The 70,000-nt window shown below is 40.6% G+C and overlaps 1 protein-coding gene across 3 annotated transcripts; it reads left to right on the top strand.

Annotated features, from left to right (window-relative positions):
- Positions 1-10,231: 10,231 nt before the first annotated feature.
- On the top strand, positions 10,232-49,158 carry LOC135110158 (uncharacterized). 3 transcript variants are annotated; one of them, XM_064022131.1, is made up of 8 exons: positions 10,234-11,256; positions 12,956-13,108; positions 17,705-17,808; positions 27,129-27,240; positions 27,965-28,087; positions 29,537-30,552; positions 33,369-33,574; positions 47,942-49,158. In XM_064022131.1, the coding sequence occupies exons 1-3, from the start codon at positions 10,758-10,760 to the stop codon at positions 17,731-17,733; spliced, it is 681 nt and encodes a 226-aa protein (XP_063878201.1). In that variant the 5' UTR covers positions 10,234-10,757; the 3' UTR covers positions 17,734-17,808; positions 27,129-27,240; positions 27,965-28,087; positions 29,537-30,552; positions 33,369-33,574; positions 47,942-49,158. The 3 variants fall into 3 exon arrangements, 2 of the variants coding, with proteins under 2 accessions (XP_063878202.1, XP_063878201.1); XR_010273102.1 differs by having other exon boundaries at positions 10,237-11,256; positions 33,372-33,574; XM_064022132.1 differs by having other exon boundaries at positions 10,232-11,256; positions 17,705-27,240.
- The last annotated feature ends 20,842 nt before the right edge of the window (positions 49,159-70,000 follow it).

Here is a 70,000-nt window from a genome sequence, read left to right as displayed (position 1 = left end):
CTCTATCATCTCAGGATCCCCTAAGCGAAGGTGCCTCTGGCGTTTTGTCTCTGCTAGTTGGGGGGACCTGAGGAGGTATTTTGCTGGTTTTCCTTGGAATGACTACTGCTTCCGTGTCAGAGACCCGTCTTTGTGTGCTGAGCGCATAACAGAGGTGATAGTGTCTGGCATGGAGGCGTACATTCCTCACTCTTTTTCTCGACCTAAACCTTCCAAACCTTGGTTTAACACAGCTTGTTCTCGTGCTATACATGATAGAGAGGTGGCCCACAAAAGGTACTTAAGCCTTCCATCACCAGAATCTCATGCACTTTATATTTCTGCCCGGAACCATGCCAAGTCTGTTCTTCAACTAGCCAAAAACTCCTTCATTAACAGAAAGTGTCAAAACCTTTCAAGATCTAACTCTCCTCGTGACTTCTGGCATTTAGTCAAAAATATCTCCAATAACTTTGCTTCTTCTTTCCCTCCTTTATTTCAACCAGATGGCACCACTGCTATCACATCTATTTTTAAAGCTGAACTCTTCGCTCGAACCTTTGCTAAAAACTCTACCTCGGACGATTCTGGGCTTGTTCCTCCCTCTCCTCCACCCACTGACTACTTCATGCTACCTATTAAAATTCTTCGCAATGATGTTTTCCATGACCTCGCTGGCCTAGATCCTCGGAAGGCTTATGGACCTGATGGGATCCCTCCTATTGTTCTCCGAAACACTATTGTTTCTCCGAAACGACTAAGCAAGGTGCTTGCACCTTGCTTAGTCAAACTCTTTCTGCTCTATCTGTCAACATCTAACTATCCTTCTTGCTGGAAGTTTGCCTACATTCAGCCTGTTCCTAAAAAGGGTGACCGTTCTAATCCCTCAAACTACCGTTCTATTGCTTTAATTTCCTGCCTATCTAAAGTTTTTGAATCTATCCTCAACAGGAAGATTCTTAAACATCTATCAATTCACAACCTTCTATCTGATCGCCAGTATGGGTTCCGTCAAGGCCGCTCTACTGGTAATCTTCTGGCTTTCCTTACTGAGTCTTGGTCATCCTCTTTTAGAGATTTTGGTGACTTTTGCTGTTGCCTTGGACAACAGATAGAGTCTGGCACAAACCTTTGATTTCCAAACTAACCTCCTACGGTTTCTATTCTCTCTGTAACTTCATCTCAAGTTTCCTTTCTGACCCTTCTATTGCTGCTGTGGTAGACGGTCACTGTTCTCCTCCCAAATCTATTAACAGTGGTGTTCCTCAGGGTTCTGTCCTGTCACCCACTCTCTTCTTATTATTCATTAATGATCTTCTAAACCAAACTTCTTGTCCTATCCACTCCTACGCTGATGATACCACCCTGCACTTTTCCACGTCTTTTCATAGACGTCCAACCCTTCAGGAGGTAAACATTTCACGCAGGGAAGCCACAGAACGCTTGACTTCTGATCTTTCTAAAATTTCTGATTGGGGCAGAGCAAACTTGGTATTGTTCAATGCCTCAAAAACTCAATTCCTCCATCTATCAACTCGACACAACCTTCCAGACAACTATCCCCTCTTCTTCAATGACACTCAACTGTCCCCCTCTTCTACACTGAACATCCTCGGTCTGTCCTTTACTTATAATCTGAACTGGAAACTTTACATCTCATCTCTAGCTAAAACAGCTTCTATGAAGTTAAGTGTTCTGAGACGTCTCCGCCAGTTTTCTCATCCCCCCACCCCCCAACTGCTAGCTCTGTACAAGGGCCTTATCCGTCCATGTATGGAGTATGCTTCACATGTCTGGGGGGGTTCCACTCATACTGCTCTTCTAGACAGGGTGGAATCAAAAGCTTTTCGAATCATCAACTCCTCTCCTCTAACTGACTGTCTTCAGCCTCTCTCTCACCGCCACAATGTTGCATATCTAGCTGTCTTCTACCGCTATTTTCATGCTAACTGCTCTTCTGATCTTGCTAACTGCATGCCTCCGCTCCTCCCGCGGCCTCGCTGCACAAGACTTTCTTCTTTCTCTCACCCCTATTCTGTCCACCTCTCTAACGCAAGAGTTAACCAGTATTCTCAATCATTCATCCCTTTCTCTGGTAAACTCTGGAACTCCCTGCCTGCTTCTGTATTTCCACCTTCCTATGACTTGAATTCCTTCAAGAGGGAGGTTTCAAGACACTTATTCATAAATTTTTGACCACTGCTTTGACCCTTTTATGGGACTGGCATTTCAGTGGGCATTTTTTTTTATTGGATTTTTGTTGTCCTCGGCCAGTGTCCTTTATAGGAGATTTTATAACACATTCTCTCTCTCTCTCTCTCTCTCTCTCTCTCTCTCTCTCTCTCTCTCTCTCTCTCTCTCTCTCTCTCTCTCTCTCATCTCGATAGATACACAGTCATGTACACCAAGTCCTCCGTGTGTACAAAATTTTTTGTGCGTTTCTTGCCCTGCACACAATACATCATTGAACAGAAAACGGGATCCTGACCTACGTAATGCTAGAATTGAATAATTCATGTTAGTTTCCCTTAAAACCAGTCTTTCACCATTATTCTGTCCACCTCCCAGATGCGAGAGTTAACCAGTATTCTCAGTCTTTCACCATTATTCTGTCCACCTCCCAGATGCAAGAGTTAACCAGTTTTCTCAGTCTTTCACCACTATTCTATCCACCTCCCTAATGCAAGAGTTAACCAGTATTCTCAGTGTTTCACCACTATTCTGTCGACCTCCCTGATGCAAGAGTTAACCAGTATTCTCAGTCTTTCACCACTATTCTGTCCACCTCCCTAATGCTAATTAGGTAATTAGCTAATGGTATTCTCAGTCTTTCACTACTATACTGTCCACCTCCCTGATGCAAGAGTTAACCAGTATTCTCAGTCATTCACCACTATTCTGTCCACCTCCCTGATGCAAGAGTTAACCAGTAGAAAATTTAACTACTACTACTACTACTACTATTACTACTACTACTACTACTACTACTATTGCTTACCACTATTACTATCACCGAAATAGTTATTCCTAGTAAATTTTACGGCTCCTTTAAGACGATAGTCCGACACACAACATCGGCCGCCTGATAGTCAAAATAGTCATCACATATGTATGACCATTCACTACTACTGCTACTACTGCCATCATTTTTGTTGTTGTTGTTGTTGTTGTTGATGATGCGAATCTGAATAAGAGTAAAGGGTTAGGTTAGTAACAGTAGTAGTAGTAGTAGTAGTAGTAACCACAATTCTTAATTAAAATATCTTAAGCTTCAGCAATTGTAACTACCACAATTGTAACTACCACAATTGTAACTACCACAATTGTAACTACCACAATTGTAACCACCAAAATTGTAACTACCACAATTGTAACTACCACCAATTGTAACCACCAAAATTGTAACTACCACAATTGTAACTACCACAATTGTAACTACCACAATTGTAACCACCAAAATTGTAACTACCACAATTGTAACTACCACAATTGTAACTACCACAATTATAACTACTACAGTTGTACATACCATAACATTTCCACTGTAGTCATGTTTTCCACCTACCAACATTAATTCCCAGCCACCACCACCACCACCACCACCACTACTACCACAATCCATCTCATCACTGCCATCACCACAGTGGTCATAATCATCACATTTAAATTGTGGTAGGATGCACTTGTGGTTGTGGCAGACGAACTGTGGTGGCGAACAATGTTGGTGGTGGTGGTAGTTGTAGTAGTAATAGTGGTTACTGTGGTGGTAGTCAAGACGGTGGTCAGTCAGTATATAGGTAGTAAGGAGGCACCTGCAAGGATAATAATAATAATAATTGTGATTGTGATAGTAGTAGTAGTAGTAGTAGTAGTAGTAAGAAGAAGAAGAAAAAGAAGAAGAAGAAGAAGAAGAAGAAGAAGAAGAAGAACTGTAGATAATATTTCTCTCTCTCTCTCTCTCTCTCTCTCTCTCTCTCTCTCTCTCTCTCTCTCTCTCTCTCTCTCTCTCTCTCTCTCTCTCTCTCTCTAATAATAATAATAATAATAATAATAATAATAATAATAATAATAATAATGATAATAATAATATGATAATAATTGAAAACCATAATAATTCTCTCTCTCTCTCTCTCTCTCTCTCTCTCTCTCTCTCTCTACCTGGTGTGCGGCTGGCTGAGGCAGCATGCGGATAGCCTTGTGTACAGCCTTCCCTCAGGGATGCAGTTCTTTTATCTAGAATTATCTACAAAAAATAAGGAATAAAACGAGTAATTAGCCAATATATACGAAGGAATCGTGTTTCAAGATGCAAGCGATGAGCAGCACACGTTATAGGCAGAGATTTGCTTGTGTGGATGTCATGGCACAAAATACCAATAGGAAAAAAAAAAAAAAAAAAAATAAGAGAAGACAATACCATCCAAATAATAATAATGCCATGAAATATTTTTTTATAGCCTAAAGGAACGGTCATAAATATAAAAATTTACTTCTTGGTTGTGTAAACAAAATTTTGTATATACTTTTGGAATCAATAAAATTTTAGAACAAGAAAATTAAATGAAATTATAAGCTACAAATTGTTAAATTAATTGTTGATATTTTGAAATGGCACAGTAATATCCCTTAGTTTACAAGGCACTGGAAAATAACCATATTCCCTGGTTCTCCTGGGCCAGCCACAGGAAAATCACAATCACTAAACATTGTAGATTAAGAGAAAATATGCCAGTACTAATAATATTCTTTATTTTGAAAGAAATTCTTTGTTAATATTTAGATCCAAAAATTATCATTAGACAGTGTTATAATCCAGGAGTACGTGGGACCATTAGCAGAAATGTTCAAGAATAATTTGTGAATATAGAATGGGTGTAAACTATCAAGGACATTGCAAAATTATGCCTTATCATTAGGCGGAGCGCTTGTTCCGTGGGTGTCAGGCGGCCAGTACAAAGTGTGGCGTGGACACTGTTTAGTTGGGTTCTACTTGTTATACGGAACAATAAATAAATAATTAAATGCAACCTCTTAGGCAGGGTAAAAATGCTTAAATTAACAGAATACGAGCTGGCGCCTTCTCAATATTAGTCAACAAAAGAAAAATAACAATCTGTTCTGCCCACAAACATTCATTCTATTACTGTCTTTGATTTTCCCTTCTTTTTGTCTTCTTCTCTCCAAACTCTTTACCCTTCAACTTTCTATCTGTTCTGTTCTGTTGTGTTGAGGTGCGTCTTCTGTGCATCCCCGGCCCGGCAGCAGACGACGCCAGGACTTGCTGAAACCTTCTTTAGTGTGGCGTGGCGGCTTGCAGCGGGAATATGGAGGTGTGCATGCTTAGTGTGTACAGTTACTAGCAATGTATGTATCGCAATGTTGTATATGCAGTAAAAAATATTGTGTGCAGAGAAAAGTAAGCAAATATGAAGTATTACACGTATATTTGGTCCTTAAATAGTGATGGCCATGACTGACCGGGAAAGAAGCTCATTTTGGCGTTATGGCGTATTGAGATATTGTTAGTGTGTAAATAGATGGAAAATTTAATGTTTCATATACCTTACTACTGAAAGTGCAGTAAACATAGCGAGTTATGCTATAATGGACATGTATCCTGTCCTCCACACAACGTACTCTGGGTAAGTCAGGGAACAAGCCCAAATTGACGTTATTGTGCCATACTGATATATTGTTTGTGAGTAAATGAATAGGGGATTGAGTGCTGCATATATTCAATTCCTTTATGTGCAGCAGAGAGAGCGAGTCATGTTACAATGAACAAACTTGTGGTGGGATAGTTACGTATGCATGGATTTGAGGGTTGTGTGCTGAAAAACCTTCCACCATAGTGATCCACAGGTTCACGTGGAGGAGATATCGAGATTAAAATGGTGAACAGAAAAGTCTGACTGAGTGTTTAGCAGTGGATGAGAGATGAATTAAGGAAATGGTTGGCATGCCAAGGAATGTTTGATGGGCGTGTCCCACAGAATTAAATGGAACTCTGGTCAGACCACAATGCCGTGATGAAAAAAAATATATATCGTTGTTACACACATTGGGGAAAAGTTATTTAAATAGTTGGACAGTAAGGTGTGTAGTAGAGAGGAATGTGAGAAGGTATGTGAAAGACAGAGAAGTGAGAGATAGTTGGGAGGCCTCAGAGGATAAAGATGTTAAAAAGTATTCATTGATATGGTAACTACAAGGGAGTCTTGGGGATACAAGTTAAAAAAAAAAAAAGTGCATGGCTGAGATGGAGGTGGCTGTGGAAGAGAAGAGGGCCTATGAGAAAATGGTGCAGAAAAATGACTCAGAGGAAATTAAAATGAGGAGAAATTAGAGTGTTGGTCTTGGAATATGAAACTGAAGGAACTCATAAGAAAAAATAAGATGAGAGTGGATGAGAAGTTTGGTAGAAAGCTGAGTGTAAGGAGATCACTGATAATAAATTGTTCTGGAAGGAAGTGAAGAAAGATGGGGGAAGAAAAGCATGGAATTGTGTGAGAAATTTGGTAGAAAGCTAAGTGCAAGAAAATCAATGACAATAACTTGTTCTGGAAGGAGGGGATAAAAGAGAGGGGGAAGAAGAGCGTGGGATTGTGTGAGTAGAGAGAGGGTATAAAGTTCTTGTAAGCAGCAAGAAAGAAGTGCAAGTTACTTGGAGAAGACTTTGTCAAATGAATAAGGTGACAGGAGAAGCAATAATAATTAGCATGTGTATAGAAGCAGGTAGAGAATGAGAGAAATTGTTAGGGAGATGAAGAAGACAATAGTTGTGATGAAGTGTGGCAAAGCTATAGACACTAATGGAATAACTATGGAGAAGTGATAGCAGACTGGATGATTTGAATTACGTGAATTGGCATGGAAACAAGGAGGCAGGACCTGATGAGTGGATGGAGGCAGTTATTGTATGTTTATATAAAGGGAAAGGCTGCAGGAATGTACAAAAAGGTTACAGAGGGTAGATAAGTTTGCTTAGTGTGTCAGGAAAAGTCTGTGGGAGAGTCTTGACTCAGAGATTGATGGAAGTTATTGATAGAGGTGATGGTCGTTGGGGAACAGGGAAGTTTCAAGAAAGAAAAGTGTTGTGGACCATATGTTTGCAATCACAATTATAATAGAGGCATGCTAAGGTAAACATAAATATTACATGTACCATTCATCTAGGGAAGGCTTATGACAGAGTGGGTAGAAAAGCATTTTGGGATGTTCTTGAAGTTTGTGATGTAGGAGCACAGGTGTTAGAAGGAATGTGTGTGTGTGTGTTTGTGTGTGTGTGTGTGTGTATTTACCTAGTTTACCTAGTTGTATTTACCTAGTTGTATAGTACAGGGTCCGAGCCAAGGCTCAATTAGTCCTGTCTCCATACCCGAATTTATCTAATCTCTCTTTAAACATGTGCACACTCTTTGCCGCAACCACCTCTTCTTTTAAGTTATTCCATATTTCAACCGTTCGATGCGGAAAGCTGTATTTTTTAATATCTCCCAAACAATGACTCTTCTATAATTTCTTCATATGTCCCCTTGTACGTCTATTTCCTTCCTCCACTTTTACAACTGGGTCATCTCTGTCTATCTTCACCATGTTGTTTATTAATTTGAACATTGTTATCAGGTCTCCTCTTTCCCTTCTTTCTTGCAGTGTTGGTAATCCAATTTCTTCCAATCTTTCCTCGTAACTTAGGTCTTCCAATTCAGGTATCATTTCCGTAGCTGTTCTTTGTATCCTTTCCAATTTCCTTATATCTTTCTTCTTGTGTGGTGACCATACCACTGCTGCGTATTCCAGTTTGGGGCGTATCATGTGTGTTATAATTTTCTTCATCATTTCTTTGTCTAAGTAATTAAATGCCACCCTGATATTTGCTAGCAAATTATATGTAGAGCCAAATATTCCATTGATGTGTTTTTCTGGTGATAGCGTGTCTTGAATTATTACTCCCAAGTCTTTTTTTTCTTTGCTCTTTGGTATTGTGATTCCTCCCATCTTATACTCCCATGAAGGTCTCCTTTTACTTCTTCCCATCTACATTACAAGGCACTTCTTTATATTAAATTCTAATTTCCATCGTTTACTCCATTCATAAATTCTATCAATATCCCTCTGTAGTTCCTCACAATCCTCTTGGTTCTTTATTACTTTCATCAATTTTGCATCATCTGCAAACATGTTAATGTAGCAATTTAAACCCACCGTCATATCATTTATATAGACCTGAAACATTATAGGTGCCAACACAGACCCTTGTGGTACTCCGCTTGTTACTTCGCACCAACTTGATTTATTATCTCTGATCACTGTACTCATTTCCCTACCTTGGAGATAATCCTTCATCCACTTAAGTATTTTTCCTTTTAGCCCTCCTCGATGTTCCAGTTTCCATACGAGACTTTTATGTGGAACTGTATCAAAAGCTTTTTTCAGATCTAAATAGACTGCATCAACCCAACCATCTCTCTCTTGTAGTTTATCTATTACTCTTGTATAAAAGCTCAGTAAATTTGTTATGCAAGATCTCTCTTTCCTGAAACTGAATTGTTTTTCTGTTATTATATTTTCTTGTTCAAGATATTGCACCCATCTGTTTTTAATGACTATTTCACAGAGTTTACTTACAATACTTGTGAGTGAGACTGGTCTGTAATTCAGTGGTTCCATTTTATTACCTCCTTTGTATAACAGTACTATATTTGCTCTCTTCCATTCCTTTGGTACTTTTCCCTCCTTCAAAGAACTGTTAATTATCTCCCATGTTGGTTCTTCCAATTCCTCTCTACATTCTTTCAATATCCATCCATTTACTTCGTCTGGTCCCATCGCCTTCCTAGTATCTAGCTCTTCCAGTAGTCTTTTAATTTCTTTTCTTTCCACTTGTATGTTTTCTATTCCTTTCTGTTGTTCCTCATCTCCCAGTGATGCAGAGACAGTGTGTGTGTGTGTGTGTGTGTGTGTGTGTGTGTGTGTGTGTGTGTGTGTGTGTGTGTGTGTGTGTGTGTGTGTATGGAAGGAGAGCTTGGAAAGATTTACTACAGGAACAACAGTGAAAATGTGTAAGGGAGCTGAAACAATTTTCTCTCTCTCTCTCTCTCTCTCTCTCTCTCTCTCTCTCTCTCTCTCTCTCTCTCTCTCTCTCTCTGCTGCAGTGTTGCATCTCTTGGTATCTTTAGTTTCTTGCTAACTGCATGCCTCCCCACCTCTTGTGGTCTCATTGTACAAGGTTTTCTAGTATTCAGTCCACCTGCCAAGTGCATGAGTTAACCAGTATTTTCTTAATCTTCCCTTTCACTGGTAAACTCTGGAACTCTCTGCCAACTTCTGTTTTCCCATTCCTATGACTTCAGTCCTTTCAAGAGGGAGGCCTTATGCCACTTCTTCAATTTTGGAAATCATTTTGGCTCTTTTCTTCAGGAACTGGCACCTTAGTGTGCCTTATTTTTTTTTTTTTTCTTTATTTCCCTTGGCTCTTACATCAAAGAAAAACAATTCTATATTAGTCTCCCTCCTTCCCATGGCACACTTTGTGATTGTATGGTATTAGGATTACTAAAAATTGCAGATGGTGGCCCAGACAGAATCCAGTACACCTGCAGAGCAAAGGAAGGAGGACCAGTTCAGGTGAAAATGGTCATATTCACCAGGGAGCAGAAAAGGAAAGTATTTCAGGATGTTCATGACTCCAGTAGAGGAGGAGCTCACATGGGCATCACTAAAACTATTGCCAAAACTACAGAGAGATTTTATTGCATAGGCATTAAGAAAGATGTAGTGAATTGGACAGGTGAGTGTGACTGATGTCAGAGATCTGAAAAGATGAAAACTGTAGCACCATACCTGAATCCTATTAAGAGTGAAGGCCCTTGGCAGATGGTTGATGTAGATTTGATGGGGCCCTAAAAGAAACTCAGTCTGGCAACAAGGACATCCTTACTTTAACAGACTTACACTCCAGATTTATAGAGGCATTTCCACTGCCTTCAAAATGTGCTGATCTGGTATGTGATGTATTGCAGAGTATTTTCCACTGTTCTGGTCCCCCAGAGAAAACCTTAACTGATCAGGGAAAGGAATTCTGTAATACATTAAATGATACTCTTTTCCATTGTCCAAGTGAAGCACCTTGTAACACTTGCTTGCCATCCCCAAACTAATGGTCAGGATGAGAGGACCAACCAGACGCTGAAGGGCTCTTTAACTAAATTGGTAAATGAGAATCAGAATGACTGGGACAAAACACTCGGAGGTTGCTCTGTTTGGTATATGAACATCAATGCAAGCTTCAATAAAGTGTTCTCCCTCTTTCTTGAAGTTTGGTAGACAGCCAACACTGTTTGTTGAACAGCACCAAAATGATCTTCATGAAAAAGTTGATATTTTAGAATTCCCAAATTTGAGCCCCTCAGATGAGTCAGTGGAATCAAGAAAGAGTCGCTTGACAGCCATAAAAGAAAAAGTTGGCAGTCATGTTGCTAAAGCACAAGCTGAACAAAAGAAATAATATGAAATGAGGAAAGCTAAAGGACATAAGTCATTTGACTTTAAGATTGGAATGAAAGTTGTTGTAAAGAATAATAAAAAGCAAGGAAGGAAAGGTTCCTGGCTTGAGGAGGACTGACTTGGGCCTTATGACACACCCAGCATCTTAGATAACTTTGTACAAATCACCACAAATGGAAAACTCCTTCAAAATAAAACTGCATTAATTCACATTAAACTTTATAAATCCCTCAGTAGGTACTGCACAGGAGCATGCACAACTTTGTGGCCAAATGCTGCTGCCATCAGCTGCAGGGAGTGCTTCTGCTGTCTCTGTCTTTCCAGAATCCATGGCATCTGGGGAGGAGCCTGGAGAGGACATTCCCCCAGCCACAGACCATGCTGGTGTGAGGCAGCAGCCTGAGGTGCTCCTTTGTGAAGGATTGCACCATATCACTCTCCTTGAGGTGCTCCTTTGTGAAGGGTCACACCATATCACTCCCCTTGATGTGCTCCTTTGTGAAGGGTCACACCATATCACTCCCCTTGATGTGCTCCTTTGTGAAGGGTCACACCATATCACTCCCCTTGATGTGCTCCTTTGTGAAGGGTCGCACCATATCACTCCCCTTGATGTGCTCCTTTGTGAAGGGTTGCACCATATCACTCCCCTTGATGTGCTCCTTTGTGAAGGGTTGCACCATATCACTCCCCTTGATGTGCTCCTTTGTGAAGGGTCACACCATATCACTCCCCTGCCTCTCACCACTGTCAGTAAGGAATGCATTTCAGGTATTGTAAAAGTCCCCAGGTATGTAATGTGTACTGCAATTACCTAGGTCTGTGCTGTGCCCTGTAAACACCATCATCCAACTCTTCTTTGCACTCTCCTATCCTTCTCTGTAACTTAACCTCAAGTTTCTTTTCTAACTGTTCTATTGCTCCAGTGACAGACAGTCACCATTCTTCTCCTAAGTCATGTTCCTCGGGGATCTGTCCCGTCACCCACTCTCTCTGGTATTCATCAATAATCTTCTAACTGGTCACCATTCTCCTCCTATCAGGGATCTGTCCTGTCACCCACTCTTTCTGGTATTCATCAATAATTTTCTTACCAAAAATCGTTGTCACGTTCACTCCTATGCTGATGATATCACTCCGCATCTTTCCACATCTTTTTGTAGATGTCCAAGCATTCAGGAATGTAACAATTCACTCAGAGAAGCCACAGAATGCCTGATTTCTGACCTTTCTAAAACCTGTGATTGGGAGAGAGCAAAATTAAGTGTTGTTTAGTGCCTCAAGAATCCAAGTTTTACATCTAACAAATAAACACAACCTTCCAGACAACTATCCCTTCCTCTTCAGTGACCTTCAACTGTCCCCTCTGTTACACTGAACATCCTCGGGTCTGTCCTTTACTAGTAACCTAAACTGGAAATTTCACATCTCATCTCTAGCTAAAACAGTTAAGCACTTTGAGTTGTCTTCACCAGTTTTCCTCACCCCCACAGCTGCTAACTCTGTACAGGGGCCTTATCCATCCATGTCAGCCTCGCTGCACAAGACTTTCTTCTTTCTCTCACTTCTATTCTGTCCACCTCTCTAATGCAAGAGTTAACCAGTATTCTCAATCATTCATTCCTTTCTCTGGTAAACTCTGGAACTCCTTGCCTGCTTCTGTATTTCCATCTTCCTATGATTTGAATTCCTTCAAGAGGGAGTTTCAATTTTTGACTACTGCTTTGACCCTTTTATGGGACTGGCATTTCAGTGGGCATTTTTCTTTATTGGATTTTTTTGTTGCCCTTTGCAACAAAAAAATAAATAAATAAATGTATGGTGTATGCCTCACATGTATGGGGGTACTCCACTCGTGTTGCTCAGCTGGTTAGGGTGGAATCAAAAGCATTTCATCTCATCAACTTCTCTGACTGACTGTCTTCAGACTGCCTGCCCCCCCCTCCCCCCCTCCTCTCTCCTCTCTCTCTCCTCTCTCTCTCTCTCTCTCTCTCTCTCTCTCTCTCTCTCTCTCTCTCTCTCTCTCTCTCTCTCTCTCTCTCTCTCTCTCTCTCTCTCTCTCTCTCTCTCTCTCTCTCTCTCTCTCTCTCTCTCTCTCTCTCTCTCTCTCTCTCTCTCTCTCCTGCAGTGTTGCATCTCTTGGTATCTTCTGTAGTTTCTTGCATGGCAGCTGGTCTTCTGATCATCTTAACTGTCTGCCTCTCCTCCTGTTGTGGTCTTGTGGCACAAGGCTTGCTACTATTCTGTCCACCTCCCAGTATTCTCAGTCTTACATCCCTTTAACTGTTAAACTTAAGAACTCCCTGCCTGGTCCTGTATTTCCCCCTGCCTGTAACTTCAGTTCTTTCATGAAGAGGGTCTCATGACACTTATCAAATTTTGATTATTTTTTCTTCATAATCATATTCTATTGAGATTGGCACCTTAATGTAGTCTTCTCTATATAAGTTAGTTGTCTTTGTCTTTCCAGAATCCTCAGCATATGGGGAGAAGCCTGGAGAGGACACTTCCCCAGCCACAGACCATGCTGGTGTGAGGCAGCAGCCTGAAGTGCTCCTTTGTGAAGGGTCACAGCATATCACTCCCCTGCCTCTCACCACTGTTGGGAAGGAATGCATTTCGGGTATTGTAAAAGTCCCTGTGTACAGTCTACAGGCCATCTAGGGAGGAGCCCTGAGGTGGCACTTGTAGATAACTGGATCCTTATTAAGGGGATAAAGATTTTCCAGAAGTGTTAGTGTGATGTGGATCAAGAAAACTTAAAATATTATAAACCTTTCTTTTATTTGTTTGATTATTTTGCTGAGTATTATTTTGTTCATGACTGATGTGGTAAGGAGGGGAGTAATCTCATAGTATCTCGTCTCTATACCTATCTAGTTTGGTCTTAAAAACGTGGACAGTTACGGCATTGACAATGTCTTCACTGAGTTCATTCCATTTGTTTACACTTCTGTGAGGAAAACTATACTTCTTAATGTCTCTTCTACAGTTAACTTTCTTCAACTTCTTATTGTGTCCCCTTGTACTCTGTGTGTCTAAAGTTATAAAACACATTTTCCATACCATTTACCATTCTATAGATGTTTATTAAATTTCTCTCTCTCTCTCTCTCTCTCTCTCTCTCTCTCTCTCTCTCTCTCTCTCTCTCTCTCTCTCTCTCTCTCTCTCTCTCTCTCTCTCTCTCTCTCTCTCTCTCTCTCTCTCTCTCTCTCTCTCTCTCTCTCTCTCTCTCTCTCTCTCATTTTCAAGGGTAGGAATTTCCAACATTCTTAATTTCTCTTCCTAGGTTGACTTGCTCAACTCTGGAACCATCTTAGTGACTGCTCTTTGTACTCTTTCTAATTTTATAATATTCCTCCTTGTATGAGGAGACCACACTTCCAGTCTTGGTCTTATCATGGAAATCAACAACTTTTTTATCATTTCTTTATCCAAATGTGAGAATGCCATTCTCATTCTTTTTAACAAATTCATCATCTTTCCAGTAATTTTATCAATGTGTCTGTATGGAGTCAAATTTTCAGTAACTGTTACTCCCAAATCCATTTCCTCTTTTGATTTCTGTAACTTCACACCATCCATCTCATAATGATATTGTATTCTTTTCTTACTCTTACCAAACTCCATTACTTTACATTTACTTAAATTGAATTCCATTTGCCAAGATTTACTCCATCTATTTATCTTATTTAAATAATTTTGCAGTACCAGTACCGGTACTGGTACAGAAACAGTGCAATTCCCACCATTGTGCCAGCCATCAATCAGTAGTCCCTTCTAGATTAGACTTACCTTTAGGATTAATGTTAAGTATTTCCCCACCCCCTATGTACATTTTCACTTTGTTAACTGACTAAATAATAAACCGTTTATTATTATTATTATTATTATTATTATTATTATTATTATTATTATTATTATTATTATTATTATTATTATTATTATTAGTCATTTACATTTTCTATCCTTCTCATCAGCTCAGCATCATCTGCAAATAAGTCCATATAACTGTCTATTTCTTCATTTATGTCATTCACATACATTACAAACATTATCAGTCCCAACACTGACCCCTGTGGGACACCACTAGTTACTTTCAGCCAAGATGAATTCTGGTCTTGTATTACAGTTCTCATCTCTCTATCATCCAGATAGTCCTCCATCCACTCCAGCAGTCTTCCTCCAATTTTTCCATATTTTTTTTTTCTTCCATAGCAATCTTTGGTGTGGTACTTTTGTCAAACGCTTTCTTCAAGTCTGAGTAGACACCATCCACCCATCTGTCTCTCTCTTGCACAATGTCGACTACTCTTGAATAAAAGGACAGTAAGTTCATGGAGCATGATCTTCCCCTCCTAAATCCAAATTGACAATTTACCAAAACTTTATCTCTTTCCAAGTGTTCCATCTATCTCTCCGTTATTTTTCTTTCACAGTTTTCCTACAACACTAGTCAAGGACACTGGTCTATAATTTATTTGGTCTTCTTTATTTCCTCCTTTGAATATTGGTGTAATATTTGCTCTCTTCCAATCTTTTGGTACTCTTCCCTGTGATAGTGGTGTTACCACTAGACTGTGAATTTTATAATCCAGTTGTTCTCTACATTCCTTCAATATCCAGTTTTATGGGACAAGAGGTATGCTGGTGCTATCCCATCTCCATATCTTTCAATATACAGTTTAGCCTTGAATCCATGTATACTTCTTGCATTTACTATTTCCTTATCCAGACTGTTCTATACATCTGTACTTCTTTGTGGGAAACTATATTTTTTTGATGTCTCTTTTACAAGTACTCTTCTTCAGCCTCTTTCCATGTCCTCTAATATCTCACGTATCCTAAACCATCAAGTCACTCTGGTCCACCTCCTCCACTTCCTCCTGTGCTTTGTATATAGCAGTCAAGTCTCCCCTTTCTCTCCTTTTTTCCAGTATTGGTGGGTGCAACTCTGCCAGTCTCTCTTCGTATGACAAACGACTCTTGGTACCATCTCTCAGCTTTCTCCGACTTCATTACATCCTTTTTCATGTAGAATGAGCACACTACAGCTGCATATTTCAGTCTAGGTCAAATCAGTGATATAATCATCTTCCTGATCATCTTTTCATTGTTATACTCAAAAGATGGCCTTATTCCTCTCAACAAATTATAGGCTTAACAAATTATAGGTTTCTCCTGTAGTTCTGCTAATGTGTTTCTATGGGATCAAATTTCCACTGACCGTAACACCCAGATCGTTTTCCTCCTCTGCTTTACTCAACCTCTCACCATTCAACACATAATTTCCTTTTACTCTTCTCTCACTCTTTCCAAATTCCATTACTTTACATTTCTCTGGATTAAACTCCATTTCCCATCTATGACTCCACTCCAATATCTTGTTCAGATCCTCTTGCAACACTCCACAATCTTCCTCACTCTCAACTCTTTCAGGAATTTGGCATCATCTGCACAGAAGGCTCATGTAGCTATTCACACTCTGTATCATATCATTCATATATGACTGGTGTCAGCACTGAGCTTTTGGGTACTCCACTTTCAGTTTTCCTCTGTGATGACTCCCAATCTTTTACCACAGTTCTCATCTCTCTCTCAGTCAAGAAATTCTCCATCCATCCCAGCAGGCCATCCCTCAGACCATCATCATGCTCCATCTTCCATGGCAGTCTCCTGTGTGGCACTTTATCAAAGGCTTTCTTCAGGGCTAAATATACACAGTCTGCCCACCCATTCCTCTCTTGTATTGTATCCACCACTCTTGAATAAAAACTCATCAGGTTCATAATACATGACCTCTGTCTTCTAAATCCAAATTGTTTTATCATCACTTCATTTTCTAGGTAATGCATTAATTTATCCTTCTTTAATCTTTCAAACATTTTACATACCACACTTGTTAGAGACACTGGTCTGTAGTTCATCGCCTCTTCTTGTTACTACCTTTATAAATTGGAATTATTTTTTACTCTCTTTCATTTAAGCAGGACTCTACTTTCATTTAAGGAACTCTCAGTAATACTGTGCACCACCCATGTCACCTGCTGATTGCATTCTTTCAGTATCCATCCCAACACTTTTTTGGGTCCAGGGGCCTTTCTAACATCTAGTCCCTCACACTGTTTCCACATGTCTTCCTCAGTCACCTGGATTTTCCCCGGACCCATTTTTCACTCATCTCACTTTGCCCCACAAATATCCTCTCATTGTGAATGCTAAATGAAAACTCTTATTCATCATCTCTGCCATGTCAGCCAGATCCTCACACATTTGACCATTCACCTTCTTTGTTTTTCATTTTGCTCCTCACACACCTGAAGAATAGTTTTGGTTCCTCTTTACATTTGTCCATAACATTGTTCTCATAACTTGTCCTTTCTTCTGTAGTAACCCTTACACAGTCATTTCTTGTAGTGGTGTAGTTTTGCCACATTTTTGCATTTTTCACCTCCATCTAGTCCATGCCTTCTCCCTCTCCTCCCTCACTACTTTACATATTCTTTTATAGCAGTCTTTGTGTTTTTATCTTCTTTTTGTGTTTTTATCTTTCATATCAACCTTCAGTGTGATACTTTGTCAAACACATCCTTCAACTTTAACTTCACACCTTCTGTTATACCAGTCTTTGTTATATCTTATCGTTGTGTTTCCTTTTGGTACACATCTTTTCACTCCCTTCTTATATATACCTAGTGACTAGTGCTTCCTGTTTCTGCACATCTTTTGCTGTAATAAAGGCACTCCATTCCATCTTACCAAAGTATCTCCTCGTTTATTTGAAGCTAGTTTTACCATAGCTAAATATTTCATCCTTATAATTTTCCCATCTACTTTCCTCTTCTTTTTCTTTGATATCATTGAAACCTTACCATCACACAATCACTTTTTCCTACAGGATGATTGTAGTTCATGTGTTCAACAATGTCCACTTCTCTTAATAATACCAAATTTAGTCTTTGTAGTACCTCTCCTCCTCTGTGTGTAGTGTTTTCCTTGGGCTGGCTGGCTTTCTATCTTTCTGGTTGGCTGGCTGGCTAACTAACTGACTGGTTGGATGCCTGGCTAACTGGCTGACCGGCTGGCTGGTTGGTTTTCCTGCTGACTAGCTGACTGGCTGGCTATCTGGCTGACTAGTCCACTGTGGGATGGCTGGCTGGTTGGCTGGTTGACTCCTCAAGGGTGGCTGTCCCATCTCTCAAGTGGCCACATTTTGCAGGCGTCCCCAACCCCTCCCGCCCTGAGTGAAGACACCCCCAGACAAAACCTCTAAGGGGGCCAAGGGGAAGGGAGCAGCCCAGGCCCTTTCCAATGCTGAGAGAGGTATGTCACTTCTCTGCCAAGAAGGAAAGTTTCAGCTTCATTTTGCATGTTGTTTGGGTTGCTTTATGAACATTTTTTTTTTTTAGTATATATATATTTTTTTTTATACAGTTGGTTCAGATATCCTACATGTCAATTGTTTTTGCTTTATTTATCAGTGTGTTCCTATCTTATATCTCTAGTTTTACATTGTTGTAGTTGACAGTGAGCAATTGTGTTACATCTGCACTGTTTTACTTTTATTTGTCAGCAAGCCTCTTCATCTGATACAGTTCCTGCCAGTTTGAACTCATTTTGACTCTGCAAGGGAAGTATCCATAACTCCTCATTACTTTGAGTATGAGGACAGTTTCAACTTCATCTTTATCTCTTTTGCTTTATCTTTCATTCAACAGTTTTTTAACTTAATTTGTTCGTAAATGTCGTTCCAAATCCAAAATGTTTGAAAACCGATACTATTTTCCCCACAGGAGTCATTCTAAAATAGATTAATCCATTCTCAGACTCGCATCCACCATGTCTTAGTGGGTAATGACCAACACTCCCGCTGCTAAGATGGCTGCTCCACAGCATCTCCAGCTTAGAATTTTTTTTATTCAGAAAAGCTTTGTTGAATGAACTTAGTGATACAGAACTCATCAAAAGATATTGTTTAGACCATGCTGGCTTTCTCTTTGTCACCCATGAAGTGAGGGAAGCCTTACAGAGACAGAGAGGAGCAACCCACTCGCTGCCAAAATGAAGGTGATCATAACACTTAGACATCTTGCTGCTGGGAAAAGCTACTGGAAAAATGCAGTTGTGCAGTAGTGATGGCATTGTGGGTCATCGGGAGAGCCACAGGAGGCTTGGGATTACTCCTGAGCCCCGAACCTTGTTTGTTTACATTGAGGTTCTTCAGTAGGATCACATTTAACTTATTTCAAAGATTGAATTACTGTCTTACCCTCTGTGTCTCTCCTCCAAAGGAACTATTTATAGAAACTATAAATTAGTAATAAATGGCAGCTTTTGTTACGTGTTGTAATATTTGAAATCGAGTAACTTTGTTTGAAAATCAAATTATGGTACAGTAATCAAAGCAATTAGGAGTTAAAATTTTTGTCAAAAACAGAGTTGTTCGGAGAGGGAGACATTCAGTAACTGAGGTTCCACTGTATACATTTCTTGGATTCATTTTGTCACTGAGAAGGAAGTGTACATAATGACCTCATGTCTTCCACAAGTGGTGCACTGTGTTGTCTGGTAATGCAGCAGCCAGCTGTGGACCTCATGAGTGTTATCACCCCAGAGGTACTCATGGGGCATCACAGTGCATATTTACAGTGTAAGAGCACAGAGACCTGTGGTCATAACACGCTGCTATATTCATCCCAGGCTTTGCCAGATTCTTGATAGATGACTGTGTGTGCCAGAAAAAGCTGAAACTGTTGCTTATCTTAGCTTTTATTATACATCATTCATTTGAGAGAAGCACAGAGTGAGTGTCCCAGCAACATAATACATATTCCTTGTAACTAAAGGAATCTATACACAAGAATGAAATTACCTCATCTACCACTGACATGTTGGGATTGAAGGGTAAAATAAAGTGTGAGGTGGTATCAAAGCCCCAAGACTAGTTCCATAGTACACCAACAGGTGGCTGTACAGGGATGCATGTCTGATGGGACTGGACAGTGACAGTTATCAAGCAGTCTGCCAATTGGTATCTTTCTGTGAACTTTGTGAGCCATGTCACATGAGTTTTGTGGCCTCATGCTGAACTTCATATTTCATCATGAACTGCAAACAAGAGCAGAGTTAACACCAAATTGTGTGTCAAATTCAGCAGAGACCTTTGACATGATTTAGCACATGTGTGGCAAGGAAGCAGTGAGTTATGTGAGGTGCGTCAAGTGCCATGTATTCTTCAAGAGCAGGGGAATATCTCTGGAAGATGACAAGAGGTCAGGATGATATTCCGTGAGCTCAGCCACTGAAAACATGGAAACGGTTGAGTGACGTGCAAGAGAATTGTTGGAGATCAGCGAAGGGAGTTGGTGTCAGGGTTGGTGCATCATACAGAACAGCTGAGGCAATCCCCATGTTTGATTTGAATATGACCACATAGCTGAAAAATTTGTGCCCAGGCTTCTGATCTCCAAACAGAAGGTGCCCCAGATGACCCAACCTTCACATTGAGGGTCTCCACTGGGGACAAGACCTGGATCCACACTTCATTTGTAACTTCTTCCTCTTCCTAAAGATAAAGGAAGTTGTGGGTGAAAAGGATGCCATCTTGACACCATGAAACGAGAAAGGATGGATCTAAGTTTGAAAAGTCAGACTTAAAAGGGAGATAGGAAGGAATTGGTTTTCAGATGGAGTGGTGGATGAATGGAATAGACTCAGTAATCAGGTTGTTAGTGTTGGTTCTTTAGGATTTTTAAAAGAAGATTTATGGATGGGGATGGTAGATGGAAATAGGTAGGTATATTTTGTGCAGGGACTGCCACGGGTAAGCCTGATGACTTCTGGCAGCCTTTCTGATTTCCGTATGTTGTTATGCTGTGTTCCATGGAAGAGGTTGAGCCCGAGTCACAGAAGGTGCTTAACATGCTTTGAGAACAAGACTTACTGAACACGTGTGAGCAGTGACAGCAGGACTGGGACCACTTTATTGGTGGTGAAGGTGACTGTTTTGAAGGAGTGATGCCCAAACTTAATACATGGATAAGTCTTGTAACATTTTGATATCAGTCGTCTTGTATTCTAAATCTATCAGTTAGTATTGCAGTGCCATACATTGTACATGTTCCTCCACACTCATCTCTTTTCCTGCACAGAGTAGTGATGTGTGGAGTAGGATGGGGGTTTTGAGAGAATAGTTAATGACATCATCATCTGTTCTGCTGTAATAATCTGAAATACAGTAAGGTGGTGTGGACAAATGGTAACAATGAAAGTGAATGAGTTTGTAAATGTTTATGGTTTCTCCAAATGTTGGTGCCACAAATTCCAGTGAATTTCATGTGAAATAAATTATTGGTATGTGGACTAATAAACTGCTTTTTATGAGGAGTTCCACAAAGACCAAGATCTGGGAATGTGATCTTTGGAGGAAGTTGTCTGATCTTTTTTACTACTCTGGGCAAGTTTGTATGAATGAAATGAAGGAATGCTAGAGGGAGCCAGCCAGTGAGGTGGATACTTGCTCTCAGTGGGTGAGTACTGGGGGAGAGATGACAGGGAAGGCTCTCACCACACTATTTTACAACAACAGAACAAGTGGAGATGAATAGGCAAGATGCAAGCATGGAGGCACAGTTTCAGAGAACAATACGAGGGACCCATCAGGTCCATAAGCCTTCTGAGGGCAGCAAGGGCATGGAAAACATCACTGGGAAGGATCTTAATGGGTAGCATGAAGTAGTTGGAGGGTAGAGGAGAGGGAGGAACAAGCCCTGGATCTTAATGGGTAGCACGAAGTAATTGCTGCTGTTGCTCTTTGGGCCAATCACAGTGTTTCCTGCCTCTGGTCTCATCTTGAGTACCAGTTCACTCCTTCCTGATTTCAGTGCTGCCAATGCCCATCTTCACTACCCACAGCACAGTGCTACTAACGTCATCCCCCCTTTGTAACGTAGTTTTAGGAACATGAGCACGTTGAAGTTGTTAACTTTCAAAATCAAATGTAGTTATTTTAATTAAAACAGTACTTTTCATTAGTGAAGAGACAGGATAAACATTGAATTAGAAGTTTTTGAAGATGTTTCTAAGTTTTCTAAGATCAAGATTAAAAATAAAGATTTGGATTTTTCATTTTTTTTTACTTAAAATATCAATATTGTTATCACTAGTATCAGAATCTTGGATTTATAGATTTATTGGTTATCAGTTATCGGCACTAAATCTATCACCAGTTACTGAATTATCAGTTATCACTGATAACATTATCATCATTGATTTATCATTTATTGTGATAAGTTTTTCATTATCACCGCCAGCTATGCAATTGAGTGATTGCTTTATAAGGTTTACCACTGTTTCTTTATAGCAGATATATAGTACTGTGCCTTCACTTGATGATGCAGGTAATGCAAACTTGAAAAGTCAGTAAACAAGTAATGTAATGAAGGTTGGGAACCAATGGTTTAGGACAAGAGAAAGAGTGAGGGTTGTATGTCTCCATAGCACATACTATCACCTTTGTTATGCACTCAGCACACAGAGATGGGTACCCTATGACACAGAAACAGTAGTCATTCCAAGGCAAATCAGCATAATACCTACTCAGCTCCAGTAGGGGCAAAATGACAAAGGCACCTCCACTTTGGGGAATCTTGGGGACAGATTGGAAGGATAGGACAAGATGCAGATTGTGATTGGAGGAGCCCAATGGAGATGATAGGATGATAGCATAAGCAGAAGGGTTAGAGGTGAGGAAAAGGTCAAGAATATTGGGCATATCTCCAAGACAATCAGGAATACAAGTAGAGTGTTGTACCAGTTGCTCTAGGTCATGGAGGATAGTAGAGTTAAAGGCTAGTTCACCAAGATGGTCAGTGAAGGGAGAGGAAAGGCAAAATTAGTAATGACCATTGAAGTCTCCAAGAATGGAGATCTCTGCAAAAGGGAAGAGAGTCAGAATGTGCTCACTTTAGAAGTTAAGTAGTCAAAGAATTTTTCTAGCAAGAGGAGCTTCTTGTAGGTGAGAGGTATACAGCACAGATAAATTTTGTTTGAGAGTGACTGTAGTCATAGCCAGACAGTGAAAAATCCAGAAGATTCAAGAGTGTGGGCACAAGAGCAATTTAAGTTGTTGTATGCATAGTTGCAACATCCAGCTTTGGGCAGAAAATGAGGATAGAGAAAGTAGGGGGGAACAAAGAAGGGGGTACTGTCAGTTGCCTCAGACACCTGTGTTTTGGGGAGGAAAAGATGAAGTTTAGTAGAGAGGTTGTGTTCTACAGATTGAAAAGAAGATGTAAGGCCACAAATGTTGCAGAAGTTATTGAAGAAAAAGTTGAGGGTGGTGTCAAGACACTCACCAGAAGAGCAGTCTGATCTGGGGACATTTGTCCTGGGGACTCCGAGGCTGGTGTAGGAGTCGCCATGATAATTTTGAATTTTGAGTGAAGGGTGTGCATGTATTAGGTGCATGTAGAGTTGTGTGAAAGGACAGAATTTTTAAAAGGCAGGTTGTGAAATGTACAGTGAGGTCACAGCTGGCTGTTCCATCTCTTTTGTCTTTCCTTTTTGGAACAGCTTTGTGGTGTGAAGGGATAGAGTGAAGATAAAAAGATTTGTCCATCTGTATACCAGGCCAAAAATCTGACACAGGATGGTCTAAACAAAGCCCCACACACACATGCACACATCATTCACACTCTTAACCCTGTTGGTCCCTGGAAGAAAGGGTTATTCTTGTGGGCCACCGTGCTACACCCTAAGACCAGAGTAAAAAAGATAAATGAATGAAAAGCGATAGTTGTTAGTACGGTGATGGTCAGAAGTCAAGCTTCCTGTGCCTTGACATTTCCTTCAGTCTGGAGTTCTCTACTGACAGTCTCCTCACAAAGCCTGGGAATAGATGGGTCCTTAGACTTGAGACTAGAGGAAAACACACAATCAGGAAAGTGAGTGCAAGAGGACACTCAGCTAATGACCTCAGCTGTACAAAGATGACCAGTGTGCAGGACTCTCTTGTCATCACACAGCCTCTGCTCACACTGGCTGCCTGTGGGACTGCTGCCTCATTTACAAACACCCACTATATTTGATTTTTGACCTCTTGTTTTATTTATTTATTTGTTTGGATTTTAATGCATTTATTTATCTTTATTATTATTGTTATTATCATTATTATTATTGTTGTTGTTGTTGATGTTGTTGTTGTTGTTGTTGTTGTTGTTGTTATTTTATTTTATTTATTTCATTTACTGGGTTTGTTAGTGTGTCTGTTGCTAGCAGTGCTAGTAGTTCCTTTTATGGTTATTTGATTGATTTTCTTCTCCTGACCTCTGCTTTTCCTTATTATTTCATGGTTCCATTTAGATTTGCAGTTATAGGAGTATTATTTGTAACAATAATGGTGATAATGAAAATAGTTATGATAGAGAGTCCCAATTAATGACCATAACAAGCTCTCTGTTATAAATATTTCTTGCCATTAATAAAAAAAATAAAGTGTGCATTATTTTTTGTTTGTTATTCATAATTGCATTGAAACTAGGACACACAGAATGTACACCAGGATACACACAAATGCTTACAGTGAGTGAGTCAGTCAGTCAGTGTTTGATGCAGGAGTACCAAAGTGAAATATCAGCAAAATAAGTCATGTACAATAATACACAGTGCACAATAGATAATACATGCTACATAATGAAATGATACATAACACTAAATACATATAAAAATACATAATACAAAAGACAATACATAAACAATACATAATACATAATAAATATAAGTGACACTGTAGTGCATATCTACCTTCAGCCCAAACTAAACAACAACACTATCAGTACAAGATACCTAATTAAATAAAGGATACCTAATTAACACACCGGGTCCAATAGAGGGTACCTAATTAACACACTGGGTCCAATAGAGGGTACCTAATTAACACACTGGGTCCAATAGAGGGTACCTAATTGACACACCAGGTCCAATAGAGGGTACCTAATTAACACACCTGATCCAATAGAGTAGTGGTTTCCAACCTGTGGGGCGCACCCCCCTAAGGGGGCACGAAGGGCTGCCAGGGGGGGCGTAAGCACTTCATAAAGTGGAAAAATTACTTAGTAGATGATTATATATCAACATTATTGATTTTGATGGAATACATAATTGGTTAAGTATTGAGAAAACATTTCAGATATGAATTATGAAATGTTATTGTCTAAATACAATTATAAATTATTTCAAATGCTACTAAGTAACTAAGGAATTAAACAACTATAAAAGATAGAGAGAGAAACGTGCTGTAAATATAAATATTGTAATGATTACCAGAAACAACGCATCGTTTGTATGGTTCCCATTCGGTTCACGTCTCGGACATGTCAGTACTCCAGCTTTGGGAGTTGGCTGTGTGGCCACACCGCCACAGTAGTATGAGGGTGCGGTGGTAAGACGGTAGCTCTGTGACCGTTCTGGATGTAACAAGTGCCTCGTAAATATAACTGTTAATTGCAAAATTACAAAGCTAAGGAATAGTTTTGAGCGTGTGTGTTTGTTTATTTCACTAAAATTTTGAAATATGGAAAAGTATTTGATTAAAGGCAAAAGGAAAGAAACTGAAAGTGAACCTCACTCCAGTAAATGTGATGAAAGTAGCAGGCATACGAAAACCAGAAAGTATGACGACAGCTATCTCTCGCTTGGATTTACATCTACGGTTGTTAGTGGAACGGAGAGACTTCAATGTGTGTTGTGTTTAAATATTTTGGCCATGGACAGCATGAAACCAAGCAAATTGAAGCACCACCTTGAAACACAGCATCCTGAACATGTTGGCAAATCTCTGGAATTTTTTAAAAGGAGACTTGATGAATTTAATAAACAGAGGCGGGCTTTCACGAAGACATCTACCACAGCTGCAAGTGCTTTGCTTGCTTCTTATAAAGTTTCCTACATAAGTGCAAGATGCAAAAAAGCTCACAACATAGCAGAAACCTGGGTATTACCCGCTGCTATTGACATGGTGGAAATAATGCTCGATGAACAAAGTGCCAACAAGTTACGCAGCATTCCTCTTGCAGATAATACAGTTGGCAGAAGAATTTCAGACATTAGTGATGATTTATGTGATCAGTTGACAGATGTACTTAAATATTTGCATTTTGGGTTGCAAATAGATGAGGCTACTGATGTAGTGAAAGATGCTCATTTAATAACTTATGTGTGCTATATATCTGCCAATGAAATTAAGGAAGATCTGTTGTTTTGTAAACCTATTGTTGGTAGAGCCACAGCTGTAAAAGTGTTCAACATGATTGACAATTTTTTCAATGAACATGGAATAAGCTGGGAAAATTGTGTTGGACTGTGCACTGATGGAGCCCAGTCAATGGCAGGACGACATGCTGGACTGAAAGCTTTGGTGAGGGAAAAGGCTCCACACACTTCATGGACGCACTGCATGCTTCATAGACAGGCACTTGCATCAGGCAGTATGAATGAAGAGTTAGGTAATTTGCTCAAAGATGTTGTCAGGGTTGTAAATTACATAAAGAACAGTCCATTGAAAGGAAGACTGCACAGTTATGTAAAGATTTTGGTGCTGAACACACTGCTCTACTATATTACTGTGAATCACGCTGGCTATCCCGTGGAAAGTACTCCATAGAGTGTATGAACTTAGAAATGAAATTGCTACATTCATTTGTGAAAATAAAACCAAAGATGGAGACTTTTTCACAGATTATTATTTCATTAAAAAACTTGCTTACATGGTTGATATCTTTGAGAAACTTAACCAACTGAATCAGTCTATGCAGGGGCTCCACATGAATATTTTCGCACAGAGTGACAAAATACGTGCATTTATGAAGAAAATTGAGTTATGGAAAAGGAATGTAGAAAATAACAGTTTTGACATGTTACCAAACTTGCAAGAGTTTCTCAAACATACTAGCGTACTAGGTGGAAATGAATTGTTTGCTGAGCACTCTCCTGGGGAAGTGCTCATTTTACTTTAAAGATGTAGACACAAGTGATTACGAATGGATAAGAAACCCATTTGGTGATAACTCTACAAGCACACTGTCTACAGCTGACCAGGAGCAACTTATTGATTTGTCATGTGACGGTTTGCTGAAACTTGTGTTTGATGCAGGGCCTTTGGAAAAATTTTGGTTGCAAGTTAAAGATGAGTACCCTTCCTTGTCAACTAAAGCCATTGGCATTTTATTACGTTTTGTGACATCATACTTGTGTGAATCAGGATTTAGTTCAGTTGCTGTCCTCAAAACAAAATACCGTTCTCGCTCAGTAATAGAAAAGGAATTATGGGTCTCAGTTTCATCACATTCTCCGAGATTTGAGAAACTCTGCTCAGAGAAGCAAGCGCAACCATCACACTAGTAAAGGTAAGCCTATACATTCAGTCATACATAATTATATATTGTATAATTTTTTTTTATTGCTGATTTGTGCCGACTATGACAGTAAATAGCAGTATTTAAACCAGAGTGGAGGGGGCGCAGGGAACTTGTCATTTAACGAAGGGGGGCAAGAATTCAAAAAGGTTGGAAACCACTGCAATAGAGGGTACCTAATTAACACACCAGGTCTAAGTTAAAGCCTTACCACACCTGTACTATCCTCAGGTGCAGCCAGCAAGGAGGCAAGCGGCTCATCTGTCGGTGTGCGCCTACCATACCCACAGCCACACCAACGGAGGGCCAACGACACCCAAGTCTAGCCGCAGGAACAAATGTAGTAGGTGGTGTGGGTGGGAGGTGCAGCTGAGAGTGGTGGTGTGACGAGTGTGGAGGCTTAAGGCTTATAGGTGATGTAAGAGATTAGCTAAGATGTGGCTGGTGCAAAACAGTGTTGAGGTGGTAGGTGGTGTGGCTGGGTGGTGTTGCCAGGGTGGGGGGGGGTGATGCTGTGGCAGGGAGTGATGGGATGGTAATGGAGTGCTGTGATGGAGTGTTAAGCAAAAGTGCACTCATGTTTATTCATTGACTAAAGGTGATGCTGGGAATGTGGGAGGAGGACCCCTTAGGGAACAGTAAGAGAGAGAGAGAGAGAGAGAGAGAGAGAGAGAGAGAGAGAGAGAGAGAGATAATGTAAAATCATTTGTCATTTCATGTGATTTCTTGTGATTTATGACTGCAAATTTTACACCTAAGAATTATAAAAAAGGAAAATCATGAATCTTGAGAAATGCATTGAAAAGGAAAAAAAATACAGATTACAGTTCATTGCAGTGCAGAAGTTTTGATGTATAAATATTTCTGAACATTCAACAATTATCTTCAAATATTTTCTTAATATTTTAATGTTTGATGACGTATGACCCTTGCTGTGGTGCCTTGAAAGCAATTAGTCAATTCACTCGTTCATAAATTGCAACCCATCTTTTTATACTGTGCCACCTTTCACTATATAGAGGACAGACAGCCATCACCACCACACATCTGCTCCTTTCTCCCTGCAGGTGTGGTGACAAGTAGTGAGGTCACCACTGAATCTGACACACCTGCTGAGCCTGACCTGGTGTCTTTCTGTGCTACCCTGGGCAACAACTGAGCCCTGCGAGTCCCTACCCTCTTCAAGCCAGGTCAGTCATGGTCAGGGGAAGCTCAAAAAATATTTCAGAACAGTGCAGGGATTATCTCCAACACAAATGGAGACCTGCAAAATGTACCTGTCTCCCTCTATATACCAGACAGGCAATCCCTCATAGGGTGGCCCAGGCAAAGCACTACACTCTCATACACGCATCATTCATACTCTTAGTTCTGTCACCTCCTGGTGGTTAGCAGTCATCTCGTAGACCACTCTGCTACACCCCAGGAACTTAGGCATAGCACATCAGGTCATATACTTGGAAAATAAAGTGAAAATACTTGCTCCTGACAAGCTTACAAAACCAACAGTGCACTTGTGAACTCCTCCTAAACTAAGGAGATAAAACACTGTTATATTAGGTGCCTAAGATTGAAAAGTAGATAGACTAAAGCACTTACTGTTTTGTGCCAGTTAGTGTGGAGTTAACACTTGGAGATTGAGAAAAGTACAAGGGGAAGAGACAGTTCACTTCTTAGCCTGGTCTGAGTGTACCATTGCAGGTGTTAGGCTGGCATGTATATGGATGGACAGGAGAGACAAAGCAGCAGGAATATGGCTAGATTTAAAAACCGTGAGGATTAAGATTGTTTTCAAATTGAGTGGTAATTGAATGATAATGAGGTTGTTAATGCCAAGTAAATAGTGAGTTTCAAAAGATTACACAAATTTATGAACCAGGGTGATTGATCAAAATAGGTAGGCATGTTCAGGGACTGACTGCCCTATGTAGGGCTGATGGCTTCTTGCAGCTTTTGTTGTTTTTGTGCTCTTATGTTCTTATAAGGGAATAAAGTCTTAATGAGTAATGATGGAAGAAAAAGACAAGGTTAGTCATCAGGACCAATAAACTGGCATTGGCACTGGTGGCTCTTGGTTTGCATAAGTTGTTTTACATTAATTAGTTTAATGTGACTTAAAATATAATAAATTAAGCCCTTTCACTGCATTAAGCAACAATTTGCAGCACTAAGAAGTATGTATGAAATCTTTATAAGCATGTGCAAAAAAGAAGAGCATGAAAAAGAATAGATTTTGCAATTTTTGGTGTAGTGTAGTGTAGTGTTTGGGGTAGATCAGCAACAGACATGCCAGAGTGCTGAGTGACTGAGGAAAGATTTGACAGACAGCAGGGAAAGGGTTCATTGAATTTACGTGATCTTTTCACCTCGGCACGACCCGTCGCTGTGCTTACATAAATATTAAGGAAATTTGTTTCCTCTTTTTTTTCTGCATTTTTGTTGTTTCAGCTTTTACATTTAAGGTTGGGGTTAATAAACAAAGATAAACCATATGAATTAGCATTGTTCAATTATAGGTTAGGTTAGGTAAGGTTATCACAGTGAAAGGGTTAAAAGAAATCCATCCATCCATACATATGTTCCCTTATTTACCCATATGTTTGCACCCCAAGCTGACTAACTACCACCCTGCCCACCAGACGGGGACTACCAGACTGTGGCTGACATGGTGGGTGGCAGTCACTCCATTACAGAGTCAACTACCAGTCACGAGGAAAGTTTGGACGAGGCCAGAAGTGCGTCATCCCACCGCAGGTCACGGGGACAGGAACTGCAGGCCAGGCAGGGTCACCGTCCCTCCCACGGCGACCCGGATTATAGCTATGCTCACCCTGTGAAGAAGCAGTACCTTCCCCCACCCCTCCACTGTCCTCCACTGACAGCAGCAGGTGTATGAGTTAGTGATAGTGAGGTCACTGACAGACAGACTCGCCAAATTGTTCATTAGTAAAAGTTCCATGGCCACTAAGTTTGTAATCTGCTTCTGTGTTTGTATCTTTCCAGCCTTTTTATTCATTGATGTACACTTTTGCCTTTCACTGCTTCCTCCTGTAATCCATTCTATATCTTTATATATTTACATGGAAAGATATGTTTGCATTATTCTCTCTCTCTCTCTCTCTCTCTCTCTCTCTCTCTCTCTCTCTCTCTCTCTCTCTCTCTCTCTCTCTCTCTCTCTCTCTCTCTCTCTCTCTCTCTCTCTCTAATATTGAGATTCATCTCTTGTCCATAACAAAAGGGCATTTCTGTCTGGTTCCTCAGGTTGGTTGACTAACCCTAAAGCTGCAGGGGTTTTCACACATTTCTCCATTCCATATGTCTCTACTCCTTTGTGGAAAGATGTATGTTATTTAGGCAGCTCTCTTCTGTCCAAGTTTCTTTTCATCTTTATCATCATGTGTCAAGTCATCCAGTTCTGGCACTATCTTAGTGGCTGTTCTTTGTATTCTTTCCAATCTCTACATGAAACATCACCGAATTAATTAAGCTTAGCAGAAATTATGTGATGTGCCCTACTGATGCTGGTGTGAAGGCGAGGTGTTTGTAGTGAGCCGTGTGATGCCTTCCCCAGTGCTGAATATGGAGAGAGCAGCCAGGCGACAACATACACTGAAGTTTTCTGAAGAGGAGTGCAACCACCCCTCCATCAAGCAAGGTTACTGTATGGGACAGCCTGTACAGTGTGGATGGATGGATGGATATTGGGATGCATGTACAGGTGGGATATACTGTATGTTCATGTGTGGTTCAAATTCACAAATAGTATTAAGAAATTGATAGATGCTCTCACACACTGGTTGGTCTACAGTATGTACAAAATATTGTCAGCTGCAAGACCTTCTTTTTTGGCCATTTCCTTACAGTTAGGGCTTGGCACCATGTACAAGTTTCTGTCCCTTGCATCTTCCTCAGTGCCTCCCATCCTTTGTAGCTCTGCCACGTTTCCATACCTCCATTTCACTGTCTTTCCCTCCATCTTCTTCCCTTGACTGTCTTTTTTTCAAGCTCTTTCAATCAGATCCTGGTCTTCTCTTCTTACTGTATGTTCATGCATGCTTCAAAATTCACAGCATGATAGCCACAAGCATGGTAACACTAGTGGTGACTGATGCTCTCACTCCCTGATTGGTGGACAGTAATTGCAAGATATTGTTAACTGCAAGACCACAGGTGAATGAAAACAATTCAGATGAAGAGAACAAAACCATTATATTACTTACAGAGAAACTAGGAACGGACTGGCTTCTTCCTTCTTGCACCTTTCCCAAGACATGAAGGAGACAGATCAGCAAGTTCCATGAGTGTCTGTGGCTTTGAATCATTTCATTCCTCCCTGATACCTGTCTGAAGTTTTGTAGTGTCCAGGCTGCCCTCCTCTGCCTGTGCCTCTCAGTGATCGGTTAAAGATCAGGGGAATGGGGTGGCCAGTGCTCTTATGAGTCCAGCAGGCAGTTGTGATTTTTTGGTGTGTGTGACAATGCACATTTCAAATGGCCCAAGGAACAAGTCATGCAAAAACTCTAAATGATTGTTTTGATTTTTTTTTTTTTTTCATTTCTAGTTGAAAACACTGAATTTCCTACACCATAATTAACTAAAGGAATCATTCCTTGTCCATGGCACACATGTTTGCCATGACTACAGGACACAGACACAGTGGTCCAAGACACTTGTTGCCAGCTTGTCATACCCATTGTAGTTATTTCCTGGCAGGTGTACCAAAGCTTTTGATGTGTACAGGTAGTGAGGGATTTTTTGGGAGAATGGCATCTGTGAAAGTGAGGGAGGGATGTTGTGTAGGCAGCGGTGGGCCACTCTGGTAGACACGTGTGTGTGGGTGTTTTGTTCTCACAGTCCTCCTGCTGTTATTTGAGGATGGGCATCCTCTCAATGTTTCATAACATTTAGTATGCATCCTGATGCCTTGTGCCCTCACTCTGGCCTCTTCTTGTGTTAGTGTCCCCTCCCCAACACTTTGTCAGCCACTTCTGCACACATCTCCTAACACCTGTAATCCTTGCTGTTCCCTCCACTGCAGTCTGTCTTGTGTAAAGTCACAGTACTCCAGTGTGCCCTTCAGTTAATTCTTTTCTGCCATCCATTGCAAAGATAATGTAATCCATACCAGTGCACATCTGTTTAAATTATTGGAAAGAAATGAGATGATGCTTTTCAAAATGCTTTATCTTTAAATTGAGAGATGAGTGTTGGTCAGTGGTTCTGGTGGATGGCCTCAACTTTGAGTGAGTTGCTGGATGCATGACACTGCTCTCAACAGTCACCAGGCTGCCACTGAGCAAACTTTTACAATTCTGTCATGAAGCACCAAACATTATTTTGGCACTTGCCATTTGTATTCCTGTATTGTTTTGATTGCAACTCCTACCCTTGTGATTTTGCCTGTGTTAAGTAGTTTTTTTCTCTCTTCTTCTCTCCATTTGCATAAAGATCATATATGAATTCTAAAACATGAAAAATAACAATAATACTCATAATGCAGTGGGAAGTGGACTGGCGCTGGTCCCTGTGTTGCACCGTCATCCAGACCAGCTGTCACCTGGCAGTACAGGCAGTGCCACGTAGTGTATCACTCAGCCTGTTATGTACTGCCCTTGGCACAGTGTGTGATATCAGACTGGCAAGTATGGGTCTTGTCACCACTCAGTGCTGCTACTGTGTCACCCCTCTCTCTGTGGTCATGGGTTTGCTGTGGGTAGTTCACTAAGTAGTGGCAGGGATGTGGAAACACTTGGTGACTACAGCTTATCTCCTATGTTTACTAAATGTGCAATATGACACTCCCATACAATATCGCTATGGAACGTGTCACTTATGCTGCAGCCACTAAGAAACTGTTGCTCTGCACCACCCAAGCACACTGACTGTGGCAAGGTTAAAACTTGACAAAATGATAACTGTATTATTCCCCAACACTTATTGAAGCCACCACCGTCTGGCCTGTTTACTGACCTGTGTAGTCATTGTGTGGCCAGGACAGGCTGGCTGAAATGCTGCTGCAGTGTGATGGCATGCATCCCCCCACAGGAGCAGTGGAGCTCTCCCACCACCATATGCAAAAAAAGGATTAAAATACATAAATATTTTACACTCCATTGACTTGGCAGGAGGTGCATTAGATTTAAGCATTCAGTGCTGTTCAGGTTAGAATCCCCAGCAAAAGTTGCTTTATTTCTACCAAAAACTATTAGATAATGTAGAATACATGATTATTGTAAGTTGTATATTCAGAAACATTATAGTCAAGTAAGGGCTTCAGTAGAAATATGTAAGTTTAGCTACACTTTTCAAAACAAGACAGGCAATGCACTGACCAGTGACAGCATCGGTCAGTGGCCATGTTACCATGTTCTTGTTTCCTCAGCTGGCAAAACTATTATTACAGACTTAGTGAAGCAGTGTCACATGATAGTCCCCTGCCAGGTAACCTACATTATTGCTTCCCCCCTACAGCAGGAGTGGAGCCTCTGGAGCAGCTGATGGCTGACCTGGAGCTGGAGAAGATGGTTCAGGATGCCAGCAAGACAGCTCTTTGACACTTCCAGTAGTGGTAGAAGCCTCCCATCACCACCCTCACTCCTCTGCCACTGCTGACCACAACACTGAGGCTGTATTCTTCAGGACCTGATTGTTGCTTGGACTTGAGGCTTCCCTGCTTGGTAACATTACTCTTAAACACTGTGGGCTTTCACTGCAACAATCTCCAAGGTTTACAGAAATGATTAGTCAGGTTCCCCCTGGATATTTTTCTCACTAGTGGAAAATCCTTTTTTAAAGTATCATTAGAATCATGAAAATCCAATAACTTCTACTTCATCCAGTTAAGTGTTATTAAGATACAACACCAAAGTGTTTGAGAATACAGAGCCACAGTTGGCTTATTGCTTTGATCTGTGGCTGAGTGTGTGAACTGGTGTCCTGAGTTCTGCATCAGGCTGTTGGTGGTTCACAGAGGTGGCAGCTGCTGGGTGATGAAGGTTGAGGCTTCCAGCCGTGCATACACCCCTCAGCTTCATGCAGGGAGGTGCACTATGGTGTTCTTGTCAAGCTTGCTTACACAAGTTGCTGTTGTTGTGTCCACACTTGCCTCATACAAGTAATAAGTGATTCTCAGTGAGTGTTGTGTTGTGGTGGTGCAAGATGCTGCTGAGGCTGGAGTTTTGTCCCATTGTGTTGTTGGTTGGTTAACTTCCAAAGTAGAGCACTTTCTGACTCTCTTCCCTTTTGCAGAGACCTGCATTCTCGGAGTCTTCAGTGTTCACCACCAGCTTTGGCTTTCCTCTCCCTTCACTGACCATCCTGGCAAACTGGCCTTTAATTAACTTTGATATCCTCCATGACCAAGAGCAGTCGGTGCAACACCCTTCTTGTATTCCTGACCATCTTGGAGATACGCCCAACATTCTTGACCTCTAATCCTTATGCTGTCACCTTATTTCCTCCATTGGGCTCCTCTGATCACAATCTCATATCTGTATCTTGTCCTGTCACTCCACTCCCTCCTTAGGATCCCCCTAAGTGAAAGTGGCTCTGGCATTTTGCCTCTGCTAATCAGAGGGAGCTGAGGAGCTATTACCATCCCTGTGTGCTGAGCACATAACAGAGGTGATAGTGTCTGGCATGGAGGCCTCCTCCATAGGAGGAGGCAGTAGACACCTGCCGAAACGATAATTACTCCCAGTGAGGTCTAAAGCACTGTTCAGGGGGTGCTGTGAACTTATCATTAAACCCAGCTGTGACCTCACTGAACGTTTCCCTTTGTGTCTCACAACACAAGGGGGTAGTCACAGCCTGCCCTCTAAAGACAACTCTCTTCCTCCACACAAAACTACAAGCACCTAATAACACACACACCCTTCACTCAAAAAATTTTAAAATCATGGCGACTCCTACACCAGCCTCGGAGTCCCCATCTGGGGAGGGGACCATAAATGTCCCCAGGTCGGACTGCCTTTCCGTCGACGACCCTAAGTGTCTTGACACCCCCCTCAACTTTTTCTTCATTAACTTCTGTAACATTCGCGGTCTAAGATCTAATTTTCAATCTGTAGAACACCACCTCTCCTCTTCTAAACCTCATCTTCTTTTCCTCACTGAAACTCAGGTGTCTGAGGCAACTGACAGTAGCCCCTTTTCTGTTCCCTCCTACTTTCTCTATCCTCATTTTCGATCCAAAGCTGGATGCTGCGTTTATGTGCGCAATGACTTAACCTGCTTTCGTGCCCACGCTCTTGAATCTTCCGAGTTTTCCACCATCTGGCTACGACTACAGAGTCATTCTCATACTAAATTTATCTGTGCTGTATACCTCTCTCCTAACTCCTCTGACTATAAGAAATTCTTTGACTACTTAACTTCCAAAGTGGAGCACATTCTGACCCTCTTCCCTTTTGCAGAGATCTCCATTCTTGGAGACTTCAATGTTCACCACCAGCTTTGGCTTTCCTCTCCCTTCACTGACCATCCTGGTGAACTAGCCTACAACTTTGCTATCCTCCATGACCTAGAGCAATTGGTGCAACACCCTACTCGTATTCCTGACCGTCTTGGAGATACGCCCAACATTCTTGACCTTTTCCTGACCTCTAATCCTTCTGCTTATGCTGTCACCCTTTCTTCTCCGTTGGGCTCCTCCGATCACAATCTCATATCTTTATCTTGTCCTATCACTCCAATCCCTCCTCAGGATCCCCCTAAGCGAAGGTGCCTCTGGCGTTTTGCCTCTGCTAGTTGGGGGGACCTGAGGCGGTATTTTTCTGATTTTCCTTGGAATGACTACTGCTTCCGTGTCAGAGACCCGTCTTTGTGTGCTGAGCGCATAACAGAGGTGATAGTGTCTGGCATGGAGGCGTACATTCCTCACTCTTTTTCTCGTCCTAAACCTTCTAAACCTTGGTTTAACACAGCTTGTTCTCGTGCTATACATGATAGAGAGGTGGCCCACAAAAGGTACTTAAGCCTTCCTTCACCAGAATCTCATGCACTTTATATTTCTGCCCGGAACCATGCCAAGTCTGTTCTCCAACTAGCCAAAAACTCCTTCATTAACAGAAAATGTCAAAACCTTTCAAGATCTAACTCCCCTCGTGATTTCTGGCATCTAGCCAAAAATATCTCCAATAACTTTGCTTCTTCTTCTTTCCCTCCTCTACTTCAACCAGATGGCACCACTGCTATCACATCTATTTCTAAAGCTGAACTCTTTGCTCAAACCTTTGCTAAAAACTCTACCTTGGACGATTCTGGGCTTGTTCCTCCCTCTCCTCCACCCTCTGACTACTTCATGCCTCGTATTAAAATTCTTCGTAATGATGTTTTCCATGCCCTCGCTGGCCTAAACCCTCAGAAGGCTTATGGACCTGATGGGGTCCCTCCTATTGTTCTCCGAAACTGTGCCTCCGTGCTTGCACCTTGCCTAGTCAAACTCTTTCAGCTCTGTCTGTCAACATCTACCTTTCCTTCTTGCTGGAAGTTTGCCTACATTCAACCTGTTCCTAAAAAGGGTGACCACTCTAATCCCTCAAACTACCGTCCTATTGCTTTAATTTCCTGCTTATCTAAAGTTTTTGAATCTATCCTCAACAGGAAGATTCTTAAACATCTATCACTTCACAACCTTCTATCTGATCGCCAGTATGGGTTCCGTCAAGGCCGCTCTACTGGTGATCTTCTGGCTTTCCTTACTGAGTCATGGTCATCCTCTTTTAGAGACTTTGGTGAAACTTTTGCTGTTGCCTTGGACATATCAAAAGCCTTTGATAGAGTCTGGCACAAAGCTTTGATTTCCAAACTACCCTCCTACGGTTTCTATCCTTCTCTCTGTAACTTCATCTCAAGTTTCCTTTCTGACCGTTCTATTGCTGCTGTGGTAGACGGTCACTGTTCTTCTCCTAAATCTATTAACAGTGGTGTTCCTCAGGGTTCTGTCCTGTCACCCACTCTCTTCTTATTATTCATTAATGATCTTCTAAACCAAACTTCTTGTCCTATCCACTCCTATGCTGATGATACCACCCTGCACTTTTCCACGTCTTTTCATAGACGTCCAACCCTTCAGGAGGTAAACATATCACGCAGGGAAGCCACAGAACGCCTGACTTCTGATCTTTCTAAAATTTCTGATTGGGGCAGAGCAAACTTGGTATTGTTCAATGCCTCAAAAACTCAATTCCTCCATCTATCAACTCGACACAATCTTCCAGACAACTATCCCCTCTTCTTCAATGACACTCAACTATCCCCCTCTTCTACACTGAACATCCTTGGTCTGTCCTTTACTTATAATCTGAACTGGAAACTTCACATCTCATCTCTAGCTAAAACAGCTTCTATGAAGTTAGGTGTTCTGAGACGTCTCCGCCAGTTTTTCTCACCCCCCCAGCTGCTAACTCTGTACAAGGGCCTTATCCGTCCATGTATGGAGTATGCTTCACATGTCTGGGGAGGTTCCACTCATACTGCTGTTCTAGACAGGGTGGAATCAAAAGCTTTTCGTCTCATCAACTCCTCTCCTCTAACTGACTGTCTTCAGCCTCTCTCTCACCGCCGCAATGTTGCATCTCTAGCTGTCTTCTACCGCTATTTTCATGCTAACTGCTCTTCTGATCTTGCTAACTGCATGCCTCCCCTCCTTCCGCGGCCTCGCTGCACAAGACTTTCATCTTTCTCTCACTCCTATTCTGTCCACCTCTCTAATGCAAGAGTTAACCAGTATTCTCAATCATTCATCCCTTTCTCTGGTAAACTCTGGAATTCCTTGCCTGCTTCTGTATTTCCACCTTCCTATGACTTGAATTCCTTCAAGAGGGAGGTTTCAAGACACTTATCCACCAATTTTTGACCACTGCTTTGACCCTTTTAGGGACTGGCATTTCAGTGGGCATTTTTTTTTATTAGATTTTTGTTGCCCTTGGCCAGTATCCTTCCTACAAAAAAAAAAAAAAAAAAAAAAAAAAACCTTGGTTTAACACAGCTTGTTCTTGTGCTATACATGATAGAGAGGTGGCTCACAAAAGGTACTTGAGCCTTCCATCACCAGAATCTCATGCACTTTATATTTCTGCCCTGAACCATACCAACTCTGTTCTTCAAAAATCAAAATCTTTAAAGATCTAACTCCCTTCATGACTTCTTGCATCTAGCCAAAAAACTTCTCTAATAACTTTGCTTCTTCATCTTTCCCTCCTTCATTTCAACCTGATGGCATCACTGCCATCTCATCTATTTCTAAAGCTGACCATTTGCTCAAATCTTTGCTAAAAACTCTACCTTGGATGATTCAGGCCTTGTTCCTCCCTCTCTTCAACCTTCTGATTACTTCATGCTACTTATTAAAATCCTTCGCAGTGATATTTTCCATGCCCTCACTGGCCTAAACCCTCGGTAGGCTTATGGACCTGATGGGGTCTTTACTTTTGTTCTTCAAAACTGTACCTCCATGTTTGCACCTTGCCTAGTCAAAGTCTTTCAGCTCTGTCTGTCAACATCTACCTTTTCTTCTTGCTGGAAGTTTACCTACATTCAGCCTGTTCCCTAAAAAGAGTGACCATTCTAATCCTGCAAACTACCATTCTATTGCTTTAATTTCCTGCCTATCTAAAGTTTTTTAATCTATCCTCAACAGGAAGATTCTTAAACGTCTATCACTTCACAACCTTCTATCTGATCACCAGTATGGGTTCCATCAAGGCTGCTCTGCTGGTGATCTTCTCCCTTTCCTTACTGAATCTTGGTCATACTCTTTAAAGAATTTTGGTGAAACTTTTGCTGTTGCCTTAGACATATCAAAAGCTTTTGATCAAGTCTGGCACAAAGCTTTGATTTCCAAACTACCTTCCTACAGCTTCTATCCTCTGTAACTTCATCCCAAGTTTCTTTTCTGACTGTTCTATTGCTCCTTTGGTAGAGGGTCACTGTTGTTCTAAATCTATTAACAGAGGTGTTCCTCAGGGTTCTGTCCTGTCACCCACTCTTTTCCTATTATCCATCAATGATCTAAATCAAACTTCTTGTCCTCTCCACTCCTAAGCTGATGATACCACCCTGCACTTTTGGACATCTTTTCATAGACATCCAACCCTTCAGGAAGTAAACACTTCACACTGGGAAGCTAGAGACTATCTGACTTCTGATTTTTCAAAAATTTTTCTGATTGGGGCAGAGCAAACTTGGTATTGTTCAATGCCTCAAAAACTTAATTCCTCCAACTGTCAACTCAACACAGCCTTCCAGACAACTATCTCCTCTTCTTCAGTGACACTCAACTGTCCCCCCCTTCTACACTGAACATCCTCGGTCTGTCCTTTACTTATAATCTAAACTGGAAACTTCACATCTCATCTCTAGCTAGGACAGCTTCTATGAATCTAGCCATTCTGAGACATCTCTGCCAGTTTTTCTCACCCCCCAGCTGCTAACTCTGTACTGGGCCTTTATCCGTCAATGTATGTAGTATGCTTCACATTACTGGGGGGGGGGGGGGGGTTCCACTCATACCACTATTTTAGACAGGGTGGAATCAAAAGTTTTTTGTGTTATCAATTTTTCTCTTACTGACTGTCTTCAGCCTCTTTTTCATCACCACAATGTTGCATCTCTTGCTATCTTTTACTGCTGTTTTCATGCTAACTGCTCTTCTAATCTTGCGAACTGCATGCCTCCCTTCCTCTTGCCCCTCCTCCTGCAACCTTGCAGCACAAGACTTTCTTCTTTCTTTCATCCCTATTCTGTCCATCTCTCTAATGCAAGAGTTAACCAGTATTCTCAATCATTCATTCGCTTTTCTGGTAAACTCTAGAACTTCCTGCTTGCTTCTGTATTTCCTCCTTTCTGTGACTTCAACTCTTACAAGCAGGAGGTTTTAAGACACCTATCCTTCAAATTTCAATGATTCTCTTGACATCTCTTTCAGGACTGACCCCTCAGTGGGATCTTTTTTCCTCTTGTTTCCCTTGGCCAGTGAGCCTTAAAAAAAAAAAAGTCATGTGTACAGTCCTTGCCTTACACCTCTTCTTGTATTCTATTCTAGGAGTTATGAAGCAGTCCTAGCAAGTCTTAGTTATGAAATATGTCATAGCTAGGACAGAATGGAGCATTCTTGTCTTAAATCCACATGGGATGGTAAGACTTTTTTTTTTTTTTTTTTTTTTTTTTATGTAGGAAGGATACTGGCCAAGGGCAACAAAAATCTAATAAAAAAAATGCCCACTGAAATGCCAGTCCCTAAAAGGGTCAAAGCAGTGGTCAAAAATTGGTGGATAAGTGTCTTGAAACCTCCCTCTTGAAGGAATTCAAGTCATAGGAAGGTGGAAATACAGAAGCAGGCAAGGAGTTCCAGAGTTTACCAGAGAAAGGGATGAATGATTGAGAATACTGGTTAACTCTTGCGTTAGAGAGGTGGACAGAATAGGAGTGAGAGAAAGAAGAAAGTCTTGTGCAGCGAGGCCGCGGAAGGAGGGGAGGCATGCAGTTAGCAAGATCAGAAGAGCAGTTAGCATGAAAATAGCGGTAGAAGACAGCAAGAGATGCAACATTGCGGCGGTGAGAGAGAGGCTGAAGACAGTCAGTTAGAGGAGAGGAGTTGATGAGACGAAAAGCTTTTGATTCCACCCTGTCTAGAACAGCAGTATGAGTGGAACCCCCCCAGACATGTGAAGCATACTCCATACATGGACGGATAAGGCCCTTGTACAGAGTTAGCAGCTGGGGGGGTGAGAAAAACTGGCGGAGACGTCTCAGAACACCTAACTTCATAGAAGCCGTTTTAGCTAGAGATGAGATGTGAAGTTTCCAGTTCAGATTATAAGTAAAGGACAGACCGAGGATGTTCAGTGTAGAAGAGGGGGACAGTTGAGTGTCATTGAAGAAGAGGGGATAGTTGTCTGGAAGATTGTGTCGAGTTGATAGATGGAGGAATTGAGTTTTTGAGGCATTGAACAATACCAAGTTTGCTCTGCCCCAATCAGAAATTTTAGAAAGATCAGAAGTCAGGCGTTCTGTGGCTTCCCTGCGTGATATGTTTACCTCCTGAAGGGTTGGACGTCTATGAAAAGACGTGGAAAAGTGCAGGGTGGTATCATCAGCATAGGAGTGGATAGGACAAGAAGTTTGGTTTAGAAGATCATTAATGAATAATAAGAAGAGAGTGGGTGACAGGACAGAACCCTGAGGAACACCACAGTTAATAGATTTAGGAGAAGAACAGTGACCATCTACCACAGCAGCAATAGAACGGTCAGAAAGGAAACTTGAGATGAAGTTACAGAGAGAAGGATAGAAACCGTAGGAGGGTAGTTTGGAAATCAAAGCTTTGTGCCAGACTCTATCAAAGGCTTTTGATATGTCCAAGGCAACAGCAAAAGTTTCACCAAAGTCTCTAAAAGAGGATGACCAAGACTCAGTAAGGAAAGCCAGAAGATCACCAGTAGAGCGTCCTTGACGGAACCCATACTGGCGATCAGATAGAAGGTTGTGAAGTGATAGATGTTTAAGAATCTTCCTGTTGAGGATAGATTCAAAAACTTTAGATAAGCAGGAAATTAAAGCAATAGGACGGTAGTTTGAGGGATTAGAGCGGTCACCCTTTTTAGGAACAGGTTGAATGTAGGCAAACTTCCAGCAAGAAGGAAAGGTAGATGTTGACAGACAGAGCTGAAAGAGTTTGACTAGGCAAGGTGCAAGCACGGAGGCACAGTTTCGGAGAACAATAGGAGGGACCCCATCAGGTCCATAAGCCTTCTGAGGGTTTAGGCCAGCGAGGGCATGGAAAACATCATTACGAAGAATTTTAATACGAGGCATGAAGTAGTCAGAGGGTGGAGGAGAGGGAGGAACAAGCCCAGAATCGTCCAAGGTAGAGTTTTTAGCAAAGGTTTGAGCAAAGAGTTCAGCTTTAGAAATAGATGTGATAGCAGTGGTGCCATCTGGTTGAAGTAGAGGAGGGAAAGAAGAAGAAGCAAAGTTATTGGAGATATTTTTGGCTAGATGCCAGAAATCACGAGGGGAGTTAGATCTTGAAAGGTTTTGACATTTTCTGTTAATGAAGGAGTTTTTGGCTAGTTGGAGAACAGACTTGGCATGGTTCCGGGCAGAAATATAAAGTGCATGAGATTCTGGTGATGGAAGGCTTAAGTACCTTTTGTGGGCCACCTCTCTATCATGTATAGCACGAGAACAAGCTGTGTTAAACCAAGGTTTAGAAGGTTTAGGACGAGAAAAAGAGTGAGGAATGTACGCCTCCATGCCAGACACTATCACCTCTGTTATGCGCTCAGCACACAAAGACGGGTCTCTGACACGGAAGCAGTAGTCATTCCAAGGAAAATCAGCAAAATACCGCCTCAGGTCCCCCCAACTAGCAGAGGCAAAACGCCAGAGGCACCTTCGCTTAGGGGGATCCTGAGGAGGGATTGGAGTGATAGGACAAGATAAAGATATGAGATTGTGATCGGAGGAGCCCAACGGAGAAGAAAGGGTGACAGCATAAGCAGAAGGATTAGAGGTCAGGAAAGGGTCAAGAATGTTGGGCGTATCTCCAAGACGGTCAGGAATACGAGTAGGGTGTTGCACCAATTGCTCTAGGTCATGGAGGATAGCAAAGTTGTAGGCTAGTTCACCAGGATGGTCAGTGAAGGGAGAGGAAAGCCAAAGCTGGTGGTGAACATTGAAGTCTCCAAGAATGGAGATCTCTGCAAAAGGGAAGAGGGTCAGAATGTGCTCCACTTTGGAAGTTAAGTAGTCAAAGAATTTCTTATAGTCAGAGGAGTTAGGAGAGAGGTATACAGCACAGATAAATTTAGTATGAGAATGACTCTGTAGTCGAAGCCAGATGGTGGAAAACTCGGAAGATTCAAGAGCGTGGGCACGAGAGCAGGTTAAGTCATTGCGCACATAAACGCAGCATCCAGCTTTGGATCGAAAATGAGGATAGAGAAAGTAGGAGGGAACAGAAAAGGGGCTACTGTCAGTTGCCTCAGACACCTGAGTTTCAGTGAGGAAAAGAAGATGAGGTTTAGAAGAGGAGAGGTGGTGTTCTACAGATTGAAAATTAGATCTTAGACCGCGAATGTTGCAGAAGTTAATGAAGAAAAAGTTGAGGGGGGTGTCAAGACACTTACGGTCGTCGACGGAAAGGCAGTCTGACCTGGGGACATTTATGGTCCCCTCCCCAGATGGGGACTCCGAGGCTGGTGTAGGAGTCGCCATGATTTTAAAATTTTTTGAGTGAAGGGTGTGTGTGTTATTAGGTGCTTGTAGTTTTGTGTGGAGGAAGAGAGTTGTCTTTAGAGGGCAGGCTGTGACTATCCCCTTGTGTTGTGAGACACAAAGGGAAACGTTCAGTGAGGTCACAGCTGGGTTTAATGATAAGTTCACAGCACCCCCTGAACAGTGCTTTAGACCTCACTGGGAGTAATTATCGTTTCGGCAGGTGTCTACTGCCTCCTCCTGAGTCCACCCTGTCTTAGCAGCTTATGACAGATGCTCCTGCTACCAAGATGGCCACCCACAACCACCCCAGCTTAGGAATTATTTACCCAGATAGGATATATTGTATGAATTTATGACACAGAACTCATCAAAAGATACCGTGTAGATCATGCAGGTATTCTCTCTGTCACCGATCTAGTAAGAGAAGCCTTATAGAGTGACACAGAAAGGAGCAACCCACTTACCTCTGAAATGAAGGTGACCATAACACTTAGATATCTTTCTGCTAGGAAGATACAGGTGTGCAGCAGTGATGGCCTTGGAGATTGTTGAGAGAGCCAGCCTTGCCACCAAACCACTTGAAAACTGTGTTTACATTGAGGCACTGCTACGGGATCATGTTTGCCACATTTCACACGTCTCAAAGACTGAATTACATTGAGGCACTCCTACGGGATCATGTTTGCCACATTTCACACGTTTCAAAGACTGAATTACATTGAGGCACTCCTACGGGATCATGTTTGCCACATTTCACACGTTTCAAAGACTGAATTACATTGAGGCACTCCTACGGGATCATGTTTACCACATTTCACACGTCTCAAAGACTGAATTACTATTTTACCCACTTTTCAGTGTCTCTTCCTCCAATACAGAAAAACACAGGAAATATTTATAGAAGCTGTTAATTAGCAGTACTAAATGGCAGGTTTTGCTTCATCTTTTAGTATTTGAAATGAAGTAGCACTACACATAGCAGACGGTGATGATTGACAGTGTGTCAAGTTACATGTCTTGCTATCCTGCTGTGTCCTTTTTCCTCATTTGCTCCTTGGACCTTTCCACTATACCCAAGGTGGTGTCAAGATACACTTTTGGAATCAGTATTTTAAATACCTGAGAGATGTATTCCTCAAAAAATAAGCCAAAGTAGCCTTCTGCTGCAGTTTTGCTGGGCAGCTGAAGTAACAGCATACAAATGAGGGTTAAACAAATTGTCCACTAATAATGTACTGCACAAATAAGGCATTTAATTATCATATTAATCAACTGTAATACAGACCATTGAAAAGTATGGCTCATATGCTAAATGTACATACAATGTTCATAGGTATGTACAGGAGAACAAAACTGAATACATGTTAACATGAATGAGTGGCAACAGTTATTCACCAATGGGTGATGTCATCTGTAAGATGCATGAGTTCAGAAACTAATGCCCACTGCTAAAACTTCACATAATGCACCCACAGCACCAATGAATCCAGAGGCCCCAGCAACACCAGCAGATGAGGGCTGGATGACTGTAACACCACTGCTGGTGGGTGGATGGCTATGGTCCTCACAGAGGGCCAGACTCTCCTGGAAAGAGGGAAAAAAAGAAATACAGGGAGGGCTTTTTTTTTTTTTATGTAGGAGGGACACCACGGAAAAAAAATAATGATAAAAAAAAAAAAAAAAAAAACTGAGATGCCAAAAAAACAAAAACAAACAAACTGAGATGCCAATCCCTGAACAAGGTCCGAAGTAGTAGTAAAAAAATTGAAGCACAAGCATGTTAAAACCTCCCTCTTGAAGGAATTCAAGTCACAGGAAGGTGGAAATACAGAAGCAGGCAGGGAGTTCCAGATTTTACCAAAGAAAGTGATGAATGATTGAGAATACTGGTTAACTCCTGCATTAGAGAGATGGACAGAATAGGAGAGAGAGAAAGAAGAAAGTTTTGTGCAGTGAGGCCGTGGGAGGAGGGGAAGGCATGCAGTTGGCAAGATCAGAAAAGCAGTTAGCATGAAAACAGTGGTAGAAGACAGCTAGAGATGTAACACTGTGGCAATGAGAAAAGAGGCTGAAGACAGTCAGTTAGAGGAGAGGAGTTGATGAGATGAAAAGCTTTTGATTCCACCCTGTCTAGAAGAGCAGTATGAGTGGAACCACCATAGTCATGTGAAGCATACTCCATACATGGATGGATAAGGCCCCAGTACAGAGTTAGCAGCTGGAAGGGTGAGAAAACTAGTGATGTCTCAGAACACCCAACTTCATAGCTGTTTTAGCTAGAGATGAGATGTGAAGTTTTCAGTTTAGATTGTAACTAAAAGACAGGATGTTCAGTGTAGAAGAGAGGGACAGTTGAGTGTCACTGAAGAAGAGGGGATAGTTGTCTGGAAGGTTGTTTTAAATTGATAGATGGAGGAATTAAGTTTTTGAGGTACTGAACAATACCAAGTTTGTTCTGCCCCAATCAGAAATTTTGGAGATATTAGAAGTCAGGCGCTCTGTGGCTTCCCTGTGTGAACTGAAAGGTTGGATGTCTAGAGACATGGAAAAGTGCAGGGTGGTATCATCAGCTTAGGAGTGGATAGGACAAGAAGTTTGATTTAGAAGATTATAGATGAATAATAGGAAGAGAGTGGGTGACAGGACAGAACCATGAGGAACACCATTACTAATAGATTTAGAAGAACAGTGACCGTCTACCACAGCAGCAATAGAATGGTCAGAAAGGAAACTTGAGATGAAGTTACAGAGAGAAGAATAGAAGCCATAGGAGGGTAGTTTGGAAATCAAAGCTTTGTGCCAGACTCTATCAAAAGCTTTCGATATGTCCAAGGCAACAACAAAAGTTTCACCAAAATCTCTAAAAGAGATGACCAAGACTCAGTAAGGAAAGCCAAAGTATCACCAGTATAGCAGCCTTGACAGAACCCATACTGGTGATCAGATAGAAGGTTGTGAAGTGATAAATGTTTAAGAATCTTCCTGTTGAGGATAGATTCAAAAACTTTAGATAGGCAGGAAATTAAAGCAATAGGATGGTAGTTTGAGGGATTAGAATGGTCACCCTTTTTAGGAGCTTTTTAGGAATGTAGGCAAACTTCCAACAAGAAGGAAGGTAGATGTTGACAGAGTTGAAAGAGTTTGACTAAACAAGAGCAAGCACAGAGGTGCAGTTTCAGAGAACAATAGGAGGGACTCGTATAAGGTCCATAAGCCTTCTGAGGGTTATGCCAGTGAAGGCATGAAGTAGTCAGAGGGTGGAAGAGAGGAAGGAACAAGGCCTACAGTAGTGCTTTTAACAAAGGTGAAGAGTTCAGCTTTAGAGATGGATGTGATAGTAGTGCCATCTGGCTGAAATAAAGGAGGTAAAAAAGAAGAAAAGTTATTGGAGATATCTTTGACTAGATGTGAGAAGTCACGAGGGGAGTTAGATCTTGAAAGACTGACACTTTCTATGAATGAAGAAGTTTTTGGCTAGTCAGAGAATACACTTGGCATGGTTTTTAGCAGAAATATAAAGCACACAAAATTTTGGTGATGGAAGGCTCGAGTAATTTTTGTGGGCCACCTCTCTATCATGTATTGCACAAGAACAAGCTGTGTTAAACCAAGGTTTGGAAGGTTTAGGTCAAGAAAAACAGTGAGGAACGTACGCCTCCATACCAGACACTATCACCTCTGTCATGCAATCAACACACAGACACAGGTCTCTGACAAGGAAGCAGTGGTCATTCCAAGGAAAATCAACAAAATACCTCCTTAGGTCCCCCCAACTAGCCGAGACAAAATGCCAGAGGCACCTACACTTATGGGTATCCTGAGGAGAGACTGGAGCAATAGAACAAGACACAGATATGAGATTGTGATTGGAGGACTCCAACGGAGAAGAGAGGGTGACAGCATAAACAGAAGGATTAGAGGTTAGGAAAAGGTCAAGAATGTTAGGCATATCTCCAAGATGGTAAGGAACACAAGTAGGGTGTTGTACCAATTGCTCTAGGTTGTGGAGGATAGCAAAGTTGAAGGCTAGTTCACCAGGATGGTCAGTGAAGGGAGAGGAAAGTCAAAGCTGGTGGTGAACATTGAAGTCTCCAAGAATGGAGATCTCTGCAAAAGGGAAGAGAGACAGAATGTGCTCCACTTTGGAAGCTAAGTAGTCAAAAAATTTCTTATAGTCAGAGGAATTAGGTGAGAGGTATACAGTACAGATAAATTTAGAGAGTGACTCTGTAGCCAGATGGTGGAAAACTCAGAAGATTCAAGAGCATGGGCATGAGAGCAGGATAAGTCGTTGCGCACATAGACACAACATTCAGCTTTGGACTGAATATGGAGACAGAAAGTAGGAGGGAACAGAAATTGGGTTACTGTCAGTTACCTCAGTGAGGAAAAGATGATGAGGTTTAGTAGAGGAGAGGTGGTATTCTACTGATTGAAAATTAGATCTAGGACCACAAATGTTACAGAAGTTAATGAAGAAAAAAAAAATAAATAAAAATAATATTATATATATATATATATATATATATATATATATATATATATATATATATATATATATATATATATATATATATATATATATAATCATATAAGGAGTCAATTTCTTCATGTTTATGTCTGTTACATATCTAAACTCAGGAATCTGAGTGGTTGTTCTGTTGCCCTGCTGGCCCCATGAAAGCTGATGCTTTACCATATTTGGTTGTTGTGATATTTACACTACTGTACTTTAAGTTAAAAATGGTAATAATTTCCAAAATGTAATTTTTTTTTTTTTTTTGTTCTTTACTTACATAATGTGTCTCCCTCCCTGTCAGGGACTGGCAGTTCTGCAAATGCTGTTAGTGACAGCATCCGTAGGACAACAGTGTAGGTGGTGTCCTCTGGAGGTCCTTCACCTGCATGGAGCTAAGTCCACCTGTTGTAATACTTGAATGCGTAAGTGCTCATCTTGAAGATTTTAATCACTGCAGTGGTCACCATCTCAGACCTGACTGCCACAGGTACTTACTGTACACACTGCTATCTATAATCCAGTGCTTAGCAGGTTCTTGGTTATGGTTATCAACTATCTGGATAAATTTTACACAGCACCAACCTTAAATTACAACATGTACACAATAGCAAACTTTGGAGTTGTTTTAAGCATTGCTACCATCAGTCCAACCTAGCTAACCAACCTAACAACCTATCCTAACCTAACTCTTCCTCAACAATGTAGAACATATATTTAACCTCAACAGTATAGAACATGTTTAAAATAATTTTTTTTTCTAGAAGTTTGGGTCCCAAAGGGTGAGCAGAAAGAAACAATTTTTATCTCCCATTATGCAACAAAGTCATTTAGGGAATTTGGTCATATTACTTAAAGCAGTGTCCAAAACACTAGTTAACTAAATTCCATATGCAGTTTACAGTTTGGTCAAGATAAAATAATAAGCAAATATGCTGCTAGTGGGCAAATTTTTACTCTCACCAGTTTTCTAATGTGGATGAAACTATTTATTTCTCGTATTTTTTTGCCTGTTTTGAATCAATATGGTTCTTGTTTTTATGGAAATCATGAGCTATTACTTTTTACTCCCTGACCCACCATCCCCTCAGAAACTAATTATTTGCAGTAAACAAAAGCAGTTAATACAAAACAGACTGATATGTACAAGAAAAAGGTAGATTGGCCCTCACAAATAAGCAGCCACTCACTGTGGCCACCAGCCAGCTGTCACACACCACCACCTAATCCAACCAAGTTAACCAAACTAACCTATGTAATCTAACAGAACGAAATAACATAACCTAACCAAACAAACCTAAACTAACTTGCCTCCCAAAAATAGATGTTTAAAAATTGCCATCAGCATTATAAATAATTTGCAGTGGGTAAATATGGGTTTAAATTACTCAATGACAATCTCTATCTGATGAGAAAAGTAAGAAAAGCCATGTTGAGACTGGTGAAAGAGTGAAAGAATTCCCTACTGTGTGGCCTGGAACCATAAGCCATAACTTCACTCACTGGCAGGAGCACTCACACCTGTTTGGTTATATCACAGCAATTCCATCCCTATAGCTCTCTAGGCCCCTGATGTGTCAACCACACCATGCTAGGTTCGCAACTATGCTAACAAGAGTGTGATAGGCAAAGCTGATGAACTCACTAGTGCCTGTAGCATGATGATGTTCTGCAGCAGCCTTGCTCTTCACGTGGCTCCGTAGGTCCTTAAACTTCCTCAGAGCTACCCACTCGGCTGACTGCGTCCACACGTGCAGCCACCTCCTCCCAAGTCTTGTTCTTTTCTGTGGTGATTCTATTGTCCAGCCTTTCCAGAATCACTGCAGCCTGATTTTACGACACCTCCTCCACCAAGGCTAAGGTCTCGGTGTCAGTGAACCAAGGTCTTATTTTCTTAGGAGGTTTGCTGGCCATGACTGGAATACTATGATTGGTGGCTGTGGGCACATAACAGTTTGTAAACAATGTCTCATGGCATTCTTGGTGATAACACAAAGCCTTCCTGTGATTGGCTGCCTTGTGTGTTACGTTGAATCAGTGACATATCGCCTCCAGCAGCCAATGAGCACTCTTAGATGCATCCTGATGCTTCCTCCTCTGGGCAGCAATGACTGCTGCCACTGCTGCTGCTTGATCAAGGAGTGAGGATCCACACTTCCAGATTCTAACAATGCAACACCAGACATTCCTGTAAAGGATTGACATTGATGATTGACAAATTTAAAACCTTTTGAGGGAATGAAATGCAATAAAACTCAAGTGAAGACATGATCATCTTTATATTTGACCTTATAACTCTCCTTAACAAATGTTCCTTTGTCAAAACCTTAAATTACTGAGACATGTGATGGGAACATAGAAAAATGGGTATGTAAAATATTTAGGAAGTAAAACAAACTTCATATGAAAGAACAAGATCTTCCAAATGAATTTATCTAAGTATGTTATGTTAACTTATGAAGTAATAATAATAATAATAATAATAATAATAATAATAATAATAATAATAATAATAATAATAATAATAATAATAACTATTCTCATTAAAAAGTTATTGAAAACCCTAATACCTAAATCCCAATACGTAACATTATAGCACTTAAAGGATACATCAATACTTATACTACGATTGCAATGATGCTAATAACATACTGTACACCATGTTACAAGTGCAGATTACTCCTTAAGAAATTAGAAAAAACTATTGGGCTGGTTTGCACACTATTTACCTAAACATGTGTAGCACCATCCTCAAAAACAAAGATAATTTCTTCATCACACCTGAACTTGTACTTTGCATGAACAAAACATATTTGAATTGTGTTGATCTATTTATGTAATAATTTGCTATATACATATTATGTAACCTAACAATTTCCACATCCGTACATTCTAAAAGAACATGAAATTCTTCTCCTACTACCTCAGCATTACACTTGTTATATACCCTATCTTCTCTACTGATACCTTGATACCTACCAACATTTACAGGAAGTCCATTATTACAAGTTAAATTTAAATTTAGTCACTAATAATCTGTCACCCTTTGTTAACCTTTCTAAATATTGTTCTCTGCCAAAATCTGTCTTAAACACCCTATAATTACTTCTTAATGATTTTGTTTCAAAATTATGATGCCAAGTTACAAGCCACTGATCTTTCAATCTCTGTTCCACAGCTTTCTTCACCCATCTTGAATTAGGAACATCTTGCAACAACCACATACCAAACATTCCACAGTCATTACAAATATTCTTTATACAAGCTAACCATGGAGAAGTATAAAGCCCTAACCTATCCAGCTGCAATAGACATTGGTACATTACATAACACAATTTAGTATTTTTACCTGAAATTAGCCTAGACCAATAACCTATCATTTTTTTCTTTATATAAATATCAAGTGGAAATACACCCAGTTCACCATACACCATGTCATTACAAGTATTCTTATGAACACCCAAAACCTGTTTTAGAAATTTCATGTACATATACTCTAACTCCCTAGCAATATGGTAACCCCAAATTTCAGATGCATAAGTCAATATAGGTAACACCGTGGCGGTAAATAATTCGAGTTGTATATCCACTGGCAAGTCAAACTTCCTACACTTACTTGTTTATTAATGAGTACATTGCTCCTGTGGCTGTCTCTTTTAGCTCCAGCTCACCTTTGTGAAACCTCCAATTATAATTTAATAACACTCCAATATACTTATACTCTGTCACTACTTCATTGTTTTTACCACCAAATTCAAATTCATAGATAAATTTTCTCTTCCCTACTTTTGTTTTGTTACAATTTAGCTTCAATTTCCATTCATTACAATATAAATTCAGAGCAACCAGTGCCTGCTTCATTCCATCCTCACTGTCACACAAAATAACTGTATCATCTGCATACATAATAACAAATAGTTTAAGGTACATGTTTAAGAAATCATCACCAAAATTTACATAACTGCAATTATATTCAATTAATTTACTTTCAATATCATTCAAATAAAAAGCAAAAAGCACTGGTGATAAATTTTCCCCCTGTTTTAACCCCACATTGCAAACAAAGGTGTCTGAAAGCTCCTGGTTAAGCATGACACATGATCTGATATTATTATACATATTTTTTATTACATTTAGAATTTTCCCTTGCACCTTTTCCTTCACAAGCTTACACCATAAACCTTCACGCCATACCATATCAAGGGATTTCTTGTGATCAACAAATAAACAAAATAGCTTTCTCTTCTTCCAGTTAAATAATCAATTACACATTTCAACAAAAATATATGATCCAGAGTGGAATATCCATGTCTAAAGCCCGCTCGTGTTTCATTAATGATAGATAAGGTGTTTGAATAATCATAAGTCTTTCATTAAGTATGGAGGTGAAGAGCTTCCCCATGCAGCTAAGTAAGGTGATGCCCCTGTAATTACTAACGTCCTGGATGTCTCCCTTTTTATAGAGTGGCACTATTGTACTCTGTTTACAACAGGAAGTGTACTTTGTATCCTACATTTAATTCTTGCATGTAGTCCACAGTGTACATCAGTGTGTGTGTATTAACCTAGCTGTATTGTACAGGGCACGAGCCAAAGCCCATTTTGTCCTGTCTCCATAACCATATTTATCTGGTTTGTCTTTAAACACTGTTAACCACAACTACTTTTTCCTTCAAATCATTCCAGATTTCAATAGTTCTATATGGGAAGCTGTATTTCTTGACATTGCTTGAACATACACTCCTTTATTTTCTTCCCATGCCTCCTTGTCTGTCTCTCTCCCTGCTCCATCTGTGGTACCAAGTCATTTCTGTCTGTTCTTTCTGTATTGTTTACTATTACTAATTTGTACATTGTTATCAGGTCTCCTCTTTCTCTTCTCCCTTGTAGTGTTGGTAATCCCATCTCTTCAAGTCTTTCTTCATAATTTAAGTCTTTTAATTCTGGTACCATCTTTGTCGCTATCCTCTGTATTCTTTCCAGTCTCCGTATGTCTTTTTTTCTACGTGGAGCTCAAACTACTGCTGCATGTTCAATTTAGGATGTATCATGCTTATTATAACTTGCTTCATAATTTCTTTATCTAAATAGTTAAACACCACCCTAATGTCTATCAACAAGCTGTATATAGAGCTAAATATTCTGATTATGTGCCTTTCAGGTGATAGTGTGTCCTGAATCATTACTCAAAAATCTTTTTCCTCATTACTTTTTGTTATTATTTCTCCTCCCATTTTGTAATTCCATGGTCTCTTTTTACTTTTTCTATTTCCATCATGTGGCATTTTCTGGCATTAGATTCTAGTTTCCATCTTTGGCTCCATGCTTGCCAATATCCATCTTGCCAATATCCTTTTGTAATTCCTTGCTGTCAGTTTCATTCTTTATTTTCATTATTTTTGCATCATCAGCAAAAAGATTTATATAACTATATAGATGCCCTGTCATATCATCTACATATATCTGAAACATAATAGGGCCAACAAAGACCCTTGTGGTACCCCACTTGTCACTTTCTGCTAACTTGAATTAGCATCTCTAATTACTGTTCTCACTTCCCTCCCTTGTAAATAATCCTCCATCCATCTCAATGTTGCTCCCTTTAGTCCTTCTCCATTCTCTAGCTTCCACATAAGACTCTTAAGGGGAACTTTATCAGATGCTTTTTAGAGATCCTGGTGTACCGGATCAACCCATCTCTCACTTCCCTCCCTTGTAAATAGTCCTCCATCCATTTCAATGTTGCTCCCTTTAGCCCTCCTCCATTCTCTGGCTTCCACATACGACTTTTGTGGGGAGCTTTATCGGATGCTTTTTTGAGATTCAGGTATACCACATCAACCCATCCGTCCCTCTCTTGCACTCCATCTTTTACTCTCATGTAGAAGCTCACTAGATTTGTGATACTGGATCTTCCTTTCCTGAATCCAAATTGCTTTTCTGTAATAATCTTTTCATCTTCTCAATACTGCACCAATCTGTTTTTAATTACTATTTCACAAAGCTTGGTTACAATACTTGTTAGTGACACTGATCCATAATTTAATGTTTCCATTTTATTTCTCCCTTTGTGTATTGGCACTACATTAGCTCTTTTCCATTGCCTTGGTTCCTGAGGCATTACTAGTGTTGTGATTAACAAGTAGTTTATCCACATGAAGATTTGTATGTTGAGGTATAAGAACTGAACATGGAGATGAGTACAGCAAATGTTGGAGTTGCAAGGGATGTGCGTTCTGGAAGGTTCCTTGCAACTCGTTTTGCTCAAAACTCATCATAATTTTTTGGCAACATTAAAAAAATTGCATATTCCACAATGTAACGCCACACCAGATCTTGTCGTACTGCTGGCGGAGGTAGAAGGGAGTGGGCCCATATTCTTCACTGAGATATGCAATGTGTCACAGTTAAGACAGATGTGTATCACAACTTTGAACACTTTTCATAATACATTTATCAGAAGTCTGTCATAAGTGTCTTGCCAGATGTAGCGCTTACTTATTTTAAAATACTACATGACAAAATATAAGGTGTTATTTGCAACATTTTATACCGTATTTGATGGCTCATAAGACGCACCTTTTCTCCCCCCCCTAAAAAAAAAGTGTCATGAAATGAGCCTGCGTCCTATGAGGCCAAGGTTCAGCATTGAGGCAGTGGTTGGTGGTAAGACTATGGCAACAGAGGCTCTGAAATCAAACCCCAGAAATCTTCGCACATGTAAACAAAGTGATGATTTATACTACACCACAAAACAAGTCTTTCTTTCAAGGTAACAATATATATTAGGTCATACTTACCGGTAATTCACACAGAATGACGCCAGTCAGGAAGGATTTGCCCAGGTGACCATGCACACGCATTGCATGTACCAAAACAAACACGTGGTCGGTTACGCGCCTAACCCGGTGACACGGGCAAGCTTCACTGCGTTCTTAATACTGTGATGCCGTTACTCCTTGAGGTAAGACGCACTTTCATACAGTTAAAATTACACCTATCTTTTGACATTCTTATGAACAAACTTTATTAACCCCGTAGTCTCTCACAGTCGCTGCCGACGCCATATGCCAGGTACATGTTTACACCTCACAAGAGGATTATTAAGTAGGCTACTAGCAAATATTAAAGTTTTTAGATGCAAAATATTGGGATCTAATAATGATCTAAATGCATGTGAGAGTCTTCAAATGTCAGGTGAAATACTGCACTTCATATTCAGAGCTTAAGTCCGCTCATTTATTTATTTATTTTTATTTATTTATTTATTAATATTTATTTATTTATTTATTTACTTTTTTTTTATTTCAATGTCTGTCAAAACTGGGTGCGTCTTATGAGCCCATGCGTCTTATGAGCCATCAAATACGATGTTTTACAAATAATTCCTGTGCTTATGTGTGTTTGGAGAAAAGGTACAGTGGATAAAACAGTGATTCATTCATTGAAATGTTATGTTAAGTGCAATCCCATTAAAGCGCCTCATTGTAAACAATCATCTGAGTTGTTTTACAATGGTGAGAAATAAAATGCAATGAAAACCTGCAAAATAGGATTTTTTTTCTTTCCCAGAATGTAAGACTATACTAATTAGTAATACTATCCCCCCCATATCTCATTAGCACTGAGGCACAGCAGGTGCACAACACAATGAAGTGCATCAGAAAAATATCTCAAAGTTTATATTGAATAATGAAAAATAAGAGAAAAAAAATCACTGAATCTTTTACAAAACTGACAAGACTACTCTTCCTACATGACCTGTGGTGAAGGCTGGAACTTTGCACTCCCTCAGCCCTCTCTCTCCACACCCTGATGCTCCTGCTCCCACAAGCTTTACTGGACGCATACACGGTCCCTGTTTTCTTTTTTAACAGTGTAAGGAGCATTTGTATGTACTCAAAAGTTGTTTTGATGATGATGTTCTGCATCACTTGAAACACTCAGAACATCTATTTTTGGATAGATTATTCCTTCCTCGGGGACGATGTTGTTGTGTTCTGGCCACCTTGGCTGCCATAAAACAACTAATTTGGTCCATAGTGCCAATCTTAAACTTACGGTTGGCAAAGAGAACAACACTGAGCACAATTTCATTCTGCAAGTAAGCTGCTTGTATCTCTGAATGCTTGTAACTCAGACACCCACTGTATACTATACATAACACGTATGTATTTGTTTTTACTACTTGTGATGCCAATGGTAGGAATGCGTGACCCATACGCAACTCAAAGAAATAATGCGTGAAAGTCAGGAAGGTAAGAATTTATGACTCAGCGTGAGACTCCAGGATGACAAAAGTCAGATACAGTGACTCTCCTCTCATGGAGGTACTGCAGGTTGTCTCTGGCTTGCCTCACACCCCCACTTCACTCAGCACCTCATCCACCTCCCACCCTCACAACCTTGCCTCTCTGTGTCTTCCGTCTGCCAGCCTGCCTTCTCTTCTCCAGTATTTGTTTTCAGTATAGCATTACAGCTCTCTTTCAGTTTCATCTAGTGTCATCCTGATCATATTTATGCTTTCTTCCCTAACACTGCTCAGCTCTTTCATTCTTTTTATCACACACCTCCCACTCTGGATGCACATCACTCAAGCATGCTACCTGGGCTCTCTCTCTCTCTCTCTCTCTCTCTCTCTCTCTCTCTCTCTCTCTCTCTCTCTCTCTCTCTCTCTCAGACAATAGGATTCAGTAAGTCTGTAGCAATACCTGTGATGTTTGCAACGGCACTTGTGACATAGTGAAATTTGTCTGCTGTCAAGATGTTCATGAAAGCAGAGACTAATGGGGACACCATTAAGGGAGTGAAGAGCTCCGCAGCAAGGTGTTGTCTGACACAACAAAGATGTGCATATTTATTAATGGCAAATCTCAACCCCCAGGAAGCAACTGTTGAAGATAAATTGATCCTTCTATGCACGATTAGTGAGAACAGAGCAAGGCCAGGCGATGTAGTGGGGAAGCACAGGCACAGCTGAACCCAACATCAGTCCGCCTGTGAATCTGTAACGATTATGATCGACGTGTGACAAGTGGAATCGCAGTGTGAAAAAAAAAAGAAAACATACCTTATTCATTCCAAAAAGTACTGTGGTACAAACATAAGGCTTCTAGATTCCTAATGGCTGCAAATGACTACAATTAAATCAAATTAAATCGGACTTGGAGATAATTGAAAAAAAAATTGAAAAAGAAATGCATTGAAACCTTCTGTTCCTCAAACCAAAGTGTATGAAATTCAGCAAAAAACTGATTCCCACACTAAAGCAGAAGGTACACTCCGTGCCCCAGTCTGCCCGCCAACCAAACTGATGGAAACTTGCAAGAGTCAACCCAAAACTGATGGAAACTTGCAAGAGTCAACCCAAAAAGAAGCTACTAATCTAATGCAGTGTGTTCCCTGAGGTCTTAAGGGGAGAAGACGCCTTAAAAAATTACGTTTTTCGACCCGGAGGTTAAAAATTGAGTTATTAACATCATAGTCACCCTTAACATGTCTGGCGTTTTCTGTGAAAACCAGAAGTTGATACCATTATTCCTTATATTTTAAAAAAATCACCTTTATTTACCATTATTAAAGGGCTTTAAATGTCCCGCGCGCCACGTGCTTGCCACGTGCTCGGTCACCTGGCTTACAAATTCGTAAATTTATTTATTTATTTTTTTTTAAATATATGTGGAGGTTCAGTTAGCAACACCACTGATGAGCCACGAGGGACTCAAAGGAAGGCTGGCAACTGCGGTCAGTCCTGCCAGAGGTCAGAATGTGTTTATGCTCTGCTATCCAAGGCTACTTAATTTTCATTTGTATTTGGAAGCATGCCTCGTTATAATAAAGCAAAGCGTGCACGGATAGATGCGCCAAACAAGATGACGGAAAAGAATAATAATCAAGAGGAGTTGCGTTGTGGCAACAGGTCGCCACCACACGCTGCCTTTGTTTCACCACCACCACCACCATAACATTCTCATCTATGGGCTAAATGCAGCAAAACTAAGTATGTTGGGACCAAAAGAGTCAAATCTGTTGCCGCTGTGACCGTATTACATCACAACTTCGGGTACTTGAATCCAAGTTTACTAACTCATAGTGGGTTGGTGCCTCACAGAACACTCGCTGGGTGAGGCATTCAAGAAAGCAGAACAACAACTCCTGTACAGAAGAGGACTGAAAAGAAGCCCCATTCAAGAGAAGGAAGTGAAGACTACCAGCCAGGCAGCTGCTAATGATCCTGGCGACAAAGAGGAGCGTGGCGCCCTCTGATAAACTCACCTGCCAGTGACTAATATCCTGTCATGCAGGAGGGGACCAGGTGCCAGTTAGCCCTCAATATGATCATAAACGATGGTTTCCTTTTGCTTATATAATTATTATCCTAATGCATGTAAAATTTTACCAGAAAAACCCAATATATGGAATTACACACACTTCTCAGAAGAAAACGGCTCGTATCTCAAAACTTAAGTTTTTCATACATGAAGTGTTTCTCCCTCGTTGACCTACAAGATAATGGAAATGTAAAGGTATTGCTGGAAAGAGGAAACAACGGGATATTTTTCCCCAAAGAGATTTTCAAAGAAGGCTCGTCATACTGTGCTATTTTTTTTTTGTCAAAAAAAAATGAAAAAGTTTGAAGAAAAAAATCTTAGTTTTTATTTCAGAACGAAATGTCTAATAAAAATCTATCTTTGGGGAAGTGAAGATACATGTATGTATATTGTCGACACTAAATTTTATAGGAATTGGTTGAAAAACAAGTGAGAAGAAATTTTATCGGTCACTTTTTTTTTTTTTTTTTTTTTGGTAAAAAAAAAAAAAAAAAAAACTACAAAAACTAATCGGCGAATTTCAGCGAAAATTGGGAATTTGCTTTTGTATTTACTAAGGTACACACACACACACACACACACACACACACACACACACACACACACACACACACACACACACACACACACACACACACACACACACACACACCAAAATCATGAAGATCAGACAAATATGAACGTCAGCTCTAAGAGTAAGAGGCGTCCACTCCCCTTAACTCGGCAGTCCGCTACACTCCCACATGCAAGGCTCACCCTCCCGTCCTGCAGAAACACCTAGCACTGGAAGCCATAGCGACTGTCTCCACTACCATCGATTCACTGCACCACATGTACAGTACACGGATGGGTCTGTGCAGGCAGACGGGATGGCAGGATGTGCAATCTTTTCTCCTGACACGGAACCACCAGAAGCGTGCTGGATTGGCCATCGGCTGCCGCCTCACTCCAGCTCCACATTGTGCAAGCTGCGCGATGTCTTGGATGCTGTGAGTCTCCTCTGTCAGAGAAGCCTCAGCGGTGTTGTCATGTGCGACTCACAGGCAGCTCTTTTTATGACTTAAGAACATAAGAACAAAAGAAATAAGGGAAGCTGCAAGAAGCCACCTGGCTTACACGTGGCAGTCCCAGTATGAAATATACCTACCTATTTCCACCTATAATCCCCATCCATCAACCCGTCTAATCTTCTCTTAAAGCTCCCTAATGTGTTACCACTAACAACATGATTACTGAGTCCGTTCCACTCATCTACCACTCTATTTGAGAACACCTACACTATATAGGCACACGACACTGCAACACCACTCACAGACAGCACAAATATCCAATACGTAGACGACATCACACATATCATCACATATGCAGGTAAATCATAAAACATCTTCGCAAACAGAATATAAAGAGAAATGAAAAAAAACATCAACAACCACGAAAACAAATGAAAAATCAAAACAAACACAAAAATTCACATTACTGCCTATAACAATGAAAAAGATGAGACCAGTCACCATAGACGGGAACAACATACCATACGCAAAAGACGCTGAAATATTGGGGCTTAAGCTGGGCACACACGGATACTCAAAACACATAAAGGACATCACTAAATGCACTAAACACTAACATCAGTAGTTGGGAAATTGCCATGGGGGTCGCTGGCTCGCTGTTTGTGTACCTCTGTGTCTTTTGATTGTTTATATATGTGTTTATTTATTCTCTCTTTTGTTTTGGGTTCGTTATGCTTGTATGTTTTTTTTTCTCGTTTTTGTTTTTGTTCAAGTTGTTAGGTTAGTTTTTTTTTTTTTTTTTCTAAGTGTTTGAATGTGTTTGTTTTAGAAAGTGTGGATGGTTGGTGTTTAGGTTCAGTTTAGAGGGACTGGGTGGCTGGTGTTTGAGTTTCATTTGGAAGGGTTGGATGGATGCTCCTCAGGGGTGTCTTTGTGGAGGCATTTACACTTAACAAGGATTGAGTGGTCAGCATGGAGTCATAGTTTTAAACTCCTGAATGGTCGATCCGTAAGTATATTCCTCGGAAATTTAAATGATTTATTTTTTAACACTTGCGGGCATATTCGGAATTGGGAAGTCTTTTTTTATTCCCCTTCTCTCCTTTCAAATCGTGTATCTCCATTTAGAACCCGAAGCAAATAAATTGATTAATCCAATTACTAGGTCACAGAGAGGTCATTAACCCCATCAGGTCACGTGGTCCTGATTACTCTTAAGGAGCAGCAGATGACCTCATTCTCTTAACATGCCGTCGTCAGTTTGTGCGTCGTCAGATGAAGGTCACCAGGTACTTGTTAGGTCACTTTCCTCCTCCCTCCCTGATGACAAGAGAATATTTTGTCTCCCTTGTCTCTCTTCTTTTTCCAGACTTAATCTCCCTTTCCTCTCACTCCTTTTCTTTCTCTCGATATGATTTCCCTTTTCTCTCCTTCCTCTTCTTTCTCTAAACTTAATCTCTCTCTCTCTCTCTCTCTCTCTCTCTCTCTCTCTCTCTCTCTCTCTCTCTCTCTCTCTCTCTCTCTCTCTCTCTCTCTCTCTCTCTCTCTCTCTCTCTCTCTCTCTCTCTATTTTGTCTCTATTATGTTTCTTCCTCCTCCTTCATCCACCGTCTCACTTCCATCGTCCCTCATTTTTCTTTTCTTTTTCTTCTTTTTTTCACGTTTCTCTTTCCTCCATTCACTGTGTCTATTTCTAGCCCTTCATTCTTGTCTTCTATCCTCCTTTTTGTTTTTCTTCTTTTCCCTCTTTCATATTTGTCTTTTCTATATTTTCCATATTCCAGTCTTACCTTCCTTTCTTTCCTTTTTATTCATCTTTTATATCTTTTTGTTATTATTATTATTTTTTTTTATCGTATTCTTCCTCCTCACTTTTCCTTTCACTTACTGCTCTTCTTTGTCCCTTCCACCTCTTACAACTTTCTGTTCTTCCTCCTCCTTCTCCTCCTCCTCCTCCTCCCACTTTCTAGAACCCTCCACTTCTCCACTCCCCCCTCCCTTTCAACTCTTCCTCCTCCATTTGTCCCTCCCTTTCTCTTCACTTCCCCGAGTTTTGTCGGGTAGTGGACGTGTTGGTGTTGTTATTGTCGTTTTTGATATGTTAAGTGATCCCTGAGTGACTCTTTTTCCTTGTGGTGCGTGGAAGAACACAAGACTTCTCTTTTTTTTTTTTTTTTCCTCCGTTACCTGGGAGTCACTGGGTTACATTTCCTGACAATATTTTTTGCTCTCATGCTTACTTGTCTTGTCTCTTGTCTGCTGTCTGTTGTTCAGTGTTTTCTCTCATCCAGCGTCTCCTTTAATTTAGTCTGTACTAAGCAAAACACCTCATTTTACAACTTTTATATGCTTTTTTTTTTTTTTTTTGACCTCTTCATGTCTCTGATAAAAAAAAATACAGAAAGCAAATGAAAACAACAAAATATCCTTCATTCTCGCTTTCATGAACTTTGAGAAGAAAAGGAACGTAAGTGTTTTTTTCTTTTTTTTATGTAGGAGGGACACTGGCCAAGGGCAACAACAAATAAAAAAAAAAGCCAACTGAGATGCCAGTCCCAGAAAAGTGTCCAAAGCGGTAGTCAAAAACTGAAGGATAAGTGTCTTGAAACCTCCCTCTTGAAGGAATTCGAGTCAGAGGAAGGAGGAAATACAGAAGCAGGCAGGGAGTTCCAGAGTTTACCAGAGAAAGGGATGAATGACTGAGAATACTGGTTAACTCCTGCATTAGAGAGGCGGACAGAATAGGTTGGTCAGTTTAGTTAACTCTTTAGGTGTCTTGATGTTCCTCTGTTATATATAAGACGCAGAAAGATGAAAAAGCATAATTAAGAATATATTTATTAACCTGGAAACTTGAAATGTTATCTTTGCTCACCTGAAAAGTATCTTGTGATTGGTTCATATTGTTCACCTGAGTGGTTTAGAAATTCTGCCTGTCTCCAGTTTATTAGTTACGATGTTCCTCGTGGTTCAACTTGTTCACCTGGGAAATTGAAATGCCATCTTTGTTCACCTAAGAAAATACCTGATAGCTTTTCCACATTGCTCACCTTAGCAATATGGAACTTTTGCTTTTCTCCAGTTCATTAATCGTTTTGTTTCTCGTGTTTATCTGGAAAAAAAATAATTAATTGGTTAATTATCTAGAAAGTTGAAATACCACCTTTGTTCACGAGAAAAGCGCTCTATTTAAATTGGTCACCTAAGTAATATAGGAAGTGTCTTCCTTCAGTTCACAAGTCAAGTTACCTTGTCTCTCGTGTCTGAGAATTGAATGAACAACCTGGAAAGTTGAAATGCCACCTTCCTTAACCAGAGGAAAATGTCCCGATCACATTGCACACCTGAGTGGCATGGAACTGCTGCTTTTCTCAAGATTATTAGTTTTGTTGATTCTCGTGTTTACCTGGAAAGCTGAAATGGCGCCTTTGCTCACCTGATAACTCACAGGAGCTCTTACTTCCCTCCCTTTACCAGTCCAGGTGGTTCTCGTCTTCACCTGAGCGGGAAGCGTGTTAATTAAGCTTGAGTGAAGCGTTCATCCCCCGCGGCGCTAATAAGATAAGAGTGCCTCCTCCCCCTGCCTCTGTGCTGAGTCCTTGGGGGAGCGTAATGGCTGGCACGGCGCCCCTCATGACGCTCCGCCGCCCCCTGAGATCCCTGACGGAAAATGTGATAATCTGTGGGAAAAAAAAGAAAAAAATCTTGGTTGTAAGAGATTGTGGGAACTTTTACTTTTTTTTTTCCCTGTAATTGTTGAATGTATGTTTCCGCAGCGGCCTATTTGTGTAAATTGTATGGTTTGATTAATGCCATAAAAAGACTGTTACTAATCACAGCAATGCAGGAGGCATTTATTTTTTTATTCATTCGTTAATCGCCGTATCTGTTATTTCCGTAGTGGATTTTCTTTTTCTTTTTCTTTTTTTTTTGTAATGCATGGGAAAGAATCTTAGCTGTAACAGTAGTGCAGCAAACATTTATTTATTTTTTTTCCTGTCCTATCTGTTATTTCCGCAATGGGTTTCTGTTTTTTTTGTTATTGTTGTTGTTTTTTTTTTTTTTTTGCAATGCAGGGTAAATTTCTTAGTTGTAACAATAGTGTAGGAAATATTTTTTCCCCCCATTTTTTAATCGCCATACGTCATTGCCGCAGCGAGTTTTCTTTCTTTTTTTTTCTTTGGTAATCCAGCGAAATTAATCTTAGTAATCTCAGTAATGCAAGAAACAATGAATTCTTCCTCTCTTTAATCACTCTACCTTTTATTATTTTCCACAGTGACTTTCTCTTGTATAAATTCAAAGTTGGCTTCTCTGTTTAAGTCTTCTCTCTCTCTCTCTCTCTCTCTCTCTCTCTCTCTCTCTCTCTCTCTCTCTCTCTCTCTCTCTCTCTCTCTCTCTCTCTCTCTCTCTCTCTATCTATCTATCTATCTATCTATCTCTCTCTCTCTCTCCAGGCCTTAGTATAAGCTAAGTATCTGGACCGCGGTAGCTCAGCCGGTAGCGCGTCTGACTACAATGTAGGAAGTATAGGGTTCGAATCCTGGTGATAGGTAGGATTTTTTTGAGACGATTGCCCGCTCCTAGGTTTGCCCAGCCTTAAAGAGGTGCCGGTCAACTGTGATTGGTAACGTAAAGACTGTGGGAAAAAGAACTGGCCATCGTACGCTATATGCCGAGGCCCAGGAAGGGTGACGCTTCAAGTACCAGCCCTGGGCCAACACTCGGAATACGTCACACCTTCACTTTTTTTTTTTATAGGAAACTTTTTTTTTTCTGAACATCAATAGTTCCCACAATAGCTTTGTGCTAAATGTTTTGCCAATTTGCCGGATTTTTATTTTCTCTCCATCACGCTCTGGTAATGTAAAAAAAAAAAATCTTTTTCTTTTTCATATTTCTTTTTTCTTTCTTTGTTTCTTTTTTTTCGTATTCGTTTTGTTCTTTTCTTTTCTGTACCTTTCTTGTTTTTTCTTGCTATATATTTCATTATTTTATTTTTTTCCTGTTTTTCCTTCTTTTCAGCATTGTCCTCCTGTACTATTACATGTTTTCCTGTAAGTTTGGTTGTTTGGTATTTAATTTCTTCCCTCTCGCCTGCAAAGTATTAGTGCGTCATTATAAGTCCTGGCAGCAGTGAGCCCCGCCTTCCATCACACTAATATCTCCCAAGTTACGCCGTTAACATCAAAACTTTCTTATTTTCCCGTCTGGTATTAAAAACCTGCAATGGAGCGACTCACAGTAAAGTGTTTTTTTCTGCAGCTTTCTTTATTTTTTCTTAACCTTTTTCTTTATTTTTGAGTTTTGTCTTTTTAATGTCTATATAACTGTCCGCTTCCTTGCCTGTCTGTCTGTGTGTCTGTCCGTCTGTTTGTCTGTGTTTTGTTTCCTTTGTTTTCTGTTTTTTTTTTTAGTTTTTGTCAGTCTTGATTTTTTTTGTGTGTGTGTATGTTTGTCTGTCTGTAGAAATGTATGTACGCATGTTTTTTTTTTTTACTTTACTTTTTTATTTCATAATTTCTTTCATTTTCTCTTCCTTTCCCTCTCCTGTTTTCTTTTTGTCGTGGGTTATTTTTCCTTTTCTTTCTTTCTTTTTTTTCTTTCTTTCTTTTTCTTTATTTCTTTCCTTCTTTCTTTCTTTTTTACTTATTTCTTCCCCACCCTCCCTCCCTTCTTCCCTCCTAAGGCTGTACATACACACACACACACACACACACACACACACACACACACACACACACACACATAATAATAATAATAATAATAATAATAATAATAATAATAATAATAATAAATAAATAAATAGATAGATAGATAGGAAAAAAAAAGGACAACTGACTCACCTCCCCCGCCATCAAATCCCAGCCTTTCCTAATGAGACCCAGAGCAAGATAAGCACAAGGCAATTGGAATGATGGAGGCGAACGTAAAGCTTTGGATTAACTTTGACACATCCTCTCTCTCTCTCTCTCTCTCTCTCTCTCTCTCTCTCTCTCTCTCTCTCTCTGTCAGTGATGTGCGTTAAGTGTGAGATGAAGTGTGTATTATTTGTTGGTCCAGTGTAAGGCGTGTTGAAGTGTATTCTTACTTCTTACTACTCTTACTCTTGTGTTGTGTGTGTTTTTGATTGATGGAATAATGACTGGGTTTATGTGATGTGTGTGTGTGTGTGTGTGTGTGTGTGTGTGTGTGTGTGTGTGTGTGTGTGTGTGTGTGTGTGTGTGTGTGTGTGTGTGTGTGTGTGTGTGTGTGTGTGTGTGTGTGTGTAAATGTTTAGAGGTCACAGGAAGTAATTTTCATCATTATTTTTGTCGTGTTTATAATTTTTTTAGCATGTTTTTTTTTAACAAAATTTTTGGCATAATCCTTATCATTATTGCCGTCATCATCATCCCCATCAGTACTGGCAACTACTTCGTACTATTCCATCCTCACTTCTCGGTCTTTGCAAACCCTTGACATGAAGCAGCTGATTCGTTCATATATTGATTTTTGTTCGATTAATAATCATGAAATTCCTTGCCGTTTTTTCATCACGTTTCTGGAATACTTTCAGACAGGGAGAAAGTGAAGTTTGCCACACTGTTTGACTCACTCCTGAGGTGTAGGATTAATAGATAAATCAGAAAAATAATTAACATTGTTCATGATATAGAAAATCAATGTCTTTCATTTCCTTCAAAGTCACGTAGAAATGAAAGCATCTGTTATTCGAAATATCAAAGGAACCTGAAATTAAAATCAACTTTGATTTAGAATGAAAAAAAAAGTGATATAAAGAAAAAAACAAACTTTCTCTTCCCATGTTGTAACTCAAGAATGAATTAAAATAGCCATTAATACTCTTATTGAAATGGTATAGGATATGAGTTTCCCCTTTTTCCTTCTGTTTTTTTTCCTCTCTTCCAGCACTTCCATGGTGCCGGAATAAAAGTACCTTATTTGGCTTAGCACAAAAATAGCGTCTAAAAAGTTATAGGTATTAAAGAAGAAAATTTGTCTAGCAGTGAAAGGGTTAAAATGCTTTTTCTTTTTTTTTTTTTTAATGTCCACAATCTGTCATGTTTCTGTATCTTATTTTATTTATTTATTATTTTTTTTTCTTCTTTTCTCTTGCTCTGTCTTGAGGTGCGATATCACCTGTGTCCTGATCTTCTCTTGCACATTTTGTCATTGGATGCACGGCGGAGACTTTCACAATTCGAATGACATCAATTGACTTTTTTTTTTTATTATTATTATTGTGTTACGAATGTTGTTATATTTTGCTTTGTGTTGGTATTTTTTATTTTATTTTCTTGCTGTCATTATTGTTTTCCTTTATTTGTCGTAATTTGTGTCTGTATTTCCTTTAATTTTCTTTTATTTCGATTACCTTACTCGTGGTCGTGATTATTTTTCTTTCCTTTTATTTATTTTCCCTTCCAATGTTGTTTCCATTTGTATACATATCTATTCTGTTTTTCCTTGAATTTCTTTCCTCCAGATATGAATTTTTATCGTTTTTTTCCTCTCTCTTTTTTTTTTTTTTTGTCCTTTTAATGGTGTTGTCAGTGATATACACATTTATCTCCTTTATTTTCCACAATCTATTTTGTCTTTTTTTTTTCTAAAGTTGATATTTTCTCCTGCAGTTTATTTATTTATTTATTTATTTACTTATTTATTTATTTATTTATTTATTTATTTATTTATTTACTTACTTATTTATTTATTTGGGGGAGGGTTCATGATAATATTTTCAGTTGCAATTTTTCATTTCCCTGTTCGCCTCGATGGGCTTCTATATATTTTTGAAAATTTACTTTCCCATTTTTGGCTCGGAGTCCATCTTGCCTCGTCCAGGAAGCTTTAAGTACATTTATACCATGAATAAGATTTCCAGACTCTCCTTCTTTCCTTCCTCCATTCCTTCATTATCCTTCCTCCAACTCTCTCTCTCTCTCTCTCTCTCTCTCTCTCTCTCTCTCTCTCTCTCTCTCTCTCTCTCTCTCTCTCTCTTGGATCGAGGGAGAGATAATTACAGGGCATAACGCGAGTTTCTGCAAATACTGAAAGAAGTGAAAGAACGTGTAATTCTAAGTAGAAAATGTTGTATACACATATGCATTGTAAGGCTTTGTTTACCCGTCAGTGGAGTTGAAAATGTACGGGACTCGCGGGTGTGCTCTGTGACATGACGGACACACGGTTGCATTGTCGCAGCCTCGGAGGTGCCACTTGCTCAAATTACGAGTACTTTAATCTTATTTTTTTTTGCAGGCTGTGGAATATTATAGTATCTTATAACAAGACAAACGACATTAAAAAGCTTGTAACTTACCGATAAGCATTACACAACAACATTATTGCGGTCATTAAAAATACTTCTGTAAAATGCGACTGCGCACTGTACGTAGACTCTCTCTCTCTCTCTCTCTCTCTCTCTCTCTCTCTCTCTCTCTCTCTCTCTCTCTCTCTCTCTCTCTCTCTCTCTCTGTGTGTTAATAAAAATAACCTCTGCAGTGAAGTAATCAAGATATGTAATAATAATAAATAATAAATTCAGCAAGTTCAGCTGACCAGCAGGGAAGCAGGAGCCAATGTTGCAGTTAAGACAGTAAAGGATAGTAACTTAAAAATAAAGTAAAGTTTACTTTAGAAGTAAAGGATAGACCGAGAACGCTCAGTGTAGAAAAGGGAGACAGTTGTATGTCACTGAAGAGGAGGGGGATAGTTATCTGGAAGGTTGTGTTGAGTTGATAGATGGAGGGATTGAGTTTTTGAAACTCTGAACAATACTAAGTTTGTCCTGCCTCAATCGCAGATTTTAAAGATCAGAAGTCAGGCATTTTGTGGCTTCCCTGCATGAAATTTTTACTTCCTGAAGGGTTGGACGTCTATGAAAAGACGTGGAAAAGTGCAGGGTGGTTTCATTAGCGTAGGAGTGGAAAGGACAGGAAGTTTGGTTTAGAAGTTCATTGATGAATAATAAGAAGAGAGTGGGTGACAGGACAGAACCTGAGAAACACCACTGTTAATAGATTTAGAATCCGTTTCGGAGCCTGTCGCTCCGAAACTAGTCACTAGATATTCTCGGAAATACTTTCATTGTTATTCCCACACAAAGATACCTTGACATGTATGACTAAGCCTAACCCAACCTAAACCTAACCTAACCCTAACCTAACCTAACCTAGCTAAGCCTAAACTAGTCTAGCGTGTTGTAATTGTCATGTCCTTGTAATGACGGGGTTTTTGATTAGTGCGCTGCCTCCTCACAGCTTTCCCTTGTTGGGCAGCCGCTGCCGCTGCCGCTGGCCTGCAGCCTGCACACAGGCCATGATACAGTCTGCGACAACGGCTGCCTCATTGCGTGGCCCCTTAATGCTCACACTGGTGGTCCGAGTGTCGCTGGGGGGCGGCACAGTCACCCTGACGGTGGGGTGTTCCTGTGCCAGCCTCTTCAGCGTCTCGCCTCGAGGACCCACCACGTGGCGCCGCATGTGGGGTGCCACCTGCACCTTTAGCACCGTTCTCTTTCTCTCTTGACGAAGCTGCTCTGCCTCGCGCAGCTTCTCCTCTATTGCCTGCAGGCGGAGGGTGATTTGCAGCGCCACGGCGTCAGCCTGTGTCTTGGGCCCTTCGATAATCACTTCCCGGGACTCGAGGTCCTGCGGGAGGGGCACTGACACACGCACGGCGGGGTACTGCTGCTGCAGCTGACGGATCGTGTCTCCCCGCGTGCCGATGACGTGACGCCGTCTGTTTGGCGGCACCAGCACCGCCACCTCCACTGTGCTCTCCTGCCACGACAGACGCACTCGGTCACGGTCGTCCTGAGGGCATCTGTTGTTCCGGCGTGGCTTTTTGGACTTGCGGGACACGCGCTGTGGCTCAGAGGGCTTGATGGCTTCCTGGATGACTGTCTCCTTCTTCTTCCGTCTTGGTTTCTTACACACCAACTGCCACTCGCCACCAATGTCTTCCTCTTCGTGTCGCACTTTCTTCTTCTTCCTGCGTCGCCGACGTTTTGCAGCACAGCGCTCTGTCTGCCCCTCAGCCTTTTCTTGCTCCTCGGACGGTGAAGGCATCGCCTCAACACACTTTAGGGCCTCTGTCGCTGATGGCTTCCGAGGCTCTTCAATCAGAGCATAAATGCTCTCAATCAAGGATTCATCACACACCGCTTCACAGTCTAGGGACTCTTCAGGGGATTCATCGTCTTCCTTTGACGACGTCTGCACGTCAGGCGTAGACACACACTCATCGTCAGAAAAGCTCTGGCCAGCCTCACGCACAGGATCTTCCAGCGCCACGCATTCTTCAGGCAAGCTCTGGGCCGACTCGCACTCAGGAGACTGTCCGCAAGTCACTTGCAATGACTGGGCCGTCTCCGAGCCGCTTTCAGCCAGGCTGCCACTCTCCTCACACACATCGACTTTCTCTCCCTCATCCTGACGTGGGCTTTCAACTACCACGTACTCCTCGGCCTCCTCGTCCTGCTGCTGCGCCTTGCAACACCAGCAGCACAGGATCTTCTTCAGCGCACGGAGGAATCGGGAGCCCTTCTTCATTTTCTTCTTAGTAGAGGTTTTCTCAATTTGTTCAGACATTTTGTGTGATTATGAAAAAGTTGTGCTTCAAACAAAAACCAGCAACAAGAACATTCAGTTTGATTTGGGCTGGGTGTGTCACCTTTTTATCCCACGATCGCCACCAGTCACAAGAGTGGACCAGTGTCTTCTCTCTTTCCCTCCTTTCACTCGTACACTCCTTGCCTGTTTATGTTTTCACCTGTTGAGTCACTGTTCTGTCCACCTTCAGTTAGTGCAACTAGCCAGTGTGTTCACTCCTTCATGACTCACTCATATATAATGCATCCCTGCTCCAGGGATGCATTATATATGTTTGTGACCCGTGTAACAAAACCACTCAAAAGTTATAGGCAAAGTCGAACAACTACACATATTCCTGCATGAAAAAGGAAACAAAATTAAAGAGATTCACAAATATTACAGTCATCATATCCACTAACCT

This window comes from Scylla paramamosain, chromosome 20 (genome assembly GCF_035594125.1).
Source record: "Scylla paramamosain isolate STU-SP2022 chromosome 20, ASM3559412v1, whole genome shotgun sequence".
Classification (NCBI taxonomy): domain Eukaryota; kingdom Metazoa; phylum Arthropoda; class Malacostraca; order Decapoda; family Portunidae; genus Scylla; species Scylla paramamosain.
The sequence above is the reverse complement of the archived record's forward strand: the minus strand, read 5'-3'. Positions and strand labels throughout refer to the sequence as shown.

What these genes read in the sequence shown, in the direction of transcription:
- LOC135110158 (XM_064022132.1), top strand. Translation starts at nt 10,758, where the DNA reads ATGCTGCTGCCATCAGCTGCAGGGAGTGCTTCTGCTGTCTCTGTCTTT. An exon ending in CAGTAAGGAATGCATTTCAG is followed by an intron (nt 11,257 to 12,955) that starts GTATTGTAAAAG and finishes TTGTCTTTCCAG; the next exon opens with AATCCTCAGCATATGGGGAG. An exon ending in TGGGAAGGAATGCATTTCGG is followed by an intron (nt 13,109 to 17,704) that starts GTATTGTAAAAG and finishes CACATTTTGCAG; the next exon opens with GCGTCCCCAACCCCTCCCGC.